General features: G+C 37.6%; 3 protein-coding genes across 3 annotated transcripts; all 3 read right to left on the reverse strand.

Moving 5' to 3' along the window:
- Positions 1-3063: 3063 nt before the first annotated feature.
- Positions 3064-3540, reverse strand: LOC145628289 (uncharacterized). Its single transcript, XM_081680583.1, has one exon. The coding sequence runs from the start codon at positions 3538-3540 to the stop codon at positions 3064-3066; it is 477 nt and encodes a 158-aa protein (XP_081536709.1).
- Positions 3541-21564: 18024 nt separating this feature from the next.
- Positions 21565-23669, reverse strand: LOC145628298 (uncharacterized). The gene is made up of 3 exons (XM_081680592.1): positions 23409-23669; positions 22154-23274; positions 21565-22012 (listed from the first exon to the last, which is right to left on the reverse strand). The coding sequence occupies exons 1-3, from the start codon at positions 23667-23669 to the stop codon at positions 21565-21567; spliced, it is 1830 nt and encodes a 609-aa protein (XP_081536718.1).
- Positions 23670-23770: 101 nt separating this feature from the next.
- LOC145628308 (uncharacterized) lies at positions 23771-27118 on the reverse strand. The gene has a single exon (XM_081680595.1). The coding sequence runs from the start codon at positions 27116-27118 to the stop codon at positions 23771-23773; it is 3348 nt and encodes a 1115-aa protein (XP_081536721.1).
- Between the last annotated feature and the right edge of the window lie 44971 nt (positions 27119-72089).

Here is a 72089-nt window from a genome sequence, read left to right on the forward strand (position 1 = left end):
ACAATCCGAAATGAAATTTGAAATGGAAGAATCAAGGAAAAACCAATTATTTTGAAGGAAAATAGGTTGTAGGCCATCAGGACCCGGGGACTTAATTGGGTCCATTTAAAAAGAAGGGTTTTGATTTCATCAGTAGAAGGAGGAAGGGCAAAATTAGGATCAGAATAGGAGGGAATAGATTTAGGATATTGATAAGAAAGCAATTTGGAAAAGTCTACAGAAACACTTTTGAAAACATTTAAAAAATTAGCCCTAGCCATGCATTTCAAATCATTTAAATCAATGGTCCAATTACCATCATGATCTTGCAAAGTTAACACTTTTCCCCTGATTCTTTTAATATTTTCCATCATGTGGAAATATTTGGTATTACAATCACCATTCTTCCTCCAATCCAACCCGATTTTTGAGCATAAATGACTCTTTCCATTTTATATATGTGATTTAATTCAAAAAGTAAATCTTTTTCTAAAGAAACAAGGAAAGCTGAATACCGTTTAGAAAGGGCAATCTGAATCCCATCAATCCTAGCAACTAATCGTTTTTTTATTGGTAATATTCCCAAAAATATTATGATTCCAATATTTAATATTACTACTAAATTCTTGCCTTCCTTTAAGGAAATCGAAATCATGCATATTCCAATTTTGAACAAAAAAATCTTTAAATTGAAGGTGTTCTAACCAAGCAGCCTTGCATCTAAATGGATAAGGGCCTCCATTATAATTATCACAAACTGAAATTAAAATAGGACAATGATTGGAATAAGTGCGAGCTAAGTGAGATACCTGAGTATTAGGATAGGTGTTGAGCCAATTCGGATTTCCCATATCCCTGTCCAATCTTTCTTGAATGATATTTAGAGCCTCCCTCGGGTTGTGCCAAGTGAATGGATTGCCAGAGAAGCCCAAATCCATTAAACAAGCCGCATCAGCCAATTTATTAAGATCAGAACACTAACTCTGTCGAAATCTTAAGCCACTAGATTTTTCAACAGGGTTGGTGACTTCATTTAAATCACCTAGAAAGAGCCAAGGTGTGTCATCAAGGGGAAGGGAGGAACGCAAGTCATTCCACAACTTATGACGTTCAGCAGGAGAAGATGGTGCATGCACTACAGTAAGGAGAACTTCCTTGCTTTGAGGAGAGAATTTGAACAAAGCATGAAAGTAGTTCCTCGTGTGGCCTTCAATGTTATCGACAATTTAATATTGTTCTTATACATAAGCCAAATCCCACCTAGACCATTTGGCTTGATAAATTCAAGTTTATCAAAACCCAAAATCTTTGAAATATGAGAAGCCCTTGTTCCATCACTTTTAGTTTCCAAGAAAATGAAAATACTCGGATTATGAGCTGAAATTACCTCCCAAGCATGGGGAATGAATTTTCTCCTTGAAGCACCTCGGACATTCCACATAACAATCTTCATATCAAGATCGGGATACGGGGGTGGCGGCTTTCCATTACAAAATAAAGGGTCGAATTTATCCCAATCCTTCCATGCTTCCGCTCGATCCATCATCACTATGTCGTGCATTTTAAGCGGGATGACCATTGAGTCTAGTTCCCTGATTGTGTGCACTGTTTCCTAGAAGTTGACATCTATCTGGAGTCCCACCACTCCCTTTCTGTTTTTGAAGATTTTCATATGGTGTTCGGGGTTTTCTAAATCCTGTTCGCTGTTTTCTTAACAAAGATTGATGATTTGTGGGTTGCTTGGAGGAAGAGCTAGGTTATGGGGTGGGTAATTGGGCCAAGAAACTTGTTGTTGATACCAAGGGCGGAGCGTCTGGGATGACGGGGGAGGTGGTGGTGGTGGAGGTGGAGTAGGTAGAGAGTTCCGTGCTAATTAGCTGGTCATGAAGGAAGTTATTTGGAGCAAAGTGTTGTACATCATCTCGATTTTGGACGGAGTGGGAGTTGAATCTATCAAAGACCATAGCAGAGGCCTCAAAGATTGATTGTGGGTCGGGATTGTCGGAATTAAGGGTTCGTTCGACAACCATAGCATCGGTGAGGGTAATTGAGGGGGGGGTTTGAATCAATTCCTTGATTTGAGCTGGAGACATAGATGGAGTGAATGATAGTTGGATTGGAGGAGTTAGAGGACGGGGGTAAGGGTTGAACGACATTCTCATTAATAAGGGAGATGCCGGAGTTATTAGTTCTCCCTGAAATATTCGAGGGCGGGAGAGAGATAGAGGGTTTGAGGTTTGAGCTTGCTGCTGCGGTGGCGATAAGGATCCCCTCCGGGGAACTCTCACTGACCACCGGGGAGGTCGTACAGGGAGGAATTTTTCTTTGTTTTTCTCCATTGGAATTGATTTCTTGGTTTTTTTTTTCAGTGTTGTTGTTTTCTTTTGTGATTTTGATATGAGAAATGGTGTTTAAATTAGGGGAATTGGAAGGGTTTGCATGGTTTTCCATTGTTGGTGTCGAGTGTGCTTTTTCCAAATGGAAAGAAAGGTCTTTGGGAGGGAGAATAAGAGAAGGGGAAGAGGAAGCGTCTGGGTGAAGAAGAATATAAAAGAGATTTGGGGGATTTTCTTTGGTTTTTTCCATATGAAGCTCATCATTGCCATGAATTAGTTTATTAGCTAAATTCTGATGGGGAGTGGAGATAGTGGGGTCCAATAGAGAAAAAGAGTTTGGAGAAGTAGCAATATCAGCAGAAGAAATATTTTGGGAGAATTTCTTGGTTGGATTAGGCTTTGTGATGAGATTAGGAGTTGGGCTTAGCTTGGGTTTTTGGTTAGGATTGGAGAAAATAGGTCTATAATTATTTTTTTCATTTGTAATTTGGAAGGGGAGGGCTTTTTTTTTATTGAACACTATGGTCCAAGGGCCATACTCAGATGAGCTATGGGAGGCATTAACCCTTGAATTAAGGGTAGTGGAGGCTGATGCTTCATCCACTTTGGAGCTATCTTTATTGGAAACTGGAGGATTAGTTGAAATAACCTTATCTTTGTCAAAGTTTGCAACAAAATCAACATCTTTTTGCTTTTGGCTACATTTGTCTTTAGAGTGACCTATTTTTCCACATAAGAAACATAAACATTATATATTCTCATACTCAATGCATTGCCAACTATTCCCAACCCAGACATTTGTGATTAGGGGGGAGGTAAGATCAATGTCGAGACAAACCCTTGCATATCTGGCACTTTTTAAGTGATCGGTGGCATAATCAACTCTGAGGGGATTTCCTGCAAGCTTTGCAATATCAAACAAATCTTCTTTTTCATAATATTCAACCGGCAATTCAGGGAAGCGTATCCAAACCGTCATTCTATCAAATGGATTCATCGAAGGACGGAAATTTGGCTTCCATTTTGTGATCATCAAATAGTGATCTAAAATGAACCAAGGCCCTCCAAGGAGAGCCCTCTCATAATCATCTTGGATAGAGAAACGGAAAAGATAGACAACCTTTCCAAGATCAATTACTTCCAAGGATCCCTTTGGTCTCCACATAGCCCTTACACGTTGAGTAATGAACGAAGGACGGACTGAGATGCCTAAGCACTTTCCCATCAGAGTTAACTTCTAAGGTTGCCTGAGTTTTTGCAGAGTGTCTTTACCAAAAGAGACTGCCTTAGAAGGGCCAGGAGGTGAAAAAACTTCATCTTCCCATTCGGTGGAAGTGATGACAATCTTTCGAGCCTCAGAAAACCATTGAGAAGAAGCTTGAACAGCTTCTCTAAATGATTTCTTATTGGGAGAGGAAGGAGGTGTAGAAACTGTATTAGGAATAACAGTTTCAATAGCTTTCATGACAATATCTTTATCAAGATCCTTAGCAGGATCTTGATTTTCATTAAGCATTGAATCCAACATCAGAATTTCAACTGAGTTATCGTTAGTGACAATTACATCAAATAAATTTTCAATACCAGTAAAATCCATAAGAAAGAGAACAGGGAAAAGAAAAGGACAGAAAAATAGAAAAAAGACAAAAGAAAGGGAGGAAAGAGAATAGGACAGGACTAGTGAGAGAACCCAAAGACTGAACACCTGCAAAAGAAAAAACAATTTGAGAAAGAAACCCAACTAATCCTCAAGCAAGGATCCCAAGGCCTCCTTGCCTAAGCAAGAAGGAAAACCCTTGATGACCCTCGAGAGAGAAAAAGAAAGCTAGAGAGAGAAGTCATAAACGGCTCGCATTACAAATCCATCACTTGAAACATACTTTACAATCCTAGCATAATACTACGCATACACAAATATATCTATGCGCATACATACATTGAATAATGCCTAAACTCAACCACAGCTGCTGGACACCACCAAGTTCAAAGCTTCATACAAATAAAAATACATTACCACAATTAATCCACTATTCTCACAATTTCCAACAACTATAATTTACTTTAAACCGCACTAACTAACCCAGTTTAATGTCTTTAAAGCCTTTTAACCTTTTCTTTAAGTGGGTATTTTAAACTCTTTCAACAACGCTAAGTTTTCATAACTTAAATAAAATTGGGAAATTCTCAATAGTGACCCCAACTTCTGCTACACACACACGGTGCTCTTCTTGAAAATGGATTGTACGAAATGACCTTATTTAAGAATTTTATCCCATTTATAACCTTATTTCATTTAAAATTATTTAAAATTAACTATGGTTATTTTTTTTTAAAAAAAAAACTAAAAAAATCAACCCAACCACCAATCTCCACCTCCACCACCACCAAAACTCTAACCCCAACCAACCTATCTTCGTCCCCTTCATTCATGCTTCCTAGGCTTCTCCCTGCCGAAGAAGCTACTCCGACCACCACCTATAACCTTTCCTCTCTCCTCTAACCCCAAGCACTCTCCTCTCACACCGCAACAAAATCCCCCTTGTTTAGGGTTTCAACTGAGATGGGGTTGCTTGTTTGGAGGGAGGAGCAGCATCAATAACGCCGCATTTTTTGTGGTGTTGTGTAAGGTTGAGGGTGAGTAATGGTGGTGTGGTGGGAGGATCTTTCATGGGTAATTGAGAGGAGTAGGGAATGGTACAGTTGCTGAAAGGTCAAGTTTATGTTCGATTGGTTTAGGTCGATATGGGTGGTGGGGGGAAATCTGTGCACCGGTTGCTGAGAGGCAGGGTCATGAGTGGGGTTTTGGGTTCTAGGTGGGTGGTGATAGAGGCTGGGGTAATGTTGCTGGCAGTTTAGGGGAGGGGAAATTAGAGAGGTTGTATGGTAGGTGGTAGGGATGGTTGGGTTGGTGGTAAGGTCAATTGTTTTGTTATTTTTGTAAAAAAATTAATCTAACTATAGTTATATTTTATTAACAATTTAATGAAATAGGGTTATAAGTGGGATAAAATTCTTAATTAGGGTCATTTCGTATAATCCATTTTCAAGAGGGTCAATATATGTGCGTAGCAGAAGTTGGGGGGTCACCATTGAGAATTTTCCTATAAAATTCCACCACACTTATTTAATATAAAACATCACTAATAAACTAGGAAGTAAAATCATAAAGAACCTTTTTCCTTTTATGGGTGATCAAACCCTAACATAATCAATTAAAAAGTAGTGTATATAATTAAATTCTAGCATTAATTGAGGGTTTAAAACTCATTAAAAACATGTTCTAATCATTAATTTTACAACCACAATAACCTAAAATCAAACCTTAATCATAAAAAATTCATCCCCAAATTCTAGGGTTTATAAATTGGGGTTTTCAATCAAATTAAAACATGAGAATTATAAGAATAAATTAACAACATCAACTATCCAAAAACAACATTAAAAATTTAATCAAAATTATGCTTTGATGAATTAATTAAACAAACTTAGAAATTAAATCAGAGAAAAAAGTTTTTTTTATTATTTTTTTATACCAAACCACAAGGAGAGGAGAAAGAAGAAGGTTAAGGCCGGTGGCCGACGGCTGGAGGTTTCTGCTGGTTGCCGACATAAGATGGTGGTTGTCGGTGTGGTCATCGGTGGAGCGTGGATAAGAGAAGAGATAGGCGCAAGAAAATAGGAGAAAAAGAGAACAAAAGGATCGGAGAGTGAGAAAAATATGAGAAAAAAGCTAGGGGTCAAATGAGAGATTGGTTCCTAGTTATTATTCACCTAAGTTCTCACTTGATCTCAATTTTATATGTATATATAAGATTTGGGGTCAAATGAGAAGGATCTTATAATGAGAAGTAATTTCATACGTTCAAATTAAATAATAAAATTGCTCTAATTACATGATTCATTAATAATATAAAAACTACTTTTTCCCTTCCTCTCTTTCCTCCATGTGTTCTACTTCCTCTTTTTCCTCCATGTTCATCACTCTTCTCCATTGTTTCTCTTGAGAGTTCAAAATTAATTTGAATAATGTAAGAATTTTTAATTTCCCCATTTCTCTCTCTCCACTATTGAAACGTTTTCCCTTGAGGCGTATGCACCATGCGCTTGGTGCATACGGATTTTCAATTTATTTATTTTTTTTTTTAAAAAGTTGAATGAACATATAGTTGTTTTATAATGAAGATATAATAGTTTTGTAAAGAACAAATAGCTGTTTTATAAAGAACATCCGGCTTTATATATATATATATATATATATATATATATATATATATATATATATATATATATATATATATATATATATATAAAGAACATCTGTAATATTAATAAAGAACGTGATAATATAATATGTAATGACCATTATTTTTATTGAACCACCATGATTTAAAGACAAAATTCAAAAAACATTTCAAAATAAACAATAAAGTTATGTCACAAATAAAAGCATATTGTAGGGAATATTTCAAGCGTTAATCCCCTAGCTTGAACCCCACTGTGATCATACACTAAAGTACGGTGGCGTCCAAAGGGAAAGAAGATAGAGCAAAAGAGTCGCAAACAAGTTTTAGGAACTTGTAAACCGTTCACGAGGTGAAGGTTACACCCCTTAACGATCCAAGAGATCGTCAACTCCAATAGGTCTGGAACCATGACTGGTAGTTCGGGGATGAAGGTACAAATCCAACCTAAAAGAGATTAAACCTGCCCTAATAATAGGCCTCTAATTTATTCTGATCGTATTCATGTGCGCTTTCTGACTAACATGCAATCAATAGGATTAACCCTAAACCTGTTTATCTATGTTGGTTGAATATTAATGCACAAATAAACTATTATTGGCGACCACTTAAATTATAATCAAATTAACCCTAAACAAGATTATTAATTATCTTATTAAGCGTGATTACAAGTACCAAATTCCCTTTAAACATGCATAAAAGGTGTGCTCAAGCAATAACAATAAACATCAAGCAACATAATAAATCATAATCATAATCATAATCATCATAATAATAATCATAATAATGTTAAAGCATAATAATAATAGCAAGATCCTAGGCATGATACTAACAAGATTAATAACAAACCCTAGCATGTTACTAAACAATAAAAATCAAAGCTTTAACCCTAACATGATACTAACATGAATAAATATTAGGAAGAACATAAAAGGCATCATAACAATCATATTTAATATTAAAATTACCCTAGACATGATACTAGGAATATCATAATAACAACCTAAACATGATTTCTACATCATAATATTAATAAAACCATTAAAATACTTACTTTGATGCCTCGTACCTCTTTCTAATAACAAAATACACACGTTAGTAACTTCAAGGAAAATAATAATTAAAGCAATTAAATTAAATAATTGAAAGAGAGATTTAGGACCAAACCCTCAGAAATTAAACCTTTCACGTCTAGGGCGAAGGCAACTTCGAATATGGCTAGGTGTGTCTAGATCTAATGAATGCGGAATTTTTATGTATTTGTGAAAAAGCTAGTTTAGAAAAGAGAGAGAGAAAAATCAAGAGAATCTTGATGAGAGTTGGTAGATTGTAGATTGTAGATGATTGTGGATGATTCTAGGTGAATCAAAGCGGAGTTTTTACGACGTTATTTATAAAGAAAATCAGCCAAAAAGATAAAATATCAAAACAGAGTTTTGACGCGTAAAACAGGAATTAGCGCCAAACGCTGACCTTGGCGCCAAACGCCAAGGCTAGCGCTAGGCGTTAATGCTAGCGCCAGGCGCTACAACTGGCGTTTGGCGCTGACTAGGAATTTGACGCGTTTTCTTAAAATCAGATAGAAATTGTCGTACAGGAGGATAAAATCGTATTTTTCCTCAAAAATGTTCTTTGATCTCAATTAAAACTCTGAAAAGTCAACAAAAGTGAATTTATCAATGCTAATTGAATTAGGAATGAAAAGAACCTTCTAGAAGAATCTAGAAGACTAAAACCATTCCTAATTGCATTAGGAATGATAATTCCATATTAGGCCCTCCTCTAGATCATTGGGCCGCATATAAGGCTCAAACCGGGCCCAGTTCAGTTATTTGGCCATAGCTTCCTCAATATTCATCGGAATTGGGCTTATAATATATCGTTGAAAAGGTCTTTTCAAGCCCCATCCAACTACACTACTATTGGACCCATATCATGGACCAACCAAACTGGATTGACTGTTTTCTTAAAATAAGTTTTCAAAAACAGAGAGAAGAGAAAAGAAATTAAAACTATCCGCAACACTAAACTTTCCACACTTTCACTTCATTCGATTATGATTCGACGCGAAAGGTACTCATCACTGGGTTTGGTTTTGGTGAGACACAAGTGGGTGTCTACACATATCATACTGACAATGAAAGAACATAGAGATAAAGAATATTATTAACATTATGTTCTTTTCACTCTAGGTAAATGTTTATTATTACATTTTAATAGCATGTTCTTTTCACTCTAGGTATATGTTCATTACATTTTAATAGTATGTTCTTTTCACTTTAACTATATGTTCATTTTAATAGCATGTTCTTTTCACTCTAGGGTCTCTCCGCCAACGAAACAAAGCCTAAGGACTAGGCCTAACGCCGCCGTCATATGTTATCGGTAAGTTTGACCGTGACGGAAACAGTAAAGTTAGGGTTAAGATTTCGTGGGTTCTTGCGCTGGAGGGCTAGGCCTAACGCCGCCGTCAAGAGAAGTTCGTGACGGAAACGGTGAAGTTAGGGATAGGGTTTCGAGGCTCCTTGTGTTAGTGGGTTCTTATGTTCGTGGTTTTGGTTTGGATGGTGCTCTCCTCTGGTTTGTTCTCTTTCTTAAGTATGTTTTTAGTTGGTACTTATCAGATTTTACTTGTTTTAGTTTGTTTTTGTAGACACCCATTTGTGTCTCCCCAAAACCAAACCCAATGATGAATACCTTTCACGTCGAATCCTAATCGAATGAAGTGAAAGTGTGAAAAGTCTAGTGTTGCGGTTAGTTTTAAATTCTTTTCTTTCTCTCTATTTTTGAAAACCTATTTTATAAAAATAGCCAATCCAGTTTAGTTTTGTCCATAGCAAGGGTCTAATAATAGTGAAGTTGGATTGGGCTCGAAAATAGCTTTCCAACGACATATTATAAGCCCAATTTCGATGAATAATGAAGAAGTTATGGCCAAATCACTAAACTGGGCCCGGTTTGATCTTTATATGCGGCCTAATGATCTAGAGGAGGGCCTATTATGATTTATCATTCCTAATGCAATAAGAATTGATTGTAGTCTTCTAGAATCTTCTAGAAAGTTCTTTTGAATCCTAATGTGATTAGAATTGATAATTGAGTTTTATTTAGAATAAAAGAAGTGTTTTTAAGGAAATTACAGTTTTACCCCTTGTACGCTTAAATTTTATCAAAATATGAAAACGCGTGGAAAAACTGACTGCAATGCCGCACTACAGGCTGTCGCCTGGCGACAGGCCTGGCGCTGCGGCGACACGTCTGTCGCTTGGCGACAGGCTCTGTTGTTTGGCGACAGAGGTGTGTGCGGCGACAGCGTCATGTTTTATTCTTTTCGAAACTCTGATTCTTTTTTATCATATTCCGGCTGATTTTCGTTATAAATAGCCTCCTTAAACCTCCGTTTTCACCAACTCTCATCAAGAATTTCTTGATTCTCTCTCTCTTTCTAGCCTAGGCTTTTACAAACACAATTCCTCATACATTAGCATTAGACACACCTAGCTAAGTTCGAAGTTGCCTTCGCCCTAAACGTTAAAGGTTTGATATTTTTGAGGGTTTGGTCCCAAATCTTTATTTCAATTATTTAATTTAATTGTTTGTTTTATATTTTCCTTGAAGTTACTAACGTGTGTATTTTGTTATTAGAAAGAGGAACAAGGCATCCAAGTAAGTGCTTTAATTGTTTAATTGATATTATGATATATAAATCATGTTTAGGTTGTTATTTTGATTCCTAGTATCATGTTAGGATGTTTTATTGCTTCCTAGTATCATGTTTAGGGTGACAACAATAAGTTCCTTATATCAATTATGATTTCTATGATGCTTCCTACTTTCTTTCCTAATATCATGTTAGTATCATATTAGGGTTAAAGCTTTGATTTTTATTGTTTAGTGACATGCTAAGGTTTGTTATTAATCTTGTTAGTATCATGCCCAGGATCTTGCTATTAATATTATGCTTTAACATGATTATTTTATAATTGTTATTATTATTATTATGTTGCTTGATATTTATTGTTATTGCTTGATCACACCTTTTATGCATATTTAAAGGGAATTGGTCATTGTAATAACGCTTAATAAGATAATTAATAATTTTGTTTAGGGTTAATTTGATTATAATTCAAGTGATCGCCAATAATAGATGTATTTGTGCATTAATATTCAACCAACATAGATTAAACAGGTTTAGGGTAAACCTATTGATTGCATGTTAGTCAGAAAGTACGAGAAGAATAAAGTAGAGGCATATTATTAGGGCAGGTTCTTTCTTTTTTAGATTGGATTTGTACCTTCATCCCCGAACTTCAAGTCTTGGTTCCAGACCTATTGGAGTTAACGATCTCTTGGGTCGTTAAGGGGTGTAACCTTCACCCTGTGAACGGCTTATAAGTTCTTAAAACTTGTTGGCGACTCTTTTGCTCTAGCTTCTTTCCCTTTGGACGCCACCATGCTTAAGTGTATGATCACAGTGGGGTTCAAGTTTGGGGTAATGCTTGAAATATTCCCTACAGTTTTATGATATTTTTTAGGCCCCTTTGGTTGTTTTCCGGGCTATTAAGTTGTTTTGCCTATAGTATTTTGGATGGTTGTACAAAAACGGGAGTATTTAGATACTAACTTTGACCACTTTTAATTACTAATATACAGTTATAAATATATTTTTTTTGGACGGGGATAACTATTATTATTTCAAATAGATTATGCTGATGTCATCATTGTCCACATATCACTCTCTCAATAAAATTTTTTCCATTCTAATAGCAAGGATGGTGTCATCTGTTTTTTTTTTTTTTTTTTGGTAGAGCTACCATATTTAACATTTTGAATTTAAAAGCTTCTATATTACGACTACAACCTATCAATTTTTCCTAGAAAATTGAACTTTTTTTAAATAGCACATTAATAAATTACCTCCTACTTTGAAATATATATTAGACGACGTTAAATAGATACTATATCATAATTTTAATGAAAGTTGTGTTGTGAATTTTGCTGGATTTGGAAATTGGATATTCCCCCTAAAATATAGACTTTTCTTTGGAAAATCCTTCGTAACATTCTCCTTACTCGTCATACTCTATCTACTAGCAATATTGTTGTTCTTAGTTTTTGTGCACTTGTTCTAATCGTTCTAAAACTCAGGATCATCTTTTTCCCTGGCCTCTTGCCCATTGTCTATGGAACTTTGGTCTTCTTCTTCTGTTCTTCAGTGGCTTGGTCGCATATCCCTCAGATTAATCAGATTCATGATATTTTTTTTAGATTTCTTAAAGTCACTTCCCATAGACTCTTTCCTAAGATAACAATCTTGTTTTGGAGTATTTGGAAACATCATTACGCGGTAATTTTTAAGAAGTCTTCTGCTAATGTTTATAGTATTTTTTATTCGAGCTATATGTTTAAAGAATAATATAGGAGTCCTGGTCACTTCCTAATGTTATCCACCTTCCTACCAGGACAACACCACTGTCACCTCCTCCTACACCCCCACCTATTATCTCATGGTCTCCTCCCCCTTTCGGTTTTTTGTAAACTTAATTTTGATGGCTCTTCTAATCAAAGTTCTGCTACTGCAGGTGTGTTCATTCGGGACCACCTGGGTAACCTTAGCTTGTTGCCATTCGTACGCATAATTAGCCTTCCTACAATAAGCTCTTCACAATGGTTTTCTTCTTGCTAGGGATTTTAATATTTTTGATATTTCTATTGAAGGCGATAATCTCACAGTTATTAATATTTTGCAGGGCCATTTTAGCTGTCCATGAAAACTTCAAATTCTTAGGGTAGATGTCAAGGCTATTTTGGATTCTTTTCAAGCTTTTAGGAAAGACATATCTACCGGGAAGGAAATTGGGCAACAGACTATGTTGACTCTCTTGTCTATTTTTGTAATACCCTTAATTATTGTTTTATACGAGTTTAATATACTGCTCATACCAACAAGATATATGCATCTTTTCACTAATAAACTTAAGGTTTCTGCAACCGCCTCTAACGGTCGCTGAAAATAGCAAAAACAGTCGCTAAAAATAATTGTGACCGTCAACGATCGTAACGCGGTGGTCGTTATTTACTTGGTCGCAAAAAAACATTATTACGACCGGTTGACGGTCGCAGATTTTTTGCGACCGTTTTTATTAATTTCAACGATCGATTGAAAAAGGGTCGTAAATATTACTAATTGCGACTGGTTAAAGGAGCAGTCATAAATCTGACATTAGCGACCATCATAAGCGATCGCTAAAAGTTTAAAAAAATGAAAAAAAAACGCAGCCACTTCCAAACTTTACCCACCACCACCCATCGTTAACCCGAAAAAACATATAAATTTATCAAAAAAATTAAACCCACAAAATTAAATAAACAAAAAATACCCACAAATTTTCGAACAAAAATTACACAAATCAACCCGTAAATTGAACAAAAATTAAATTAAAATCAACAAAAAAATTCGAACATAATCAAACGGTCATACCCACAAAAACTAACAAAAATTTGAACAAAAATCGAACAAAATCAAACCCACAAAAACTAATAAAAAAAAAAAACTAAACCCACAAAAATAAAACCCACAACGAACAAAAATCACACAAAGTTCGAACAAAAATCGAACCAATACAAACAAAATCTACAAAATTTGAATAAAACTTCGAACCAAAATTCAAATAGAAATTCAAACAAAAATCGAAATAAAACAACAAAAATCGAAAATAAATTCAAAAACCAAGGAATACAAAATCAATGAAAACCCTCAAAGAATATTAACAAGGAAATTCGAAAACAAAATCAACGACAACACCTTAACCCATCCTAAATATCGAACAAAACTAACGAAAACTCAAAATCAAACCCAAAAAATGGAATTCGAACAAATTAAAAACTCAAATAAATTTTGAACAAAAACAAAATAAAACAAAAAAAATCGAAAATAAATACAAACAAACAAAATTTTTAGAAAAAAAAACCTTTCCTAATACTTCTTCCTCTTTGGGGTTATATGATCAAATTCGACCACGAAAAATCCAGATCTGGAATTTTTATGGTCGAATTTGACCATGAACACCAAATTCATTTGTTTCTCAAACCCTTATACCAAAATTCGAAAAGTTACAGAGGGTGGTGAAGAGGCGTGAGAAAAGAAAAGAGAATAGGGTTACAAATCAAAATATTCCTCCAATTTTTTACAGATCCGAAATCATAGAGGTATTTTTCTTGATTTTTTTTCAACCAAAATGCTGCATTTCGAATTTTCTATTACGTCTAATTTTAAAGGGGTAATTGAAGAGGAAAATTCAAGTTTTGATCGTTAAATTTGATTAAGAGAAAGGAAAGAGAAAAAGAGTGAGAAGAAAGAGAAGTGGAGAGGAGTGAGAAGAGAGAGAAATTAGAAAAGTGCGTGTTGAGCGGCGTTCAGTATTAGGGTTAGGGAGCCGACCTTTTATATCCTATTATTTTTTAAAAAAAAATAATTGTATTGCGACAGTTAAAAGCGATAATTGTGACAGTTAAAAGCGACAGTTAAAAAAATTAACCGTGTTGGTCTTTGAGGATAATTGTTGGCCCTTGATGCACATTTCATGACAAAAATGGTATAAGAGTAACCTTGCGACCGCGTGCTGATCGTGGATAATAAATTCTATATCAATCACCTAGTGTGGGAGAATTCTGGGGCCATATGGCGGTATCTATACTAGATGTAACACTTTGGCTACCAAGTGCCATTAGGCGTAATACTGGGGTCCTCGGGATTCCAGGCGCAACGAAGGCGTTGCCGTTTTTAAGTGGGGGTGTATGTAAAAACCCTCATGATTGCTTTAAATGAGTTAAATATACAACTCATACCAATAAGATGCATCTTTCTTTTATGGAGCTCATATACAGTATATGATAAGATACTTCTCAGTTAAGCGTGCTAGGTTGGGAGTAGTCAGTTTGGGGTCGTGGTGTTACAATTTTATTTCGAATCATCAAAATATAGATAATACTTTAGATAGTAAATTTGATTATTTTTACTCCTTGATAGTTTAGGTCACGGTCTTGTGAGAAAATGTACCTAAACTCCATCATGTATCTTACATTAAAAAAAATGTAAGATTGGTAAAAAGTATTAGCAACTTATTGAATAAAATGGATTTGAGTAAAGAAATTCAAAATGAAATTAAAGGAGAAATTGGTATAGAGCCGATGAAATTAGATCTTTTACCCATATGATACATTTAGTGGCGGAGCCACAGTATGTCCTGGTAGGGCACGTGCCCTGTCAGGTTTTTTCAAAAAAAAAAAAAAAAAAGTTTGTCTAAATTTTGTTTAAATAGAATATAAAGTGCATTATTATGTTATAGCTTACTAGTACCCTAGTGGTTAGAGCTTTACCTTTTCAATCAAAGGTCATGGGTTTTAATCTCTTGCCCAACATTTTTGTTATTTTTTTTCCATCTCATTGTTTATTCTTCTTAATGTCCCCCCCCCCCTTTTTTTCTTTTTTCTTAATGTCCTTTTTATCTAATTTTCTAAATAACACAAAAACTTACCAACATAAAAGTTTGATCACATTGGGCAAGATTACTTTTCTACCTAAGATAATGAAATTGATGATATAATAATATGCTTTCAAAACTTGAAAAATAGTCAAGTTTAATTTTAACATTTCTTTTTACATATACGAGTATACTTGAATTATTAGTTATAAATCCTTATAATTAGTATTTTGGATAATCCTATTTGATACGAAAGATCTATCTGATTCCAAAACTATTATAAAAGATCTAAAAAAATATGAGCGAGGTTATTGTTTAAAGCCTTAAATAGGGGTAATATTATGTATTTTTGAATAATAAAGGTTTGACAAATATGATTGCTAAGTAATTTTGAGTCTTCATATTATGAACATTCTTTGATAAAAGGGTTTTAGATGATACGGTGCCCTACCATCGTAAAAATCCTAGCTCTGCCACCGGATACATTGATACCTATACAAGAGTCTATAATAACAATAACTAAGTAATAACCATTAACATCACTGCTCTCCATGTGACAACTTCACATAAAAACATTTTCCGCCAAAATGATTAATAATGACATTAATTTTTTTCTCAGTGTCTGATTAACTACAAGATTTCCTACACAGTAATAAAATTGACATTTTTATTTATCTTTATGTCCTACAAACTCTACATTTCCTCTTATAATTTATTAACTAGTTTTGGAGCCCTGGCGATGCCCCGGGTTATTACATATAGGGTTGATCATTAATATAGATTGTAATTTAAAACTCATTTTTTTTTGTAATTAAATTTATTGTTTATATTGAATTGTCATTTGTTACATATTAATATTTTGTATTCAAAAGAATACATAAAAAATAACTTAGTTTGGTGGTAAAACACTTAATTTTAGATTTAGAGGTTGTGTGTTCAAATCTTGTGGACAACATTTTTTTTTATTGTAAGTGCGTGTCATGGCGTAATGATTGGTTTATGTGGCACATGAGTTAGTGACATGGTGACACGTGGACGTTCTTATAAACGCCTTTTAATATATTAGTATAGATAATTGTACGAATTTGAGTATTCGACTCCTTTTTAAAACATTGAATTGTTTGTTAAAAAGAAAAGTCACTAAGCTAATTTTGAATCATTGTCTTATAAATAAGATTTTATTTAATGTATATATGAAGTACTCCCTCCGTTTTTTTTTTTTTATATGCATCACTTTCCTTTTATGAGTGTTTTTTTATATATGCATCACTTTTATATTTGGTAAAGCTATACTACATTTTATTATTTCTCTCTCTTACTTTAAACCCCACTCAAATTATTTTATCATTTCTCTCTCTTCTATGTCCCCACTTAAATAATAAAATATCTATTCTCTCTCACATACTTTCTCTTTCATGGTCCCCATCATATTTTTATTATAATAATTTATTCACCCACTCAAAATATTATATTTATCTCCTAAAACTATGTGCATTCCCAAGTGATGCATATAAAAAAAACGGAAGGAGTACATTGTATAACATGCAATTAGAATATTTACATTAACATCATGTCTTTCATTTATCCCAAATTATCTTAATGAAAATGTTAACGATTTATTACTTTAGGTTTTTGTTTATAATCCAAATAAATGAATAAAATTCAAATGTTAAAACCGTGCATTGCATGAGACTAACCTAGTTAAAATATACGAGTAAATGAATTATCCTTCTTTCTTCTATTCCATCATTTATGACAGTAATGTTCTTGCTTCTTTATTATTGTCTTTGTTCCTGCAAGGATCCGACAACCCGATCCAAAAGTCCAAAGCACAAGTATAGAACCCGTAAAGCTCCTATCGGCCAGACGTGAACCTACACAAAGAGAAAGGATTAGCTAACCCTGGGGTGTTCCAGGGATAACCACTCCGATGACAAAGTCAGTTTGTGATGAAGAAAGAGAAATTAGAGAGAGAAAGAGAGAAAGAGAGAGAGAGAAAGATATTAATTACCTTCATTAATGGCTCCTTACCTACTATTTATAATAAATGCCATGACAGGTGGCTACAAAGCATGCAAAGATATTCCTGCCAAGTGTCAAACCATTGTTGCCACGTGCCAAGTATCGACAGGCGTGTCATTAATCTGTGAATCTGTGATTTTAATTTTCAAATTTTTGAACCGTTAGATTTCTGACACGGTTGTCACTTCAACCGTTTTTTTTTTATTTTTTATTATTTTTATTTTTAATTATGTATTTAACAATTTATTCGCAACCTTTTCTATTCATCTTACCCAATTTTCTTGCCATTTCCTGATAAACAAGGTACATTCTTGAGAAAGTTTTTCGACAAAAGGGGTTTACGATTTAGAATACCTTCTTTGCGCGCTATCATCTGCCTTCTGCGCTAGTCCTATCGACACCACAGATAATTGTTGGAGAGTTCCATTGTTGGCGAATAGTTTAAGGTACTCACGAAACTTTAATCCCAATTGACTAATTTTGATTTCGAGTTCTTGGTTAATTTCATAATTATTTTCTTCTTTTTTTTTCTTTTTTAAAAGAGACCAAATTGCATGTTTTAAATTTTGTTCCCTTTCACTTTGAGGTCTATAAACCAAGAATTAGATGTCCAACAGTAGTATTGAAGAAGAACAACCTACCCTTAACACTACTAGGCGCCGACTTATTAGACAATCTTTAGGAAAAGACCTTGGTCGAACTGGAGAAACTACATCTTCACTTTCTGACAACATTGACAACCCTTTTCAGCCGTTATCCGTAGAAGAACAAAAGAAGGCCTTTTACCGTCATAAATTGCTAGCCGAGTGTGAAAAAGCAAACCGTCCTGTTAACCCTAACATACCGGAAGATACTGAAATCCTTGAGATTGAACCGGTCAGTGTTCGTTATCATTTAAGGAGTTTTGCTAATACTCAATTTGACCAATACGGCTCAAACGTGGGGCATATAGGTATAAATACTATGCCAAGAGTTAAGCATACTAGCTATCAGCCTGAGGTTGCTGCTCGTGATGCTGCTGAAGAGGCTGAGTCGAGCAGAAAGGCTAAAGAAGATGAAGTTGTTAGCTCTTCCGAATCTGATGATGCGGAAACTCCAAACGCTGAGAGAAATCAACCATCTCCAGTTCATGAATCGGCCATTAACTCTGTCTTAGGTGATGATGATGCTCAAGAGGACAGTGTTAATACTGATAATAGGAATGACATAATCGATATGATGGCCGAAATTATTCAAGAAGAGAATCTTGACGAAGGATATAACTCTGAGACCGACGGGGCGGAATTCCGGCAGCCTATTGTTTTAGCTGCTAAAGGCAAAGTCGCTGAAGCAAAGATAAGCGAAAAGTTTAGGCAAACGGCTTTAGAAAAGGATTATTGCCAGCGTGCCAAGCGATTTTATAAGCTTCCGGACGGGTATGATCTTTATCTTCCACCTTCTGGATCTTCAGTGCTTGACTGCCCAGACAGCCATATCGCCATTTACCTTAAGCACTTTGATTTCGGTCTCCGTTTCCCCCTTCATCCTTTTGTGGCAAAAATTCTAAAGGCATGAAACGTTTGTCTTGTACAGCTTACCCCTCCCACCATCCGTGCCGTTATTGCCCTTATTTGGTTTTTACTTCATAGAAATTATCCATTAACCCTTAATGCATTTAGACGGCTGTTAACTTTAAAGAGAGATGGCCAGTCGGATGGGTGGTGGTCTTTATATACCCAACCTCATAAATATACCGTTCACCCTAAATTATCAAGCTGCAAAGGGTGGCAAGACAAGTTCTTTTTTATGTCAGTTCCTGATGACTTCCCACTCAGAAGGACATTCTTTCGGCCCCATCCAAGGTTTGAATCTATTCCTAAGAGAAATCTCGGCAAACATGAGCGTAGGGCCGTAAACCATTTTGACATTATCGAATCTGATAATGGCGACGGTCGGGTTCGTATCACTCCTAAGGTGTGGGTGCCGAATGCTGGATATATTCTCGGCAACGCCCCTTTATCTCACGTTGGTCTTTGTTGGACTGACCACTATGGTATTAACTTATTTATCAGTAATTAGTTTTTTCCATTGTGTTGTCTGTTTGTCAAGTTTTTTTTAATATATTTTTTTTGTATATGTCTATTCATAATATGATTCTGATGTTATGTAAACATTCTTTGTAGGTGTCGACAAGTTGGATAACAAATTGCTAGGGCTTTCCTCTGACGGCAAGAGAGTTATCAGACGATGTCCTAAGGCTACAAAGCCTTTATACGATACTCTTACAACCCATTGCAGCCGCACTCCGACCGTTAGTGCCAAAAGAAAAGCCGAGAGCATGGCTGACGAAAACGCCAAGAAAAGGAAACTAACTTCTCTGGACAACCGGCGGGGCACTTTTCCCAGATCAGGCATTACTCGGCATCCTGAAGATCGCAGCAAAAAGGATCAGACCGAGAATAAGGATAAACCTCCTTCTCCTAGGGTTCAGGTAAAAACGGTTGTTTAGAGTTCTGAAGCAATCATCAAAAAGGTGATTGACAGAATTGACGTTGAGGACTTTACCAACGTTGAATCTCCTACCCTACCTCAACCTAATATACTGGACCAAACAGCTCCTCGAACCGTTACCACGGCCGCTGGCGGTTCCGATACAAGTGCTCCTGGTCTTATCTACCAATCCAATCAATGGATCGAGCGTCCCAACCAGAGGATACCCGAGGTTGTTCTCAACGGATTTTCTGTCCCTCCCGGCCACTCTGGGTATAAATGGCGACCTGCCATAGATGCATGTCGGAACGAGTCAATTATCACCGATGACCCTATGCTAGGTGGAACTCTAGGTTATCGTCTTTTAAGAAATTTGACCCTCCCAATGGATAGGCCTGCTGGTGTCATCGGCCCTTTGGCTGCTATGCATATGCTTAACATGATGAAGGTTCTTGTCCTTTAATTTATTACTCTATTATGCCCTGATATATATTTTTTTATATATATATATATATTTTTTTTTTATCGTTACGCATATATATATTTTTTACTAACTTTTCGTTTTTTATTACTTCACAGACCGTTATGTCTGGCACTGAGCTTGTTGAAATGTTTCGGTATTACCAAGAACAACATCATCAATCTTCTGCCAGTCAAAACGCACTTCAAACAGCCCTAGACAACGCTGATAAGGCTCTGCAAAATTTAAAGGAAGCAAAAGAAAGAGATGATCTTGAGATGTCATCTCTCAGGGAAACAGCTTCTAAGGTCAAAGATCTCGAGCTAGAAGTGCAACAATTAAAGACTCAAATTACTGAGAAAAACAAAGTTATCAGCCGCGCTTCAACTCTTGAGAAGGATCTCGAGGCTGCCAGGGGCTCCATTCATGATCTTCAAGAAAAAATCAAAAGATTTGAAGCAGATAAACCTAGAGTCCGTCAAAGAGCAGTTAGACGCTTTTTGACATCTCGAGAGTTTTGTACACGACTTCAGAACCGCTTTGACGGAGGATGGACTGCTGCCCAAAGATGTATCGCCCATACTGTCGGCTGGAAGAAAGAGGATTGGACTGCCATTGAAAAGGCCTTTAACGAGGAAGTTTTCAAGATCCCATCCGGCTTTGAGGAGCAAGAGTTTGCAGACGAAGATCTTTTTAATCTTACTCCAGCAGAAGATGAGGGTATTGCAGATCTCAGCATCTTGGATTCTCCAGCTTCTGGTGGTACACAAGCTTAACGGGGCGGGCAGTCATCACCGGCATCTTCTTGCGGGTCTTGTGTTTTTGGGCCTTATCAGCTTTGACTTAAATCCTGTATTTACTTGTTTTTTGTTAGATTCTGTATTCATAATGCTGCTATATCGGCATATGCCCTTTTTTGTGGTGATGCCTGTTGACTATTACTTTGAAACTTTTTAACATGTCATGCACTTCTACATTTGCCTTATCGTCTTTAAATTACTTTATCAGCTATCATCTTTCTTTTTTACTTTAAAGTCTTTTTTTTTATATATATACTCCACCGCCTTATGACTGCCAAATTTTACTATTGACTTTATTAGTTATCAGCAATTTCGCCATAGCTAAAGAAAAACTTATGTATTTAAAAATAATTCAAACACAAATTTATACACAGATGCTATTTATACGTGGATGCCATATCCATTTTACCCCCACAGTGTATATGGTTAAGAAATAACTATATATACTTGTTGCTGGTTCATTGCATAGCCCTGATCACTTACTGCGCTATAGTTGTAGCCAGTGAAGTATCCTCTCGGCGATCGTATTCAAAGCTACGCTTCAATTCAGCATATACTTGAACCGATTTAACCGGTATTATACAATGAACCAACAACCTCGCGAATCAATTATAAGCTCATTGACTTCGCGGAAGTGGTTTTTAGCTGTCCATCCTACATAACGATATTACTGTTAAGTAGAGGATGCCTATATCATGAAAAATTTTCCTTGATACTGCTTGTATTTATTGTTTCTGAATACTCAACATTGCTTATATTTCCAAGTACAACATACTATTCAAAATATTTCTTTAGTACAGCTGTGTTCCATACATTCTTTAATGGCTTTCCATCCATTGCCTCTAAGTAATATGAACCCTGCATTACCATATCTCTAATACGATAAGGTCCTTCCCAATTTGCCGTTAACTTTCCGACTTCATTCCCTTTCCCGGTTGCAGCTGTTCTATGCAGTACAAGATCTCCTACAGTAAGAGGTCGGTGATTGACACGCTTGTTGTAAGCCTTTGCCATTCTGTTCTTATAGGCTGCCGATCTTATCGCCGCTTTTTCGCGTACTTCCGGTAGGAAATCCAGTTGTTGCCGTAATAAAAGATCGTTTTGTTCTTCGCAATAGTGCTGAACTCTAAATGTCGGCAATCCTACCTCTGCCGGCACTACTGCTTCTGTTCCAAAAACCAATGTAAAAGGTGATTCACCTGTTGCTTCCTTAGCCGTTGTTCTGTCAGCCCATAATATTTCTGGGACCAAGTCAGCCTATAACCCCTTTGCATCTTCTATCTTCTTTTTAATTGCCGTTACTATTTGCTTGTTTGCCGCTTCCGCCTGTCCATTTGACTGCGGATGACACACTGCCGCATACGCAAATTTAACTTTGTACATTGACAAGAGCTCTTTTACCGGCTTACAATCAAATTGATATCCATGGTCGAAGACCATAGCCATCGGCAATCCAAACCTTGTGAAAATGTTTTTCCAAATGTATTTTTTTACCTTCGTTGCTGTTATCTTTGCTACCGGCTCAGCTTCAATCCATTTTGTGAAATAATCAACAGCTACTAATAAAAATTTTCTGCTGCCTGTTGCTGACAGAAATGGCCCTACTATATCCATTCCCCATTGCGCAAAAGGAATTGGATTCAATATCGGCGTTAAATCATTTGGAGGGAGGTTGATAACTGGCGCAAACTTTTGGCATTTCTCACATGCTTTCACATATCGAACTGCGTCTTCATTCATGGTCGGCCAGTAGTAGCCTCTTCTCATTGCTTCTCTTGATAGAACTCTCGGCCCGAGGTGATTACCACATGTTCCTTCGTGTATTTCTTCAACCAACTTTTTTGACTCAAGATCACCTATGCACCTCATCAGCGGCAATGAAAATCTTCTTCTGTACAACTGCCCTTGATGCATAACGAACCACGCACTATCCTTCTGTAACTTTCGTGATTTTCCTCTATCTGCCGGTAACACCCCATGTATGAGATATGCTAGTATGTCATCATACCATTGGGCGGCCCTTTCAATACAAAGTATCTGTTTTGGTGCTTCATTTATGCTCTTCTCATCCAGAATTTCAACCATTACAGTTCTTTCTAAGTTATTAAAGCTCGAACTTGCCAGCCTTGCCAAAGCATCTGCTTGCGCATTTTGAGCTCTCGGCACCAGCTTTATCTCAAAATATTGCAGTTGTGTTGTTAATTGCTTTACCTTCTCTAGGTATTTCATCATTGCTGGATCCCGTGTCTCATAATGTCCATTGTACTGACTTGACACGAGTTGGGAGTCAGTTATAAGTATTAGACGCTTTGCCTCAGCCGCAAGAGATAACTGGATTCCTGCCACCGCTGCTTCATATTCGGCCTCATTGTTCGTTGCTCTGAATTTAAATTTTATTGCATATTCGAATACTTGCTCATCTGGTGACGTTATGATTATGCCAGCCCCTGATCCCATTGATGTCGCAGATCCATCCACAGATACCTGTGGCATTATATGTTGGCAATAGCAAACATGTCATAAGATAAATATGTATTTGATTGCTTTGCGTATAAAAAGAAGAGAAAACACTAAAAACTTTATTAAATTTTGGTCACTAAATTACAAACTATTGAAACCTGCCAAGTGCCTATATCTTCCTCTTCATCCATATATGAGGCCTCTACTATGAAGTCTGACAAGGCCTGTGCCTTTATTGATACCCTGGGTTTATAATGTATCTCATACTCCGATAATTCCACAGCCCATTTCAGCAACCTTCCTGATGTATCCATCATGTGTAATGACCTCTCCAATGGATAATTCGTTAGAACATCTATCGGATGTGCATCAAAGTAGGGCCTTAACTTCCTTGCCGCAACTACCACTGCCAACGCCATTTTCTCAATTATTGGATACCGTCGTTCTGCCGCATTTAGTACATGACTAACAAAGTATATCAGCATTTGTTGCTTCTTCCTCTCCACTACCAGCACTGCAGCTATCGTCTTTGCAGACGCTGAGATGTATAATTGTAACCGTTCCCCCTTCCCGGCCTTGCAACCGTCAGGAGAGATTTCAAGTGATTCCGTACCACCTCTAGCGCGTCCCGCTGTTCTTTACCCCACTCAAACACTTTGTTCTTCCGCAGAACCACAAAAAAGGGAAGCGCCTTATCAGCCGATTTGCTGATAAAACGAGTTAACCCTGCCATTCGGCCAGTCAATCTTTGTATATCTCGGATCGTCTTTGGCTGCTTCATCTCAAGCACCGCATTCACCTTATCAGGATTTGCGTCTATTCCCCTTTCACTGACCATGAAGCCCAAAAACTTCCCTGATCTGACTCCGAATATACACTTCTCGGGATTCAATTTCATCTGATATTTTCGTAAAGTTTCAAATGTCTCCCTCAAGTCTGCTATGTGATTCTGCTTTTTCTTATTTTTAACAATTGTGTCATCCACGTACACCTCCACATTCCGGCCCTTTTGTCTCTCAAAAACCTTGTCAACTAATTTCTGATATGTTGCCCCAGCATTCTTTAACCCGAACGGCATGGCTTTATAACAAAACACCCCAGCATCCGTTATAAAGGCCGTCTTCTGTCTGTCGGCCTTATGAAGGATGACCTGATGATACCCCGAAAACGCATCCAAAAAACTGAGCATCTCATGACCAGAAGTGGAATCCACCAGTCTATCTATCCGGGGCAACAGATAGCAATCCTTAGGACATGCCCTATTCAGATCGGTAAAGTCGACACACATTCGCCACTTTTCCGTCGGCTTTCTTACCATGACAACATTTGCCAACCACTCCGGATATGTGCACGGCTTAATAAAACCAGCCGCTAAGAGCTTGTTAACCTCAGCCTGTATAGCTTCTATCTTCTCAGTAGAGAAGTTGCGCTTTTTCTGTATTATCGGCCTGAACCCCCTGTTGACATTCAATTTATGTTCTATCACCCCTGGGTGTATTCCTGGAATTTCACTCGCTGAGAAAGCAAAGACATCTGCATTTTCACGCAACAGGCTTATCAGATTACACCTCATGTCAACATCCATATCGGCTCCAACCCTAACCGTTCTGCTGGAGTCACCCGGCTGCAACTCAACCTGCACCGTTTCCCCTCCCGGTAACGGTCTCGGAGCTGTTTCCGGCCTTGTATCAAAGTTACCCATGGACAAGTCACGTACTGTGGGCTCCAACTCCTTTTTAGGATTACTCAGTACTGATCCATCTCCAACCGGATTCTTCAAAGCCGTTAAATAACAAGACTTCGCCATAACTTGTCCCCCATGAACTTTTTCCACGGCTCCCAAATTTGACACATAAGCTATTGTCAAATGGTATGTCGATACAACAACTTGGATATCGTGAATTATCGGCCTTCCAATGATCGCATTATAAGCCGATGGAACGTTAACTACCAAAAACTCTGCCATCATATCCCTCGCTGTAGGCCCATCACCTAGTCGTACCGGCTGGACTATGCTCCCCTCTGGTCGTACTAAAGATCCATTAAATCCAATAACTGGGTATGATACCGGCGTCAGGTATTGCCTCCCTATCATCATCTCATTAAAGGCCTTCATAAAAAGGACATTGGCCGAACTCCCTCCATCTACTAGAACTCTTTTTATGTCAGCTCCATTAATCTTTGTAATCAGTACCAACGGGTCATCATGCGGAAAGACTATCCCCCTTGTATCCTCTTCAGTGAACACAACATCTGGGATCAAAGTTGGCCTGGGGCGGCTATCGGTATCTAAGGAATTGATTATATGACGATGCTCTGATAAGTGCTTCTTTGCTCCACTGATCGTCCCTCCATGCACTGGCCCTCCGGTTATCACATCAACTCCTCTTCCCGTCGATAACGGCGGCATTCCTCCACCTCCCTGTCGGATCACAATTCCTTGCGGCCTTTCTGGCCTTACCTCAAGTTGCTGCCTTTCAAGTTGCCGGGGTGGCGGTTGGCTTCCACTCGCATTTAGCCGGTACTGAGATAAATGACCCTTTCTTATCAACTCTTCTATGTTGTCCTTCAGCTGCGTACATTCCTTTATATAGTGACCCACATCTCTATGAAACATGCAATATTTTTTTGCATCTCTAGGTTTTGCCTTCATTGGAATCGGCCTCATCCAACCTTCCCTATTTTGATTTACTGCATAGATTGCCGCCCTTGGTGTATTAAGGGGGGTATATGAACTGTATCGCATTGGTGGCTTTGTTGCCCTTGCCTCCTGCCGACTTCCACCCCTTCCCGGGGCAGGAACCCTTGTCCTCATGCTACCGGAGGCCGCTCCTTCAGCCTGATACCTTCCAGCTGATATACCCTTACTGATTGTCTTCATCAACTCTTCACTTTTTATATAATCATGTGCCTTGTTGAAGGCAGCTGCCAACGTAGGAAAATTCTTCCTTGTGAGATATCGCTTGAACTTGGAATCATTCAAGCCGTTCATGAGAGCCATTACGGCTATTTCTTGCTGCAACTTTGGGATTGTGTTCGCCTCATTATTAAACCGCCTGATATAGTCTCTCAAAGATTCATCTGGGCGTTGTTCTACTGCCATTAATTCCCCTGAAGTCCTTTGTCTCACACTGTTGCTGATGTATTGCCCAACAAACATCTCTGTCAATTTTCTAAAGCTATTTATAGTTCCGTTTCCCAGGTTGTTAAACCAATCTGCCGCTGCCCCAGTCAAGGTAGTCGGAAAGACTTTGCACCATACGGCGTCTGAATTTGTATACAAGATCATATGCCCTTCGTAAGAGGTTATATACCGGCCTGGATCCCCTCTTCCATCATAGCGGCACGTTGGCATCTTTATCTTTTCCATAGGTTGATCCAAGATCCCTTGTGTAAAAGGCGATGCCCTCAACTGGACTATCGTTTGCACTGCCCCTAACTGCTGGTTTTGGGTGCTGACAATGGGACCTGTAGACTGAACTTCTGACTCCCATTGAGCCGGCTGTGACCTTGTCGGCGACCTTTCATGTCGACGCCTCTGTGAATTTCCAGCCCGGTTTGATTGATTGCCATGACCAGTAATCGGCACCCCTTCCCCATCTTGAGTTGCCTTAGCCTCCTTCCTTTTTCTACTCATGGCAGTCATTACCCTTGCTGCTGTTTCGAGCTCTTCTAGAGTGAACTCAGCCATTGGATCCTGTTCTCCTTCTCCTTGACCTTCTGGGGTTAACGACACATGGAAATGGTTACCCTCTAACGTATGGGTTTCATCTTCAATTTCAATCTCTGGATTTGGTACCCCCGTTCCCATTCTAATTGTCCGATTAACAACCTTCTCGGCTATCGGCGTACTCTGGTTTTCAGGCATTTTTTTTAATGTTGTAGGATGTGAGGTTCTTAGGCGATAGAAGCAATTATACTGCTCCCCTCCATCTAGCGCCAATTGTTCCTGCAAGGATCCGACAACCCGGTCCAAAAGTCCAAAGCACGAGTATAAAACCCGTAAAGCTCATATCGGCCAGACGTGAACCTACACAAAGAGAAAGGATTAGCTAACCCTGGGGTGTTCCAGGGATAACCACTCCGATGACAAAGTCAGTTTGTGATGAAGAAAGAGAAATTAGAGAGAGAAAGAGAGAGAGAGAGAAAGATATTAATTACCTTCATTAATGGCTCCTTACCTACTATTTATAATAAATGCCATGACAGGTGGCTACAAAGCATGCAAAGATATTCATGCCAAGTGTCAAACCATTGTTGCCACGTGCCAATTATCGACAGGCCGATATGTCTGCTTTACCAAACATATCTGCCCATTTCTCAAATCCACTGGGTTTAGACCTATATTTATAAAAGATGTCGGCCCGTCTTGCATATCTTCCTATACAGTCTTAATTGATCATTTAGTTACTTGTAAAAAATTCATTTAATCTCCCCTTAAAAAACACAGTATTTGATACGGACTAATAAAATAACTCCCTTGTTTACTCTTAATAATCAAGGATATTCCCAAAATTAAATTAATATTGTTAGATTTATACATTTATTTTTATGAAATTTTTATTCATAATTGTATTATCTAATTGATTAACCTTTCAACACTCAAAGTCCTATGTTAACAAATAACACAGTATTATATATATATATATATATATATATTTTTTTTGAACAAATTAAAACGTCTCTACTCTCTACACAACAATAAGTTATTATTTCATAAGTATTATCTTAGAATTTGATATTATGATTGATTAAATAATACAGAGTGTCATTATGTTCTTATTAATCTTATAGGGGGTATCATTACGTTCTTATTAATCTTATAGGGTTTATGTAATATTACTCTAGGATCTCATATAACTCTTAACAATTTTCTTTCCTTCTACTTCAAAACACTTAAACGAATACACGTGAAACACAAATTAAAGTCACCCTACATAGATCTTTCCAATCCTTTGTACCAAAAAAAAATATACTTCGTATATATCCAATCATTTGTCGTGAAAATCGTTATACAACTGGCGAAGGAGCATCGAAAAAGCAGATGCACCTTTGAAACAAAAAACAAAAGATTAAAGACTGAAGAAGAATAATCATAAAATGTCCTACAATCAATTTTATCCATTCAAGTACATACTGATTATAATGACTTGTTAAAACTCATTTTCCAATCAATTTAATGGGACCATGCACTACATAAAAGTTGCATGAGTTAAACAAGCAAGAATCAATTCTCTAATCTTTAGGTTGGTTGTATGCAAAGTTTTGCATATAAAGTTGATGATGAAATTCCACTCTTGAGATTTAACCATTTGGGTGGTGCAAAACATACATATAATATTAAGCAGTCTCATTAGTTCAATGATTAAAGTTTTGATAAGATAAATAAGTACAGATCATATTAGCAATAACAACAACAGTTAGTGTTATTCTAACTTCCTCATTATTCTCATGCAATTGTCATTATCACTAATTTGAAAGATTAACAAGGTAAAGAGAGAATTTCTTTAGGAAAAAAAAAGGAAAATAAAGCATTGTAAATTTGTAATTGGATCGATTTATGTGGAAACTTCTATTATTTTTGACAGGTTAAACACGTATTATAGTCAATTTTTAATATATTGATTAAGATAGAGATGATTCCACAATTTAAATTAATTAGACTATACTTTAGATCAATAATAATTTGGAAAACTTCCATTAGAGTATGTATCAAATTAATTAAAGGTGGACTATCAATTGGATATGAGATGATGAGGAACTAGAAATGGAGGAAAGTTATGCATTTACTAATGCATAACATTGATTAAAATATTATAAAAACACATGGTAGAGAGAGAAAAGAGGAGAGAGATAGGAAGAGAGAGGCATGTAGGTGGACCACACCTATTTTTTGATCGGATTGTATCATGTGATGGGGACCACATGCTGATTGTTCCACTAAAAGTTTATATAGTACCATTGAATCCTTAGTGGTACTATTTAAGCATAAATTTAGTACAACGAAATGCATATGTAATACCATTATGTGCACATATAGTATCACTGTATATTCAATGGTACCATTTGATATCAGAATATTTATTCGTTTGTACATATGCATAATTACATGAATACCCTTTGTTATGCATTTCTAAATGCCTAACATTCCTCCCTTTAAAATTCCTCATGAGATGATAGGTGTATTGTATTGTTGAGCCAATTATAAAACGTACAGCACAATATTGTTATTGTCATGTACAGAGTAGTGAAAGGCCAATAGCATATTAAAAAAGGATACAGAGCTTGCACCACCAAAAAATAAATAAATAAATAAATAAATAAAAATAAAAAAGGATACAAAGTGCTTCGATAAAAAATAAATAAATAAATAAATAAATAAAAATAAAAAAGGATACAAAGTGCTTCGATATATACATCGTTTGATTTGTCTGTCTCTAAATTTTAAGACAAAATGCTATTTAAATCATCCTGTTCAAGTTTCTAAATTTATTATTTTATTATAACTTTGAACTTTTTTGACACAAATTATAACTTTGAACTTATGTATGTTACTACCCTTCATGTTATCCTATGCGCGCAAAAGAGTTAGCTCTCGTATAGAAGTTGTATTAGCGTGTAGTTACACCTTTGGTTTGGGTGGTAGATATGGTAGTTTTAATACGTACTATTTGATTTATGTGCCTATATAGTGGTTTTGTAGTAATATAAAAAAGCCATCAAAATGTTAAATGATAATTATTTTTTAAAACCCTCCAAAGTTTGACAATGTTATTTCAAAATTATTATTAAATTTTATTTTATTGATTTGCATCCCTTCATATCTTAAGCTAGTTTAGAACTCTTAATTGATTTGCATGATTCAATAATACTTAACGTATTTTTCTTCAAACGAATTTTTTGTGAGCTTGGTCATACGGATTAATAATATGTGAAATGTTCGTTGTAGCTAAAAACTTAATAATGTAAGTTCAATGTTCTACGAGCATCTAATATCTATATTTATATCTAATACTAAAGCAATAACCACTTAGTTATATTTTTCCTCTTAAATTCTCTCCATATTTAATACATTTTTTTTCTATCATCGATTTCCTTCGATTTTAGGATTTTAAAGTTATTTATACCTCTTGATAACATCTGCTTAAATATCATTATTTAATATGAATGCCATTTAAATTCCACGTTGTTTATGGGCGTGTCATCAAATAATGTACAATGAAAAAGCTAATAAACCTTAACAATATTTGTAATAATTAAAGGATAACAAAATTGTAAATAAGAAGAGCAACCACGAAAGAGTAAAAATAAATCATCTCGTGGTAATAAACAAAGTCTTCGTACATACAATTTTTTTTTCCTTTTTAAATAACAATAATAACATATGAAGTACAAAACATTATAATTTTTTTATATAAAAATAAGGCATTACAAGTTTTTGTTAAAAAAAACTTTGTATTAATTGATGGTATGTTTAATGAAAAAAAAAACCCAATTAAATATATTAATGAGAGTAAACATATTAATGAGGGTAAAAAAGTAAATATACATTTTTATACACAATTTTGTACATATTTTTGAGGGTATAGTTGGTAGCACACTATTCCTAAGAGTTATTTTCTACTTTTTATAAGGTAGGGATCCTACAAGTATATATTTACTTATGTAATAATACCTCTATTAGTTTCATTATGGTGTTCATCATGGTGTTAACATTATAATGATTCACAAACTCTACTCTTTTTTTTCCCTAAAAAAAAAAAAAAAAAAATTCTACTCTACTTTAAACATCATTTGTGAATTGTGATTAATACATTATGAAATTATAATTAAGTAAGGTCTAGTTAGATTCAAATATTCAATCATACATCTTAAAATGTTTGCTTTATTTCTATAATTTTTACATACATATCGTTAAAGACATTAAATGCCCGCTCAAAGTTTTACATTAAAAGCTATATGTTAACACCATTATTATATAGGAAAAATTAGTTTTAATAATTCCAACTTTGACCGATTTTCTTTAAATAATCTCAACTTTTGATTATTCTAGAATAATCTTAACTTATATAGGTATCTTCTTATAATAATTCGAACTTATATTTTTGTTATACATAATAGTCCCAAAAGTGATCATCAAAAGCATTATTTTAAGGAGATACATATATAAGTTGGGATTATTGAAGAATAATCAAAAGTTAGGATTATTTAAAGAAAATCAGTCAAAGTTGAGATTATTATTAAAACCAAATTTTCCTTATATATAAAGTAGAGGTAAATTTTTTTTGATAGGCATCTATGACGGATTTAATTATACTATTATTGATTTCCTTATTTTATTTGAAATAATATAATTCTCAAAATTAAATTTTAAGGATTGTGTACCTTGTAAATTTTAAAATTAAAGATAAAAAATCACATATCTTAATCACCTTGTCTTCTACTAGAAAGACAGACAAGAATAAGCCAGTAGTCGGGAGATTAGAATGAATGATATGATCCCCTCATATATATGCTTTGCTTGTGTAACTAAACAACGAACACATAGCTTAATTAGGGAGATGGACCCACTTTTTACAATCAAATCTAATACAACCATATTATAGCACTTGTAAACAAGCCATTTAATTTGCTCACTACTTTACTTTTTTGGAGAATTTGTCCCATCCACATAATTATGCCCTATTGCCAAACTATATCTTGCTATATATATAAATTTATATAAATCATGTTTTTCTATTTATCTCATGCATCATAGCTAATTATCCGACCTCCCACATATATAGTTCCTACAAAAAAACCTACTATTTTTTCTTTAGAACACATCTAAAAAAACATGAGCAACATGAAATACAGAGAAAAAAAATCCCTTTGTGAAGAATCCATGCTAGTTTTTGTTAACATCTTAAGACTCTCCTCTCTTTCCCTTACAAGAAGAACCTCATTCAATGACGATGACAACGACAACGACAATAAAGATCATCAAGTCTCGGTTGTTCCTAGGAAAAAGACTACCGCTACTACTGCCACTACTGCCACTACTACTACTATTAATAATAATTCGAAGGCATTCCATCGTAATAGAGCCTCATCCATAGCACCTAAGCCTAACGAGTCCCCGAAGAATAAAAAGTCTCACAGGTTACAGAAGCCAGAACAACCACCGGAGTCGAATCGGTCCTATGTCATGTTGCCTGAACATGATGAGACAGCCACCGTCGATGAGAAGGTTTCCGACTACATTCGACGGTTTCACCAAAAGGCGCAGGATGATCTACAAAACTCGATTGTTGAGGGAAAAGCCGCGAATTATATCAAGAAATTCCATGAGAAGAATAAGAAGGATTTGAACAACGATTCGATGCGACATCCACATTATGTTCTGCCTCCACCACCACCTCCAGTTTTCAAGTAGTTACTAATAGTAGTGTGTGATGCAGTGATCGAGTTGTGTTATTTTGGAGCTCATTGACTGCTTATTAAACTATTAAATCAACTTTTTTTTTTTCCCTTTATTTTTATCTGCTGATTTTTGGAGGGGATTGAGTGTAACTTGATGGATAAGGCAAGAATAATGCTTGGCTTTGATTTGAAGCTAGTGATGATCTAGCTTGGTTGTACGTAAAAATTAAAGTTAAGTTGTTTTATTATGAAAGTGAAAGTGAGATGGTTATTGTGTAAAAAGATTGAGCTGTAACCAGTTAATTTTGCAGATAAAACAGTGGAGGGGTACATGTGTCTTTTCATCTACTAGTTGAGGGGTACATGTGTAATTTTCTCACCAAACATTAAAAGCAAGTTGCAAAAAGTAATTAGACAGCTCATCAAAAATACTGAATAAATGACCACACTTTGTCAATATATTTACAAAAATGTCATCAGATAAAAAAAATTCGTTTATCTAGCAGATAAACTTGTATTTGCCCAAAAAATTGTGTTCATTTCTTCACTTCTTGCAAAGAGGATGAAAAAATAGGGAGTAATTTTTGTTTGAGGGTTGCCCTGACTCTTAAAAATAGATTAGGAAATAATTAAACATGAAAAGATAATATTATTCACAAATTTAGGATATATTTTGTAAATATTTTGTATCCTTACAATACAATATAAAAAGACATTGCTAATTTTAATCTTTTTTATCACATTTATAAAACAATGCTACTGTATTTATTTATATCGGTCCGCATTATTTTAATTGGTTAAATTTTGTACCATTTCAATATTGATTTGCATATATGTATGTATGAATATAATTGATGGTTAATCTTTGTACCATTTCAAGATATGACGATACAACAGACATATATATGTATGATATATGACTGTGCATTGACTAAGATATTCCTAAATATATGTACTTACTGTAGTAGATATTCTTGAGGAAAATATTATTCCTATAAAAATATCTTAATCATCTATGATAAATTATTAGCATTGTTCATCCTATACTAAAAGCAGGCTCACATGGTAAGTCCAATTAGTTCTCGCACTGTGATCTGTACTTGTAATTAAGCACTTGAAGAAACTTCTCGACAATAAAATCCTTCACAACAGTTTTCTGTACCAAGATCACATGTTTGATCTTCTTTGAGACTTTTGCTTATTACTACAAAGTATTATTTGTTGCATGTATATAAAATTAGTCATATGTTTTATAGTAGCTAGTAGTGGCCGTGGGTTTCACGTTTTCATATTTTTTTAAAAATCTTTTTCATATCTTTATTTTTAAAATGTTAGAATTAAAGAAAAATGTAAGGAAAAATTGTCAAAAATAATATAAAATTTGAGCAATCCGTCAAAAACAAGCCAATCTAATATTTCTAAATAATAAAAATTTTGATAGTATACAAACTTTGGACGGTGTCCACTTTAAACAAGTTATGACATGTTGGTGACTTGTTTAATAGGTATATGAGAAACATGTCATCGTTTTATTAGTTAGGCGATTTAATTAATTTTTTTTTTATCTTTTTCAATTTATATAATGTTTTTAATATTAAAAAAATATCATAATAAAAAGAACCACACATTATTATTAAAACTCCTTTTTTTTAAACACTATTATTATTATTATTATTATTATTATTATTATTATTATTATTATTATTATTATTATAAAATATCAAAAAACGTACGAAGTCAATCAATTTACAAGAAATTGGTGGGGAACCGAGATACAATCTGGGCCCCCACCCCTCTAGCTATAGCGAACTCGATCCTGCTGAAGATGTGAGCAGCTGCACGAGCACCAATACCATGAGTTTTAGCGAACACCTAAACCCGCTTCAGCAATGCAATAGCATCCTTCTCTAATTCCCCTAATGAAGAAAAGGAGAAAGGAAGAAAACCATATCCAATAGCCCTGCAACGTGCCCCATACTTTTCCCGCTTCCGCTAAGCCGCCGCCGACACAACACGACCAGGAATGAAGTCAGACAACCCCGATTGTGTCAAAGGTGAAGACCCCGTCAAGTCAACACATACATCAAGGGCTCTATCCCAGAAATAAAGCAACACATCTGCTGGTCAAAGAGCTCCGATGTTCCCTTTAGTCAACCCAACGTTAACCTCCTTTCAAGCAGAAATCCCAGACCAAAAACAAATATCAACAAGGGTGTCACGAACAACGTTGTGCTGATGTTTAATACCCATCATCTAGCACTAGACAATGCATGATCCCCATATATATCCCCATCAAATACCTTTGAGCAAGCAGAACAGGGTGTTGAAACGGAGAACAAAGGAACACCCAACCAGTAGCAAAGTAAACAACGATAAGTCTTACCATTCATAGTCTGACCCAAACCCGATATCAAGATCGTCCGCAACCAGGCTAAAGCGTGATACCCCTGTTGGGACTTCCATAAGGCAACCTGACGCGGAGATAAGGAGAAAGTGGAATCCGCAGATGTAGTGCCCTTCGTGAAATATATATATGCTAGTTTTTCATGAGTTTTGGGGCAGTGATCTCACTAGGGTTACTCATAAGGTCAGTATCCACGGTCCTGTATGTTAAAAACACTAAGATCACCATTGAAGGTCGGTCTCGGACCAACAATACCATAATTGCGAAGAAGTGTAGCCTGAAGACCAGAAGACTGCAGACGCGACACAAGGAAAGCATAGTGCCGAACTTCACCTGCCGAATAGACACCCAAACCACCATAAGCAAAAGTTAAGGTGGCAAGTGCCCTTGCCAATAAGTGAGCATAGCAAAGTAGAGTTTTGAAACCCCAGTACACGCACGAAGAAGCAACAACTCGCATTGGGGATCATCGAGCTTAGCAACAACATTTCTTTAGCACAATGGTCTTCGACACTCTCTGCGAAACAAGCTCACCACAAAAAGAGGAATCAACACTAACAGGACCACCCAGCAACTTAACACCATGCATAGGACGTCTAATATCTGGAGGAAAGACACCGATGAAACGGCTACGAGGGTCACTTACATTGCTTAATATTACGCTCAGACAAATCATGGTCCTCATCAGCATCCAACAAAGGTGGAGGCACATTAGCCAACGTGTCTCGCACAAGCTGCATAGAACCACTAGGCTCACACCAAGAACGAATAGCAGCGGTGATACTCTCTTCCTATCGCTGTCGCCTGACACCCGAAGAACACTCTCAACTAATCCTCGGAGAAAAGGTTTTAAGGACACAGAAAGGCAACACAAGTAATTGTACCCAACAAGAGATGTCATCAGGCTTGCCAATCTCCTTATCAAGGGCCCCTTTGAGAACCCGAGAAAAACCCAAGCAACACTTAGGAGGGAAAGATTTCACCGAACGAAACCGCTTAGACAACAAACTATCAAGAAGAGCAACATCAAAAGAAAAATTAGGCTCACTAGGCACGCTGGGATCAAATACGTCAGAAGATGGACCCTATAGTTTAAGAAAGCCATAAAGAACAAACCGAACAACACCATCCCCAAAATCAGGTGGGTCCACAAAATCATCAAACCAAGAACATGATGAAATTTCATATGAACAATATGAGTCTTGAAACACTACCCACATAGCCAAATTCTCATACGACAAAAGGTTGGCTCCGCCTCCAAGAAAATAGCTAAATTAGAAGTAAGAGAGTTTCGAGTCAAATCTCGAGCATTCGCACAACAATGACGGTCACGCAAATGAGTAAGCAAATAAGTTTTTGTGATCCCATTAGCCCCATCATCTGTACACCCATTAAAACCCACAAATGGGCAATGAAAATGTAGGGAATATTTCAAGCATCCCACACTTGAGCCCCACTGTGATCATACACTTAAGCATGGTGGCGTCCAAAGGGAAGGAAGCTAGAGTAAAAGAGTCGCCAACAAGTTTTAGGAACTTGTAAACCGTTCACAGGGTGAAAGTTACACCCCTTAACGATCCAGAAGATCGTTAACTCCAATAGGTTTGGAACCATGACTGAAAGTTCGGGGATGAAGGTACAGATCCAACCTAAAAGATATTGAACTTGTCCTAAAAATAGGCCTCTAGTTTATTCTTCTCGTATTCATGTGCGCTTTCTGACTAACATGCAATCATTAGGTTAACCCTAAACCTGTTTATCTATGTTGGTTGAATATTAATGCACATCAAATCTATTATTGGCGATCACTTGAATTATAATCATATTAACTGTAGACACCCATTTGTGTCTCCCCAAAACCAAACCCGGTGATGAATACCTTTCGCATCAAATCATAATCGAATGAAGTGAAAGTGTGGAAAGTCTAATGTTGGGGGTTAGTTTTTATTAAAAATATTTCTTTCTGTTTTCGAAAACCTACTCTATTTTATGAAAAAGTGAATTCCTGTTTAGTTTGGTCCATGATATGGGTACAATAATAGTGTATTTGGGTGGGGTTTGAAAAGACCTTTCCAACGATATATTATAAGCCTAATTCCGATGAATAATGAGGAAGTTATGGCCAAAATACTAAACTGGGCCCGGTTTGGTTCTTATATGCGGACCAATGATCTAGAGGAGGGCCTATTATGAATTATCATTTCTAAAGCTATTAGGATTGATTATAGTCTTCTAGAATCTTCTAGAAGGTTCTATTAAATCCTAATGGGATTAGGATTGATAATTATGTTTTGTGAGTTTATATGGAATAAAAGAAGTGTTTTAAATGAATTACCCGTCATACAAATTTTACGACTTGATTTTATTAAAAGTAGATTCCACGTTGAAAACGCGTGGAAAACCTTCTGCATCGCCAAACGACAGTTTCGTCGCCTGGCGACAGAGAGGTGTTTTATTTCTTTTCGAACTCTGATTCTTTTCTATCGATTTCGGACTATTTTCTTATAAATAGGGTCCCTGGACCTCTGTTTTTCAATAACCAGAATTCTCTAATTCTTCTCTCTCTCTAAGCTAAATCTTATTTTCTATCTCCCTCTTTCTAGCCTAGCCTTTTACAAACACAATTCCTCATACATTAGCACTAGACACACCTAGCCAAGTTCGAAGTTGCCTTCGCCCTAGACGTAAAAGGTTTGATATTTCTGATGGTTTGGTCCCAAATCTCTATTTCAATTATTTAATTTAATTATTTGATTTTTATTTTCCTTGAAGTTACTAACGTGTGTATTTTGTTATTAGAAAGAGGTACGAGGCATCGAAGTAAGTACTTTAATTGTTTAATTGATATTTTGATATAGAATTATTCATGCTTAGATTATTATTTTGATTGTTAGTATCATGTTCGGATGTTTTATTTCTTCCTAGTATCATGTTTAGGGTAATGATTAAGTTTCTTATATCAATTATGATTTCTATGATGCTTCCTATTTCTTTTCTAATATCATGTTAGTATCATGTTAGGGATAAAGCTTTGATCTTTGATGTTTAGTGACATGCTAGGGTTTGTTATTAATCTTGTTAGTATCATGCCAAGGATCTTGCTAATAATATTATACTTTAACATGATTATTAGAATTATTATTATGATTATATTGCTTGATTTATTTATTGTTATAGCTTAATCACTTCTTTTATGCATGTTTAAAGGGAATTTGTACATGCAATCACGCTTAATAATAAGATAATTAATTTTTTTTTAGGAAAAGATAATTAATAATCTTGTTTAGGGTTAATGTGATTATAATTCAAGTGATTGCCAATAAAAGTTTTGTTTGTGCATTAATATTCAACCAACATAGATAAACAGGCTTAGGATAAACCTAATGATTGCATGTTAGTCAGAAATCGCACATAAATACAAGAAGAATAAAGTAGAGGCCTATTTTATAGGGCGAGTTCTTTCTCATTTAGATTGGATTCATACCCTCATCCCCAAACATCAGTCATGGTTCTAGACCTATTGGAGTTAACGATCTCATGGATCGTTAAGGGGTGTAACCTTCACCCTGTGAATGGTTTACAAGTTCCTAAAACTTGTTGGCGACTCTTTTGCTCTAGCTTCCTTCCCTTTGGACGCCACCGTACTTAAGTGTATGATCACAGTGGGGTTCAAGCTAGGGGTAATGCTTGAAATATTCCCTACAATATGCGTGCCTCTGTTACTATCAAGCAATAACAATAATAAATATATATCAAACAACATAATAATAATAATCATAATAATAATAATCACAATTAAAATAATCATGTTAAAGCATAATATTAATAGCAAAATCATAGGTATGATACTAACAAGATTAATAACAAACACTAGCATGTCACTAAGCATTAAAGATCAAAGTTTTAGCCCTAACATGATACTAACATGATATTAGGAAAGAAATAGGAAGCATCATCATACTTGATATTAGAAATATTAATTAACCCTAAACATTGATAGTAGTGATCCGTGCCATTTATGGCACCTTTAGGCTATGTTTTCTTTATATTTCTATGCTCGTTTTTAGTCATTTATGTCGTGTTTTTAGGGAGTAATGCTTGATTTGTGTGTTTGTGTGTTATTTTAGAGAAATGCGTGCTTTTAATGGTTTTCTTATTATTTTATTCATTTCTCGGCTATTTCCCTCGCTTCTCCGTTTGTTTGACTTGTTTTGTAGGTGTGACGAGCTTCCCGGAATTTAATCATCAAGGAGGGAGCTCAAGTGCATTCAAGGAATTTAACGGATCCAAGTTAGGAAAGCCAAGCACGCAAGTCAAGCCAATCCAAGAAACAAAGGAAAATGAAGGCTTGCAAAGTATCAAAAAGGACCTTTGTGCATTGTTTCGGCCATATCTCAAGTTCTACAGATCGGATTGAGGTGGTTCAAGTTTTGTTGAAAACTAGACTTGAAGAGCTTTCCAATGATAGGTTGCACGCTTTCATAAAATTCCTATATTGTGAGTTACAGCCTTCCAAAGTTGGCCCTGCAAATCTGCCGCAACCTATTTCTGCCGATTTTGGGCAGTAAGTCCCCGAGGGCTGGCCGCGGGCTTTGGCCGCGGGCGTGGCTTCCGGGGTGTTCGTTTCCCTCCACGGGCACGGCCAATTTCTCCGAGGGCGCGGGCTTCCGGGTCTTTTACGGTTTTAAGATTCTTTTCTCCTTTTTTTTAGATTGTTTTTTTTTTGGGGTTTTTTATGAGGATTCATTCATGTAATTCTTAGTCTTAGAATAGTTTTCTCTCTCTTAGGTTGAGAGATTATATCTCTATATTAGGCTAGATTAGGAGTAGTTTTAGAGAGAGAAAGTGAAGGATTTCAATGGTGATTGAGAGATTGAAGATATAAGGGTGACAATTGTGTTCAAGATCTTCTCTATTATCAATGAGCATTCTTAACTCTATCTCACCTCATTGCTTTATTCAATTTCACGTTTGCTTGAATTGATTTTGATTTTTAATGCTTGTTTAGTGTATTAGTTCTTGATATTTTGTGAATTCTTGATTTCTTTAGTTGATTGTTGATTAGATGATGATGTTAGAGTAGTTGTTGGCTAGGAATTGGGTGAAACTTGTATGATTGATTAATTGTGATTAATTTGGGAAATATGTTGATTGATTGTTGAGATTAAAGTGATTAATGTAGGTTTGCATGTGTGTAATTCGATTAGGCCTCAAGAATTATGCTAGATTGCATTGTAATTGCTAATGATACGGACAATTGATTTAGTAATTGCAATTATCGATTGGTTTTGATTGTGATTCTCTTAGTTTGTAATTCATAGTGAACCCTAGCTTAACAATTAGGAGGTAGCTCTTTGATTCCAATTGATTGCTCTTATAATTAGTTTTTCACAACCTTTGATTGGCATACTCTTCTCAAGTTGTTGCAATTGACATGATTACTTGTTGATCCCCGTTCCTAGTGTTTTATTTGTTTGGTTACTTGTTTCGTTAGTTATTAGTGTTACATCTTACCTTCAATTTTGACCTAGCTTAGGCGCTTAATTGAAAGTGCTTGAACATTACCGTTCCTTTGGGTTCGACCCTTGACTTGCCTCTATACTCGTATTTAGGTTTGTTAAGTGTTTATAAATTTAGTTTGACCGAGGGAAGATTAGATAACGGCCTAGTTTTCCTCTCGTCAAAATGGCGCCGTTGCCGGGGAACAGTGTCTATGTTTGAGTGTTTTTGATTGCTTGTGTCTAGGTCTTTGCATATATTTTTCTTTTATTTGATTTTTGTTTGTTTTGTGAAAAAAAAAATGGCATGTCTATCATTTCCTCAATATGACAATGAGCCTTTTTGTGAATATTTCAATAGGCTTGAGGGATTTTTAGACTATAATTGTTGTAATATTTGGGAGGCTTGTGAGATTTGTTATTTTGGTTTGAATGAGCAAACTAGGGATGAAGTTGAATGCATGCATAATGGTGAATTTAGAGCATTGTCAATTGATGATGCTTGGGGTTTTTATGTTTGGTTTGCTTGGGATGTTTATAATAGGGGTAGTCATGATTCTAATGTTGGTGTGCAATGTCTTGATTCTTCTAATGTTAGCATGATTTCCCATGATTTGTCACATTATCCCATAGTTGAACCTAGAACAAATGCTTTCAATTCTATTTCCTTTTTTGCTCATGATGATGAAGTACATGCTCAAGTTGATGCTAATGGTGCGTTTTAATTTTCTTCATTATTTACCATGCCTTCTTGTGATGTAGTTCATTCCCTTAATAGCGAATCTCATATTCTTGATTGTGCCCCCTCTCCCCTATTTAATGAAAATGCTCATGTTTATAATGATGATGATCCTACCTTTGGTTGTGGCTCTTCTTTTACTCTTGATCCTCAAACCTCTTCACCTTCTCATTCTCCAAATTTTTGTGATAAGTCTCTAATCCCCTATAGTCAAATTCATGAATCTTTGAGGGAGTTGGAGATGAATCCTAACCTAAGGCCCTTAGAGAGACAAATGATGGAAACTTTAAGGAGCCAATTGGAGATGATTAGAGAGCGCGAGGATATTTGTAATGAAGAATTGAAAAGAAAAGAAGAGTTAGAAAGCCAATTGTCATCCTTGATGCTTGTTTGTGATAAATCCCAATTTAATGTGTGTGTTGAGGATGATGCTGATGATTTTGAGTAACCAAGAGAGTGTGAGGATCCCATTGGTGAGCATTTGAGTGATGGTGAAGGAGTTGGGAATTAAGAGAGTGTTGATATTGAAATTTCTAACCCTCTTTCCCATATTGATGAGTCTCATGTGCATGTTTGTGACTCTTCTATCCATGAGTATTTGGACTCGATTGAGATTATGACCAATGCGTTCTTTGAGTGTCAAATAAAAACCCATAGCCTTTTGAGTGAGTTCATTAAGAATGCTTCATGGGAGAGAGATGAGTTTGAAATGAATTTGCATCCATTCATGCGTGGCTTTGAGACTTTAGGCTTTAAGGAAGTTGAGGGAGTTGTTGTTCATGGTTGTAGTGAAGGGGATTATGTAGTTCCTCTTGGAAGATGGATGTTTGAGGGAGATGATGATCATGAGTGTTCTTATTTTGAGGATTCTATGATTGATTTTTATGCTCTCATTGGTGATTTGAGGCATGGTGGTGAAAAAGAGTTCATTTGTGAGACCATAGCCCCTATTCATTCTTCTTATATCCCTTTTTCAAGGAGATTCAACCATATCCCTCACATTCCTATTTCTCTCCCTTCTTTTGTCCATAAGCCTATTGGGGACCCTCTTGTCTATGATGATTTGCATGTAGCTCATTTGTCCCCAATTGAGGAAAAGGGTGATGTTGCCACCCAAAAATATTTTGAGGAGAGTTTGCCTTCTTTTTCTTCTTCTTTTTCTTTTTCTTCATATTTTGTTGAATTTTCTTTTGATTCTTCTTCTTCCTTTTCTTGGCATCTTTCTCCTCATTTGCGTGCACTATCCTTGTTGCACGCCCTCTTCCCGTCATTTGCCTACCTTCTCTCCTATGAAATGTGTAGTAGTGCATTTGACAAGCTCTTGCGTGCGTTGAATTATTATTTTCTAGAGCGGTCAAGCTTGGACCTTAAGCAAGCCTTTCTCAGGAAGTAACCCGTGTTTTATTGCTTTCATTTTCTTTTCTTTTTAGAATATATTTTCTCTCATGGAAATTTTTGTGTGCCTTTTGCTAGGTACATGACTTGATATACTTTGGTGCTTTGATTGGGATCAAGAATCAAGGAAGTTTGACTCCTATTTTTGCTAGCATATGGAAGGCAAGGTTAAACTCTTGAGGAAATTAGCTTTAAAAGGTTTGATTGGGTCTTTTGCGGGTATTTACACCCACCTAATATCCGGTAATATCCTTCCTTGCTCTTTCTCAAGTGGATGATGACTTGTTGGACATATGTTGGTTTGATTGGATTGATCTCCTTGTTTTTCCCCTCCCGTGGAATATTTGATTTATGTTTGAGCATGTTGTCTCATTCAAGCTTGGGGGAGGGTATTCTATCATGTTTGGTGGAATGTTGATTCATATTTGCCATGCACATTTGTATATGCATTTCCATGTTCTTTATTTTGAAAAACTCCAAAAATATTTTTGTTTCTATCAAGGCAAATTTGCATTGTGTTTTGTTTGTTCTTGCTTTGGACATAATAACATTTAGACTCGTATAATTGAATGATTTTCTTCCTAAGTGGTAGTGGTGTGCACAGTTTGAGATTACGTTTGGTTGATTCTAGGATAAACCATGCTAAGGTAGTTGTCTAGAACTAGGGGGAATATGAAGCCGGATTCTACTGGTTTGTGGCATGATTGGTAGTTGCTTCCTATAGTCGATTTGACACCCATAGTGAGTTTTTGCTACATCCGTGTGAGGTTCATTATTTTTCAAGCCTTCAACATTTACTTTCATGAGCGGCATAGATCCTTGACTATTGCTAACCTAATCTTGAATCTTGACTTATGGTTCCTAAGACCGAGACCGAACCACCTAGGGAGGACACAGGCATCTTTTCGGGGTGGTAATTTTTCTTTTCTAAGATAGTTTTCATTTTCTCCGATTTTTGGGTTTACATTTGCCTACTTGCTAACCCTTTGAGCCTTTTTCCCTTCTTTTCAAGCCACATCTCTAGATCTTGAGCCTTTTGTTTCATTTTTGTTTCCATTCTTGGTTTTTGTGAAGCAATTGTTCATTATTGTTGGAGTTTGTGGTGGAGGAGTTTGGATATTTGGTTCTCTTGAAAGCAAGTTTGTGTTGTGTATATTTTGTGAAGAATGGAAAGTGAATAAATGAAAAGGCCGTCCAAAGTAAAAAAAAAATTAAAAAAAAAAGGCAAGGACAAAGCAAGTGCAAAGTTGAAAAAGCCGTCCAAAGTTAAAAGAGACGAGGACAAAGCACTAATAAAGAAAAATGAAAAAAAAATGAAAAAATGCAAAAATGTAAAAAATATTTTTATGTGAGTTTTCTTCCTTTTTGAACATTGAGGACAATGCTCCATTTAAGCTTGGGGGGGGGGGGGGGGGAGCGTTCTCACGCTTTTTGTATATATGTTTTTTATCTTAGCTTTGAATAAGCTTGGGGGTGTTGGTATTTTTATTTGGTGATTACTTGGTTATGGTGTAAAGAAATGCGCAATCTTTGCTTCACAATTTAGGTTAACCACTAAATTTTAAATTTAGCCTACCTTAACCCTTTTTGCCTTACATTACAACCTTTGGAAGACCTTTTGACCTAGGGGTTGAGTCATTCATCGGTGGAGGGAATCATGGGTTATAGCCTAAGGAAAGGGGATGCGTAGTCAAGACGTCGAGTAGCCATAAATTTGATCTTTTTCCGGTTCCTTCGTGGAACTTATGAGATTCTCACTAAGGGGAGATATGAGATTAGTAGGGGGAACGCGGTAAGACCGTTTGGGATGAAAGTGGAGTGTGATAACTAGTTCCTATGCTTAGCATATTTATGTTTCAATCAACCTTAGGTATCTTGGAGCGTGCACTCCCTTACTTGTTTAGAAAGATTTGCATTCACTTGTGCTTGTACATTTGCAAAAGTCATTTCATGAACATTTGTTTTCTTTTCTTGTATTTTGGTTTCTTTTTCATGCTTTGCCTTGTTTGTATTAATATGAGAGTTATAGGTTAATCTCTTAGGAAACCTTTACGAGAGCATCACTCGTCCTCTAAGGCGATCCAGGGGTTTAAATGGCTTGTCTATAGTTGCTAAAATTGACCGTGATTCCTACGAAAGTGAGTTAGTGTATATTCCCATCTTCTCTAGTTTTCTTGTTTCTTTCTTTGCTTAAATAATGTCTTCATTATTCCCTTGGGTTGGATTTTGTTTTGCTCGAGGACGAGCAAAAGTTTAGCTTGGGGGAATTTGATCCGTGCCATTTATGGCACCTTTAGGCTATGTTTTCTTTATATTTCTATGCTCGTTTTTATTCATTTATGTCGTTTATTTAGGGAATAATGCTTGATTTGTGTGTTTGTCTGTTAGTTTAGAGAAATGCGTGCTTTTAATGGTTTTCTTATTATTTTATTGATTTCTCGGCTAGCTATTTCCCTCGCTTCTCCGTTTGTTTGACTTGTTTTGTAGGTGTGTCGAGCTTCCCCGGATTTAATCATCAAGGAGGGAGCTCAAGTGCATTCAAGGAATTTAACGGAGCCAAGTTAGGGAAGCTAAGCACGCAAGTCAAGCATATCCAAGAAACAAAGGAAAATGAAGGCTTGCAAAGTATCAAAAAGGACCTTTGTGCATTGTTTCGGACATATCTCGAGTTCTACAGATTGTATTGAGGTAATTCAAGTTGAATTGCAAACTATACTTGAAGAGCTTTCCAATGATAGGTTGCACGTCTTCATACAATTCCTAGATTGTGAGTTACAGCCTTCAAAAGTTGTCCCTGCAAATCTGCACCTATTTCTGCCGATTTTGGGAAGTAAGTCCCCGAGGGCTGGCCGCGGGCCCCCCGCGGGCGCGGGCTTTAGCTGCGGGCGCGGCTTCCGGGGTGTCCGTTCCCCTCCGCGGGCGCGGGCGATTTCTCCGAGGGCGCGGGCTTCCGGGTCTTTTACGATTTTAAGCTTCTTTTCTCCTTTTGTTTTTAGATTGTTTTTTTTTTGGGTTTTTTTATGAGGATTCATTCATGTAATTCTTAGTCTTAGAATATTTTTATCTCTCTTAGGTTGAGAGCTTCTCTCTCTAGATTAGGCTAGATTAGGAGTAGTTTTAGAGAGAGAAAGTGAAGGATTTCAATGGTGATTGAGAGATTGAAGATACAAGGGTGAAAATTGTGTTCAAGATCTTCTCTATTATCAATGAGCATTCTTAAATCTATCTCACCTTATTTCTTTATTCAATTTCATGTTTGTTTGAATTGATTTTGATGTTTATTGCTTGTTTAGTGTATTAGTTCTTGATATTTTGTGAATTCTTGATTTCTTTAGTTGATTGTTGATTAGATGATGATGTTAGAGTAGTTGTTGGCTAGAAATTGGGTGAAACTTGTATGATTGATTAATTGTGATTAATTTGGGAATTGTGTTGATTGATTGTTTAGATTAAAGTGATTAATGTAGGTTTGCATGTGTGTAATTCGATTAGGCTTCAAGAATTATGCTAGATTGCATTGTAATTGCTAATGATACGAACAATTGATTTAGTAATTGCAATTATCGATTGGTTTTGATTGTGATTCTCTTAGTTTGTTATTCATAGTGAACCCTAGCTTAAAAATTAGGAGATAGCTCTTTGATTTCAATTGATTGCTCTTATCATTAGTTTTTCACAACCTTTGATTGGCATGCTCTTCTCAAGTTGTTGCAATTGACATGATTACTTGTTGATCCCCTTTCCTAGTGTTTTATTTGTTTGGTTACTTGTTTCGTTAGTTGTTAGTGTTACATCTTACCTTCAATTTTGACCTAGCTTAGGCGCTTAATTGAAAGTGCTTGAACATTACCATTCCTTTGGGTTTGACCCTTGACTTGCCTCTATACTCGTATTTAGGTTTGTTAAGTGTTTATAAATTTAGTTTGACCGAGGGAAGATTAGATAACGACCTAGTTTTCCTCTCGTCAAGTAGGAAGCAATAAAGCATTCTAACATGATACTAGAAATCAACAAAATAATCTAAGCATGATTTCTATAATAAAATATCAATAAAGTACTTACTTCGATGCCTCGTATCTCTTTATAATAACAAAATACACACGTTAGTAACTTCAAGGAAAATAATAAATAAAACCATTAAATCAAATAATTGAAAGAAAAAGTAAAAAAGTTTAGACTAGAGTTGGGACCAAACCCTCAGAAATCATCAAACCTTTCACGTCTAGGGCGAAGGCAACTTCGAACTTGGCTAGGTGTGTCTAGAACTAATGTATGAGGAATTTTGTAAAAGGAAAGGTTTAAAAAGAGGGAGAAAGCTTCTAGCTTTTTAGAAAGAGAGAATTCTAGGTGTTAATAATTTGAATACAGGGAGATACGACCCCGATTTATAGGAAAAATAGCATGGGATCGAAGAAAATCATATTCGGAATAAAATACCTCCTATCGAAAACGACAAGAGTCAGCGCTAGACGACAAACTCGTCGCCAGATGACGAAGGTCAGCGCTAGGCGACGAAGGTCAGCGCCTGGCGACGACTCTGTCGTCTCGCGCTGGTTCAAAAGTCAACGCGCTTTTACACGCGTAATTACCTTTAAAACCGGTTGTAGATAATTATGCGTCCAAGCAGCTTTAAAATCAGATTTAATATATTTTATTCTAAATAAAATATCTCTTAAAAATATAACTATCAATCCTAACCTCATTATAATTAAAAAGAACCTTCTAGATATTCCTAGAAGACTAAAATCAATCCTAATAACTTTAGGAATAATAATTAATAAGCCCTCCTCTAGATCATTGGGCCACCTTGAAAATCATTGGGCCTAATTCAATTTAATCCATAACTTCCTCATAAGTCATCGGAATTGGGTATATCATTGGAAAGTTTTTTTCGAGCCCAATCCAACTACATTATTATTGGACCCTTATCATGGACCAAACCAAATTGGACTGGCTATTTTTCATAAAATAGAGTAAGAAAAGAAATATTTTTGAAAAACAGAAAGAGAAATATTTTAACAAAAACATCCTCATCACTAAAATTTGCACACTTTCACTTTGTTCGATAATCAAATGACGTGAAAGGTATTCATCACTGGGTTTGGTTTTGGGGAGACACATTTGGGTGTCTATAGAAGCCCCCACTTTGACTAAGTTTGGAGAAACTTATGTTTCGAAAACAAAAGTCAAAGTAGCGATAGGGACGGAGAATGATTCCGAACGTTCTGCGATCCCAAATCATTCTTGTAACGCCGATACCTGCAAACTAGCGTTAGTTACAACACAAAAGAGAGTTAAGAAATGCGTATCTTGCACCGTTGAGCACACGTCTCTGAAGGTAACCGATTTTGTTTGACAATATTCCTCAAGCTAGGGGATACCGCCTGAAGACTGCTACACTTGTAACTGCCTCCAATTTCCGTTGTGATAATTTTCTGCAAGCTAGGGAACACTATCGAAGATAACTTCTCTTGAAATCACCTCCTATTTTCTGACAACCTTCCACATCCTAGGGAACGTCGTCGATCAATGCTGCTACATCTCGAGCTTTTTTCTTAAATCATGGTGACAACCTTCCCAATAATAGAGAATGTCATCGAAGACCGCCTCATCACGAACCGTTCTTCTCAAATCTAGGTGACAACCTTTCCAATATTAGCGAACGTCGTCGAAGACCGCCCATATCGTGCCGTCTTCTCAAATCTAGGTGACAACCTCCACAATCTTAGCGAACGTCGTCGAAGACCGCCCATCTCGTGCCATCTTCTCAAATCTAGGTGACAACCTTCACAATCTTAGCGAACGTCGTCGAAGATAACTTCGCTTGAAGTCACCTCCAATTTCCTGACAACTTTCCACATCTTAGGGAACACTGTCGAAGATAACTTGCTTGAAGCTATCCTCAGCTTTCTGATGACTTTCCACATCCTAGGTAATGTCGTCGAAGACAGCCCCGCTTGAAGCCATCTTCAGTTGCTGTGATAATATTCCGAAGAAAATTACCGAAGACCAACGCTTGTGATCCTTAAAGCTCGCTTGAACTTTGCTGCTGTGATGTTTGCTGAAATTTCCACGGTGCTAGTACGTCGGCGCATTTTGCTGCTTTTGAACCATTACGTCGGTGCTTTTTGCTGCTTATGAACCATTATGTCGGTGACTTCTACTGCTTATGAACCATTATGTCGGTGCTTTTGCGATGAGCCAATGTTTAGGCGCTTTAAGCTAAGTGAGACAATCTTTTATTAGGTCGATCACCTATTGTGATTGTAATCGAGCCGATTAATTAATAATGTCAAATGCTTAGAGGGGCTAACAGGCATACCAAGGAACCCGAAAATGTTGCATGAGGTCCACGTAGTCATTTATGAGGGCCATATGTTCTGTCGCCGCACCAGCGCACGCTGGAACGCGTTGTCGCCAGGATTTAGCTTTGTCATCAGGCGACGAAGGTCAGCGCCAGACGACATTTTTGTCGTTTGGCGAGAGAGTCAAGTTTTTTTGAACTAAAAACTCCTTTCTTCGCAATTTTTGCTGCTGATGTTGTCCGTTGCTCGGTTTCGTTCTGAACCTTCAACTTGGTCGTTTCCTTTCAACCAAATCTTGCTCAAATCTTTTTCAAATTAAAGCTCTTCATATCTAATTCACCAATACAAGTAAGTCTTGCTCAAACTTCTCTTAACTCGGAAGAATTTCATGCGTTTATATTCGCGGTTTTTTGAAAAATCCGGGAATGTTCTTGCTTGCTCTTTGGATGTGATAGCTTCCTATCCCTTGAAACTCTGTTTAAAACTCTATTCTTCAGGATTTTATCGAGTTTGAGGTGCTTCATCAAAATCAGGATGTGCTCGATCAATCAGGCTGATCGTCAATCTAACTGCGATTAGGCTGACTCTAGTTGATTTGCTAAGCCATTTGCGTCCTTTTGCTTCAAATATTTTGTACCCGCATTTATATTTTGGACTATAGGACTTTTCTCATCTTTTCTCTTCTTAGGGGTTGACCTAAGGCTCAGTGTTACTTGACTCATTGCATAATACTCAATATATTTTTAACACATGTGACTTGTCATGAATCGACTCAAAGCGTTTTGACACACATGGCTTGACATGACTCAAGGTGTAAACTTGACTTAATACGATTGACCGACTCAAGGTTGACTCAACTTGATTGTTACTCGTGTGTGCAAAGTGTTGACTCATTACTCAATGTGTGACTCGAAAACGCAAAAAAAACAAAAATTTCCGTCATTTTTGTAGAGGGTACCGACTTTCTCCCGAAAAAGAAAGACGCAAAAAGACAGGAAGTGAAGTTTTTTTAAGGTGCATGTTGAATGAGCTTTAACAAATGTATGGATCAACGTCGTATCTTAGGGCGCGAAGATTGTAACATCCTAAGCTATCTCCATTGTTAATTTTGGATGAAAGTATTTGGGTAACTTAGGCACGGAGACTAAGCACTTCGTACTTAATGATGATTATGATTAGTGTTGATATGACAAGGCATGCTTCCACGTTATGTTAAGATTTCGTGACAAAAGGTTCCTAAGGGAAGTACTATTTGTCTATGTATTTGTGATGTGTGTGAAAGTGACACTAAAGCTAGGCTGCAAAGGCTAAGTGTATGCGAAAGTATTATGAGAAGAGCCAAATAATGGTGACTCTTTCGACTAGGTAAGCTAATGATGTAGGGATCAAGCCCCCAAGTCTAGCTCTACATGGATAAGGATGAGCATTGGATATCCCTTGATATAATCAATTATGCATTTTTTATTACGGCCGCACCTCGATGTGAGGTTGCCTACGTATCCGTTAAGAATCAGGCCGAACGTAGCTCTAGCCGAACCTCGCACAAGTATGTGTATACCTAAAAGAGGTCTTTTAAGGGTTGTAACATGGTTAGGCTAAAGGTTGAAGAAGAAAGGGATAAAGGCTTAAGACCCTAAATAAGCCCTCCAAGGTGTGCAACCTTACTTTTGAATCTTTGTATTATTATATATGCTTGAGGTTTCTTACTCTTGAACTCTCTTTTATTTATTATCTTTTGTTCTCTTCTTCTTTTTCTTTTTTGCTTTGTCATTTTTTAGTTTGAACCTTTTTTTAATAAGTGTGGGCAATCCCAATCATGCGGTCTATCACTCACTTGGCATTCATGTTTCTCAGGAACGGTACCGAGCACTCGATAAGAGACGCAAACTGAGACGTGTTCATATCAAAGACATGTTCATATCAATGACATTGGAACACTTACCCTTTTGTACACTTTTTATTATTTCTATTTTTTGCTTTTTTTTTTAAATTTTTGAGTTCTATGTAAAATCACTCAAGTTTTCATATTTAGAATTTGCATAAGTTGCACACTATCCCATCCCAAAGTTAGGTAGATGTGGGTTGAAGAAAGAAAAGTTTATCGTTAGATGAGGCTCAAAGTGGTTTATCAAGAAAGGATTGTATATTTGAAGGGTGAAAGGTGATATGATGTGGCTACAAGGGTACCTCAAATCATTGGTATACCTTGTGCTTAGTTCAACATGGTGTTTTTTTTTGTTTGTTTTTTTTTTTTTTTTGCAATGCAATGATCATATGCAAGGAAATAAATGCTTATTTTATTAAAAGGAAAAACCTACAAAGTAAATTTAAGGAAAATGCAAGGTGCCTATGCTAGACTTATTGGGGAAAGGAAAATGAAAAACAAATAGAAAAAAAGGTCGTGAAATCTTGTCGTTGAAGCCCGCCTTGTGTCTTGTGCTTATCATCACCCGGTCTTCTTGCTAGCTAGAGGCAATGGGATCTTGTTTTCTTCTATGAGATCTTGAATGAGATTTTGAAATCTGTAACATCCATCGGTGGTATGACCATTTCCTTGATGGTACTTGCAATAAGAATTGGGATTCCATCTTGAAAATCGTTTTTCTGGCGTTTGATCTTCAGTGGGGCCAATAGGTTTGATTAATCCTCGATCATAGAGACGATCGAAAGCAACATCATAGGTCATTCTGATGGGTGTGAACTCTCTTTAAGGTTTCTTTTTAGATCCTTGATTATCCATGGCTAAGACACCTTTATGGTCAAAGGTACTAACATTGTTACTAGAGTAAGTGTTTTCGGAAGAAGAAGGATTGTCGTTCTTCTTTCCTTTCCAGCCACTGTGGTTATTATTGTTAGTAGCTTTTTGCTTTGCGAGGTAATCTTCGATCTCAATACCTATGTCATAGACGGCCTTGAAAGTATTCAAATTATGTTGATATTTCAAATGCTTCGAATACTTCTCTTGGAGATTCTTGATAGAAATCTTTACAGATTCTTTTTCGGTGGGCACCTCAATCATCTTAGCGGAAGTTTCTCTCCACTTATTAAAGAAAGAAGTAAAGTCTTCATTCTCTTTTTGTCTTAGCATCTCAAGTTGTCTATAGTCAGTCTCGACTTGAATATTATACTTATATCTATCAATGAAAGCGTTTTTATTCCATCCCAAGTAGAGGTTTTTTTCTTTATCAAGAGAAAAGAACCAATGTTGACAAACGGTTTCTAAAGATATTGAGAATAAAGAATAGAAAATATTCTTATCAATCCCCTTAATGTTCATTATAGTTTCAAAGGCCCTTAAGTAAAAGTAAGGATTGTCCATTGGCTGGAACTTAAGGATGTCATTGGCATTGAACTTCTGCGGAAGAAGATCCTTGTCCACTGAGACCCCTTGTGAGCTAATGCCCTGGAACTTATAATCATTAGAGAGTTTCCTCAAGCTTTCTTGCATGAGCTCCATTTGTTGTTGCTTCATAGGGTCATTAATTTGAATGTTCAAAGCCTTCATCATCTAAGTCATGCTAGCCACCTCTTTCCTAAGGTCATTGACTTCTTCTTGACTTGCCATTATCTTCTTAGCTTTTCTCTTTTGACGAATCGGTTTATCAAAAAGTAAGACTTGAACAAAGGTATTGTCCTTAATTGCCCTTCTCTCCTTGACCAAGTGCTATGGAAAGGGAAGTTAGGGGTAAGTTTTTTCATTAATTATTTTGACTCAAGCTCTATTCAACTTACAATGGATGGGAAGATAACATGGAAGAAAATAGAAAGGGGATGGACCCTCAACTCAAATGACGGGAAAACGACTCGTGCATGAACCTAAAAACATGGTCATAGTGTGAAAAGAGTATGTACAAAGTGTGTGCTAAGACTAGTGAGTGTAGGTGACATATTAAGACTTGTGTCATAAACTCATGACCATGTGACTAGACTATGTGACTAGACTCAAACAAAGACTAAATTAAGACTTCACGTATGTGCAATAAACTGGACAGGCTGTAGTATTTTAGTCATACCTTTTTATCTGTGACTCAAAATTCGACTAAACCAACGCTAAATGAAAAATAAAACTCGAATCATAATCGAATCATAATCAAACCAAAACCAAACCCAGTGATGAGTACCTTTCACGTCGAATCATAATCGAATGAAGTGAAAGTGTGGAAAGTTCAGTGTTGCGGATAGTTTTTAATTTCTTTTCTCTTCTCTCTGTTTTTGAAAACCTATTTTAAGAAAACATACAATCCAGTTTGGTTGGTCCATGATATGGGTCCAATAGTAGTGTAGTTGGATAGGGCTTGAAAAGAGCTTTCCAACGATATATTATAAGCCCAATTCCGATGAATATTGAGAAAGTTATAGCCAAATTACTGAACTGGGCCCGGTTTGAGCCTTATATGCGGCCCTATGATCTAGAGGAGGGCCTAATATGGATTTATCATTCCTAATGCAATTAGGAATGGTTTTAGTCTTCTAGATTCTTCAAGAAGGTTCTTTTCATTCTTAATTCAATTAGCATTGATAAATTGACTTTTGTTGACTTTTTAGAGTTTTAATTAAGATCAAATAATGTTTTTGAGGAAAATACGATTTTATCCTCCTGTACGGCAATTTCTATCGGATTTTAAGAAAACGCGTCGATTTCAGAGTCAGCGCCAAACGCCAGCTGTAGCGCCTGACGCTACGCTTGGCGCCTGGCGCTAGCCTTAGCGTCTGGTGCTAAGGTCAGCGTTTGGCGCTAACCTGGTTTTACGCGTCAGAACTCTGTTTTTGATGTTTTATCTTTTTGGCTGATTTTTTCTATAAATAACGTCGTAAAAACTCCGTTTTGATTCATCAATTCTCATCAATATCAAATATTCTCAAATATCACCGACTCTCATCAAGAAATTCTTGATTCTCTCTCTCTTTCTAAGCCTAGCTTTTTACAAACTAAACTCCTCATACATTAGCACTAGACACACCTAGCCAAGTTCGAAGTTGCCTTCGCCCTAGGCGTGAAAGGTTTTAATATTTCTTGTCCCTAATCGCTATTTCAATTATTTGATTAATTGTTTTAATTATTATTTTCCTTGAAGTTACTAACGTGTGTATTTTGTTATTAGAAAGAGGTACGAGGCATCCAAGTAAGTGCTTTAATTGATTTATTGTTATTATCAGGCCTGTCTAAGGCCCTGTGCAACCAGCCCTACTTCACAGGGCCCCAAAAGTTAAGGGGCCTCATATTGAAGTTAGTCCTTAATAAATGATAGTATAAAATTTTGATATGTCAGTAAGAAAACAAAATGGAATTTGGAAATTGGTTAAGCGCTACATTACTTCAACTATAAATTGAAAATTAAGGTCAGGGGATCGAGCACTTGTGTTAGTTGTGTAACTGCAGTTTTTTATTTTTTTAATTTTTTTTTTCCATTTTTCATGTTAAAAAACTAAATTATGTCAATCATATACGTACTTAAACTCTATCAAAACGGAGTAATGTAAGAGTTCTATTTTTTTAAAAAAAAAATTCTATCAATTCGTACACTTATAACTTATATTCTATCAATACGGAGTGATGTGAGTATAGATTTATGGATTGGAGTTCATGTTAATAATAAAGTTAGCGTGAAAAAAAAATGGTATACTATAAGTCTATAACTTAAGTTAATAAAACGAGTACAAGTTTCCATATTTTAGCATGTTAAAAAGATCAAATAGCATAATTTGATAACAAAATTTGCGTGGTTTTTACGTTTAGAGGGCCTATAATTATTAATAGCACAGGGCCCCTAAATTGTTTAAGACGGCCCTGGTTATTATGATATAGAAATCATGCTTATGTTGTTATTATGATTCCTAGTGTTATGTTAGGGTGTTTTGATCTTCCTAGTAACATGTTTAGGGTAACATTTATAATTTCTATTATCAAACATGACAATTGTGTTTCCTGCGATGCTTCCTATTTTCTTTCCTAAAAGCATGTTAGTATTATGTTAGGGTTAAAGCTTTGATTTTTTAATGTTTAGTGACATGCTAGGGTTTGTTATTAATCTTGTTAGTATCATGCCTAGGGTTTTGCTATTATTATGCTTTAACATGATTATTTTATTATTATTATTATAATTATTATTATTATTATGATGATTATTATTATGATGATTTATTATGTTTCTTGATTATATTATTATATTGTTATTGCTTGATCACACCTTTTATGCATGTTTAAAGGGAATTAGTACTTGTAATCACGCTTAATAAGATAATTAATAATCTTGTTTAGGGTTAATTTGATTATGATTCAAGTGATCGCCAATAATAGTTTTATTTGTGCATTAATATTCAACCAACATAGATAAACAGGTTTAGGGTTAATCCTATTGATTGTATGTTAGTCAGAAAGCGCACATGAATACGATCAAAATAAAGTAGAGGCCTATTATTAAGGCAGGTTCAATCTCTTTTAGGTTGGATTTGTACCTTCATCCCCGAACCCTATTTGGTTCAAGACCTTATGGAGTTGACAATCTCTTGGATCGTTAAGGGGTGTAACCTTCACCTCGTGAACGGTTTACAAGTTCCTAAAAAAACTTGTTGGCGAATCTTTTGCTCTATCTTCTTTCCCTTTGGACGCCACCATACTTAAGTGTATGATCACAGTGGGGTTCAAGCTAGGGATAATGCTTGAAATATTCCCTACAGTTTTTGGCGACTCCACTGGGGAGGATTTCTATTTAAATTCCTGAAATTTATTTCGGCAATGATTTAGAATGAGTGGATGAGACTCGAAAAGTTCTAAGTATTTCATGTGCGTAATTTTGATTAAAATTATTGTCATATGCATAAAAAAGATCTCATTGGAAAGACCATCCGTAATGAGTTAAAACATAGGATTTTTACACATAGGAAATTTGAGGAATATCTTTCACAACTAGGATAGAAATAATGTTGCGCGAAACTGGAAAAATTTATTGAGCACAGAAAGCTGCTGAGGCATGTAGGAACTAGCGTCAGCGAATAAAGTTTAGCGCCAACAATTTGACGTTAGCGCCAGGCGACAGCTTCTGTCGCCAGGCGCTAAAGCCAAATTATGGCGCTGGCCTCTGTTTGCTGGCGCCAAGTTTTTCCAATACCGAGCCAGAAATATGCGTTCTAATTTTGACCAGTTTTTAGCACTGTTTGCTCGATCCTACTTCCTAATTGAGTTTTTCTCACTTTTCTGAAACCCATATGTGTTCTACATATGGACATAACCCTCTGGGAATTCATGCTCCATCTACCTGATTGAACGCTCTGAGCAACAAAGGGTACATCCGAGAATGTTGAATTCACCAAACCATGGAAGCGAATTTTAAAAAAAAATATATAAAAAAAAATCGTGGTGTCCCATCCACTCGCGCCAACCATTCACGTTTAGGCTTCCGCGCGGTGCATCCGGACAATTAACCATGGACCCTCTATTGACTAACCCATATCCCGAACTTTAGAGAACTAGAGCCATGGTTAGGTTGCAAACTCATTACATCATATCGTGCCTATTTGACTAATTGTGCATTATTTGTTGTGCATATGATATATGTTTTCTTAACCGTTTGTTTGATTTGTGCCAAGATTAAATAAATTAATGACTAAAAGAACTTTGCCTAATTAATTAATTAATTTGAGTAAATAAAGTCTAATATTTTAACCAGAATTGACCTAGTACGACTTTAGGCATACCCCTGTTGATTAATAACACCGAAAACAGTCTCAGATCGAAGCTCCAACAATGGCGCCAAAATTTGAACTGTAGCGCCACTCTGTGGAGTGTGGCGTCTGGCGACAGCTCTGTCGTCTGGCGCTACACTGCAAAGAGAGGCACCAGTCCTGTTGTTTTGACGACAGTTCGGATTATTGATCGAGTCATCACTTTGTGTCTAATTAAACAGTTTGCTAACTAATTCTGTTTATAATACTTTGTTAAGTCATTAATTGAGTCTAGTCACATAGTCTAGCCACATGGTCATGACACGAGTCTTAACATGTCGCCTACACTCACTAGTCTTAGCACACACTTTGTATATGTCACCATGACCATGTCTTAGGTTCAAGCATGAGTCGGTCTTTTCCGTCATTTGAGTTGGGGGTATATTCTATTCCTAATTCTTCATATCCCTTCATCTACATCATTTTTCTTCACATTCTATTCCAATCTTTCTTCACTTCCTCCATCCATTGCTTGTTGAATAAAGTTTGAGTCAAATAATTAACAATGAATATCCTCAAATTCCTTTTCCACAATACTTGGTCGAGGAGAGAAGGGCGATTAATCAAGGACAACCTCTTTATTCAAGTCTCACTTTTTGATAAACCAATTCGCCAAAAGAGGAAGGCTAAAAAGATAATGGCGAGTCAAGAAGAGGTCAATGAACTTAGGGATCAATTGACTGACGTGACTGAGGTGTTAAAGGCTTTAACCCTCAAAATTGATGACCCTGTGAAGCAACAACAAATGAACCTTATGCAAGAAAGTTTGAGCAAGCTATCTAGTGACTATAAATTTCAGGGCATTAGTTCACAAGGGGTCTCGCTGGACAAGGAACTTCTTCCGCATAAGTTCAATGCCACTGACATCCCTAAATTCAAGGAAACAGATAACCCTTACTTTCATCTAAGAGCTTTTGAAACTATAATGAGCATTAAGGGTATCGATAAGAAGGTTTTCCCCTCTCTGTTCTCACTATCTCTCGAGACCGTTTGCCAACAATGGTTCTTTTCTCTCGAGAAAGAAAAAACCTCCACCTGGGAGTCCATAGCAAACGCTTTCATAGATAGATATAAGTGCAACGTCCAAGACAAAACAGACCATAGACAACTTGAGATGTTAAAACAAAAGGAAAACGAAGGGTTCACGTCTTTCTTCAACAAATGGAGGGAAACTTCTGCTAATATGGTCAAAACTCCCACTGAAAAAGAATCTGTAAGGATGTTTATCAAGAATCTCCAAGGGAAGTATTCAAGGCACTTAAAGTACCAACACAATTTGAATACTTTCAAGGCCGTGTATAAAATAGGCATTGACATTGAAGATGACCTTCTGAAAGATAATAGTGCGAGAGGAAAGAAGAACGACCATCAGGAAAGAAGAACGACCATCCTTCCTCTTCCTCTCCCATTAATGAGGTACATGCCACGAACGCCTCTAAATCACGAATCCAAAGGTCGAAAAGGGTGTTCACTCCACTTGGTATGAGTTATGAAACAGCTTTCGAGAAGCTACATCACAAAGGACTAGTCATGCCCATAGGGCCCATCAAAGATCCAATTCCAGAAGCCAGGCCACCCAAGTGGGATCCTAATAAACACTGCAAATATCACCAAGGAAAAGGTCACAACACTAAGGAGTGTTGGAAACTCAAAGAAGCTATTCAAGATCTGATCGATAACAATGAAACTTTCGAAATTCTAGCCATCGAAGAAGATCAAACATCCTTCGATCCATCACTTCTTATCACACCTGTAGGAGAGCCCATGATCGAGACAGCTTATATAACCTCTCTCAATGAAGTGTCCATGATTGGGGAGGATGAAAGTCTTTTCTTAGATAATACCAGGGAAGACTCGTCAAATCTAAAAGAGGACGTTTGAAAACTGCAAGATGTCGTTGCCATGCTCTTGAATATGGTAGAAGAATTAGCAAATCGGGTGATGGCCATCGAACAAAATCCTCGCCAAGGGTTTAATGAAGAACTCAATGCTCCTAAGCCACGGGCAAAATGGACCATTGAAGAATACACACCAATAGGAATGACTTACTGTAGGCGTCGTTCGAAGTGCGCCTACGTTAAAAGCATGTTGTGAATATGCTTGGCACTCATAGGAAGTGGGAATTGACATTACGATTAGGGACAACGATTAGGGACAAATAAAGTAGGGAGCCGCCAACAAGTTTTTAAGGAACTTGTAAACCGTCCACGGATCATAAAAAGGCAACCATGATAAGGGACAACGATAGGCAACAACGATTGACCTGTGAAGGTTACACCCCATTCATAATCCATGAGATTACTAACTCCATATGGTTCGGAACCACGAAAGGAGGATCGGGGATGATGGTACGAAGTGAGTCATGGAGTCACATTCGCCCGTATTGGCCTCTACTCGATTCTTATAGTGAAAAGTGATTCCTGCGATCTCAAAGGCATACAAACAAAATATTCAATTTGCTCCAAACTATTATTAAGCTAAATTGGTTGAATATTAATGCAACATATAATTCTAAAATATTGTGATCACTTGATTAAACAACAAGATTAAAAGGAACCTAAACCGGTTGTCCAAATTATCTTATTAGGCGTGATTTTCAATTACATATTCCCTTTAACATGCAATATGGTGATCAAAATAAATAATAGAATCAATATCAACATAAAAACCAATTTAATCATAATTCCAACAACATAAAAATCGTTAGAAAAACAATAATAATAAAAAGAGCATGATCCTTACTTTGAATCTGTTTGTTTGCAACTACAAAATAATAAACGAGTTAGTAACTTCAAGAAAATAATAAAGCAATGACTAAATTAAATTAAATAAAATAAAGTTGATTTTGGGGCCAAACCCTCAAACGATTCTACCTTTCACGCCTTGGTTTAAGGACAGAACCTCAAGTAAAATATGGACTCCTTTGAGCGCTTGAAGAAGGAATTTTGAAGTGAAAAGGGGAGGCTAGTGTTTAGGTTAATAGCATAAAAGAGAGAAAAATAAGAATAATCGAATTCCCCCGTCCCCGTTCATCAGAAATGAGGGGGTATTTATAGGGAAATGTGCTGAGGGAGCACACGGAACCCTAAAATGATAAAAACCCTAAAAATGCATCTCGTGACACGGTCAGACTGTACCGTGACACGGTTAGACTGTACCGTCAGACGGTACAAGTTCCCGTGACACGGTCAGTTTTGGAGTGTCGCGGGAAATTTTTAGAAAACGGAACGGAAAACGCGTTAAGGGTTTACGCGAAAAGGACACGGAACTTCCCGTGTCACGACAGTCCTCCCGTGTCACGGGAAGTCCCACCGTCAGACGGGAAGAGTTCCCGTGACACGGTCAAGCTTGACCGTGACACGGTCAGTACCAGTCCACTTTTCCGTCTAAATTCATTTTTAACCCTAATTTCTTTCGGCTTTTTTAAGTGCCGATTGATAATTTCGGGCTTTTTTCTGACTTTTATTATTCGGGCTAAGAATAAGAAAATAACAAAAATAAATAAAATATTTGGGCCAAAAATAAAATAATAAAATAAAAAGGTTTGGGCTTAAAATTAATTAACAAATTAAAACTATGCCTTTACCAAACACCAAGACTGATCCATAGACCTTTCAAAAACAAGAATTTAATAAGATACGATTTTTTTAAGCACTCTCGGGATTAAATACTAAACCCGACCAATAGTGGCGGTGAAAGGTTATTTATCATCGGGTTTGGTTTTGGGGAGACATTTTTAGGTGTCTACAGAAGCCCCCACTTTGACTGAGTTTGTAGAAACGTCAGTTTCGAAAATGATAGTCAAAGTAGTCGATAGGGACGGAGAATGATTTAAGACGTTCTGCGATCCTAAATCACTTTGTATACGCCGATACCTGCAGAAAAATGTTAATTCCACAGATAAAAGAGTAAAGGGATAGAATACATATCTGGCACCAGTGTTTCGGTGACAAACGAGTTTGGTATTTTCCTATGCTTGAAGGAATCTACCGAGTGACATTGGTTGAAATGCTTTCCATACTTGAGGAAAGCCGACTGATGAGTTTGGTAGCTTTCTAAGCCTGAAGAAAGCTACCGGATAATACTTTCCATGCCTGAGGAAAGTCGACGAACAAATTTGGTGTCATTCTATGCTTGAAGAATTCCACCGATAATGCCTTCCATACTTGAGGAAAGCCGACAAAGGGATTTTGTGGTTTTCTATACTTGAAGAAAAATCCACGGATGATGCCTTCCATGCCTGAGGAAAGCCGACTTGGCGGTTTTCTATACTTGAAGAAAAATCCACCGATAACGCTTTCCAAGCCTGAGGAAAGCCGACTTGGCGGTTTTCTATACTTGAAGAAAAATCCACCGATAACGCTTTCCAAGCCTGAGGAAAGCCGACTTGGCGGTTTTCTATACTTGAAGAAAAATCCACCGATAACGCTTTCCAAGCCTGAGGAAAGCCGACTTGGCGGTTTTCTATACTTGAAGAAAAATTCACCGATAACGCTTTCCAAGCCTGAGGAAAGCCGACGAAAAAAATTGATAAGTATATGGTGGTTCGATTATCCCCGAACGTGGGTCGCAGATGATTCACAATTTTAAGCCAATTATCCGACCATATTAAATGTTTAAAATGCCGAAAAATAGGCTTTGGCGCTTGCCAGAGATAAAATATCAGTTGGGATTTTCTGCGTAACCGTAGCGAAAAATCATCGCCCAATAAACTCGGAAAGTGAACCAAACTGGTCAAAAAGCTAAGAATATTCCCTGACCAGGCTCAGATTTGCCACGCCACGTCAGCAGGTTCCCGTGACACGATCAGGGATTCCCGTCTGACGGGACTAGTATCCCGTGTCACGGGGCACATTCTTTTTTTTTTTTTTTTACTTTTTTGCTGTTTGAATCAGTCAGCAACGGTTACTTTTGCTCCTTTTTGTCCTTTTCTGCCTTTAAATCTGCATGCTTGCTTTCACCATTTCACATTTCACATTTCACATTTCTTCTTCATACTTGTTTTCACACTTCACCATTTTTGCTCCTTTCTTACTAAAAACTGCCGCGCCACGTCTGAGGTTAACCGCCGGCCGGTCAAAGCTCGCCGTGACACGGTAACGGAGACCGTGACACGGTTAGTCTCTCTTTTTTTTTTATTTATTTTTTTTTCCTTTTCTTTTTGCTTTGCTGCGGTTGTTTGGCCACCGCATTGCTGCTGTTTCGTTGCTGCTTCTGTTTCTGTTCCTGTACTGCCGCCCAGTTCACCGGAGCTCCGTCAGGTTTGAAGGTTTGCCGTGACACGGTTACTGTTGACCGTGACACGGTTAGTCTTGTCCGTGTCGCGGCAGCTGTGCTGGTGGCCGGAACATATTTTCGAGTTTTTGGAGTTCGAATTCCATCAATTTCGTTGTAATTTCTCGATCTTATTTTTGACCTTTTACAAACATTCATGTAAGTCCCTTTGATTTTTGCTTTGAATTTGCTTCATATTAACAATTTCATGACAAACCCTAAAAAATCAATTTGGGGGTTTTTGATTTTGAAGCTTTATGTTGAAATTCTTGCCATGATTTTATTTGTACATGTGTACATGTGTGTTTGTGAGAAATTTGAGACAAAAATTGCATGATTTGATGGAGAATTGAACAAATCACCGTTTTTGGGTGCTACTTTGTGAAATAATGTTCATGCTTTGAAATGGTGAATTTTTGTGAAATGATGTGTTGATTCATATTTTGCATATGTACTATATTGTCATGGAGAACATAGTATCATGCGGCTAGGAGAACTGTAGTATTAGTTTGTCGTGGAGAAACTAAATACCATAATTTTGCCAAATTTTAGCCTTGAGGTAATAATTTAGCATATAATTCAATAACCAACTAAATAACTCAGGAAATGATGCTAAGTTTTTAGATTGCAATTTTAAAATATTTAGGAAATGATGCTAAACATTTATAATTCAATAAAGAACTAAATAACTTAGGAAATGATGCTAAGTATTTAGATTTTTATTTATAAATATGCAACTTGAATTGAATGTTTAGGAAATGATGCTAAACATTTAGATTTTGACAATAGCATGCCTAGACGACGAGACTGCGACCTTTCCACCCGCGGCCGGCGTCGGGCTTTTCGGGAGGACACTCCCACGGTCCCTGAGGACATGGACGACGACGTCTTGGAGTCCGAGCCTCGGACATCTACGAGTAGGAATAGGTGGGTTCCACCTTCATGGACCCCGGACCAGCTGGTTTTCTATCGTGAAAACCACGTCTCTCACCGCGCCCTCTCTGGCATAGTCGATGGTACACTTCGCCAGCACGGTTCCGGAGCCGGTGATTTGATCCCTCGGCTTCACCAGGTTATTACGAGGGATCCTGCTACGCGCGCTTTATGGGAGTCGTCCGGCTTGGTTGATTTTTACTCGGCAGTTGTAGGGTTTCGCAGCCCCCGGGGTTGCGGTGCGACGGTCGTTCGCGCATTGTTGGAGTATTTCTGGGATACTACCAACACGTTTCACCTTGCTTGGGGGGAGATGACGGTGACCCCCTTAGACTTCAGCATGATCAGCGGGCTGCGCTTTACTGATCGGGCAGTAGGCCAGATGTCCGATCTATCTTGGGCATCGGCTGAGGTAGCTGATTTGTTGGGTCCGATTGTTCAGCATATCAGGACTCGACCAGTATCTCGAGGTGGTCCTAGGAGTGGACGATCGGAGTCGGCTTCAGTTCTTGCCCGTGGCTTTGATATGGAGGATACGACGGCCGAGCAGCGGGTGCGGATCTTCATCTTGATCCTGATCTCTATGACTCTTTCTCCTGATAGGAGTTCACGCGTGCTCCTCTGCTACCTCCCCTCTTTGGCCAGGATTCCCGAGATAGGATCCTACAGCTGGGCCAGTCTTGGGTACGCGGATCTTCTTCTATCCCTACGTCATGGCTGCCGTCAGCTGAATGATGAGTCTCCTATCACCGTTTACGGCCTGTGGAGAGTCGTAGAGGTGATGATCTTTTCCCTTCTTGTTTCATTTCGGCTTGTTCGGTTCGTGTACTAAGTATCACTTTGTTGCAGATATGGTTCTACGAGTATTTCCCAGGCTTGGCTCCTCGCCGGCGTCGAGGAGCGGTCCACGACTTTCCTGTCGGGGCCAGCTGGCGCGACCGAGGAGAGTCGCGGGTGGAGTCTGTTCCAGCACTTCGCGGGCTACTACGCCGTGGCACCTCTTCTGTTGGCGTAAGGATTAGTTTTGTCACATTATTTCCTTCTGATATTGTTTCCGTCGTTCACGCCTAACTCTTCATGATTTTCAGGTCCCCATCGATGTCCAGTACCGTCCTTGGGCCGGGATAACTGACCTGCCCGAGGCCCTACGTCTTTCAGCGTACCGTACCATCTTGGTTGGTACTGGGCGCTTCGTCTGGTATTTGGGGGAGCGAGTCGTCCGTCAGCATAGCGGCGATCGCTTTGTGGTGCCTTCTTCTCCGCCAGAGTCGATGCTGGACTCCCGCTTGATCAGAGGGTTGATCAACAGGGGAGAGCGCTACACTATTCCGTGGCAGGAGCTCGTTCGCATGGAGAGCGACTATGCGCGGGATTTGCTTCCCTCTCTGGCTCCTCCGCCCCGTCTTCCGGAGGTATGATTTCTTTCGAGAATCTTCTTTGCTAGTCTCTGTTTCAAGTAGTCAAATAACTTGATTATTTGATCATATTTTCAGACGACCATTCACCCTGTGGGGAGGATTCAGATTCCTCCTCAGTCTGTCCGCTACCCTGGGCCGATCGGTATCACGGAGGATCATATTGCCGACGCGCCGGAGGGTTATAGACAGGCGCAGGAGTCAGTGCCCGAGGTTTTTGAGCCAGTGAGTTTTCTTTGACGCATTATCCACTCCTTTAATGCTGCTTATTACTGATTTTTCTTTGTTTTTATCCTCAGCCTAACCGCCCAGAGGTGATGGGAATCATGAAGCTGGTGGACGCGCTGAAGTATTGCATTATCAAGCTTCGGCGTGGTGCGAGTTGTCGGAGCTCTAGCGACGTCCTTGAGGTATCACTTATTATTATTTCTACCGTTTGTTTTATTTTGTATCATTGACATCTTTTGATTTTGTGTTTTTTCAGGAGCGACGGAGGTCCCGCTCGCGCTCGAGGCCCAGAGGCTCGGACGAGGAGGAGCTTGGTCGTGGTAGACGATCTCCCGAGGCTCGCCGGCGTTCTCAGCGAGAGCCACAGACTACTCAGCCGTTCCAGGAGGCTCAGTGGCAGCAGGGTCAGTCTTCTCAGCGTCCGTCATTTTCACAGCCTCCAGTTCCTGAGTTTGGGTCTCCTTTGGATCTTGGTTCATTCTCGGCCCCATTACCCGGGATTCCTCCACCGGTGTCGGGTTTGTTCTCGGTTCCGCTGTATGGGACGATGCCTTCGCCGACGATTCCAGTATCTTTGGGCCAGTCTACTCCGTTCTCCGGCTGGACAGGTCCTGCTTTGAGCTTGACTACTACTGGGCCTACGGGGACTAGTAGGGACGCTACTCCCCGTACTCGGATGGTCGAGGGACTCTTTGGTTCGCCGTTCCCATATACCCAGGGCGAACCACCTACCCAGGGTGGAGACGCGACTGATTCTGATTCTAGAGATTTTTGACCGAGGGTTTTTGTATTATGACTCTTTGTACATGCTATGATGACACTTAACATATTGTATTACAACTCTTTATACATTATTTACAGTTTATACATCTATTATTACGTGTGTTAGTGTGTGTTTGAGACTCTTTGTGTGTGATTGTGTACTTATTAATGACGCGACGAAGGATATAAGTGGAGTAAAGGAGGGTACCGACCTTCCCCAAAAGAAATAAATAAAGAAAATACTTAAAATAAAATTTCCCCGAAAGAAAAGAAAAGAAATAAAATAAAATGATGAGTAAATAAATTAAAAAATCTTCGTGAAAACAAAACAAGTAAAACAAAAATAAAAAGGTGAGAATATTATTAGAAATAAAACTCTCAGAGAAGACTATAAGATAAAAATAAAAAAGGTGAGAATTTTATTAGAAATAGAACTCTCAGAAAAGACTAAAAAATAAAAATAAAAAAGGTGAGAATTTTATTAGAAATAAAACTCTCAGAAAAGACTAAAAAATAAATGTTAAAGATAAGAAAGTATTAAAAAAAATCCGGATAGATACGGAAAAGATGAAAAAATCAGGCGCGTAAAGTGCCGTGACACGGCACTGTTTACCGTGTCACGGCAAAACCTGCCGTGTCACGGCAAAGGTTCCCGTGACACGGTGGAATTTCCCGTGTCACGGGAAGCGTATCATTCAGCGATTTGTTTCACGCGTGCGAAAAGATAAGTTCTGGGCAGTTCCGAGCGCTTTTGCTATAAAATAAGACCAGATTATTCATGATGTGCATAATTACGAAACACAAAATAATTTAGAATTTCATATTTCAATAATCATGTCTCAGAATTTTGATAATACATTGCGCGACTGGTCTTATTCTTTGAACAATGCTGAAAAAAGAGAGTTAGAATTATTTCATGTCAGGGGTTTGCTAGCCCTGCGACATGTAGCTATTGAACATGATTTTCTTAGAGCAGCATTAGACTATTGGAGTCCAGAAACGCATTGTTTCAAATTTGATTATGATGAAATATGTCCTCTACCGGAGGAATTTGGTGCAATCTTTGGATTTCCTGCTAGGAATCTTATAGCCATGCCTACCTTACGTGAATATTATTACCAAGACTTTGAACGCCATCTGAATCTAACAGATCCGGATTTAAATAGAATTGTTTGTGGTAATGAAGTAGACTTAGAAAAACTTGCTAACTTATATTTTAATCGCCCTATCTCTGAATCTTATCATGTATATCGTAGAAGGGCATATATTTTTTGCATGTTTAGCAAGCTACTATTTGCAAACGGTAGGGTAGGACATGCTTGTCTAGCGTCTGTACTTGAGCATGTAGAATCTGGAAGATCTCCTATGCCGACGTGCCTTGGAGAAACATTTCGCGGCCTTGACGAGGCAAAATCTGACCGGAAAGCCATCAGGAAGGGTTCTCTGGTACTATTACAGGTAAAAATACGCTCTGAATGGCCCCCCGTGACACAAAACAGTCACCGTGTCACGGTTAGGGTCTGCCGTGACGCGGTCAAAACTGCCGTGTCACGGGAATCTGCAGTTTTTTTTTTTTTTTTTTTTTTTTTTTATTCTTGTTGTTTTCTTGTTTTGCAGATTTGGTTGATGGAGCGTTTGGAATTATTTGAAGCCCCCGACGACATTGAAAAATATGGCCCTAACGACTTAGTCCGTAGGAAGAAGAATTATTCTGCGAACATGTCGTATGAAGATTGGAAAAATTTCTTTGCAAAGAGAGAATTTTCCATTCGTTGGGTGGTGCCTTGGTGGAGGCTTACTAGGATGGTTGGCACGAATGAAACTCCATATTGCCGTGTTCCTAGTATCTCCAAACTGACTTTTTACTGTCCTTCTCGACTAATGCGGCAGTATGGACTGGAACAAGTAATTCCACGCTATAACGATAGTCCTCGTGAAGTATCGTTGCATGAAAGTAACGTTCACAAGTACGAGACTTATTGGATTGGAAGGCCTTTGTGGACCGTTTCTGCGAGTGACCAAGCTCCTCCTCCATTATCTAGTGCATACAAGGCGTGGTTGAATCCTAGAAGTAGGAGGGAACGATTCGGATCACGCAAGTCTGATGTAAAGAGTCGTCTTGGAGAGAAGAAAGCTCCTCTTAAAGACCGCCTAGGTCCGAGGACACAAGGAATTGAGTTTAAGACTCCTAAGATGCCAAGAAAGAAGACCTATGTGAAAGGAAAGGGTAAAGAAAAGATGGTGTATAGGGAGAAGCAACCGAAAAAGTTCAAGAAAGGTGAAAGGGGCGAAAGTTCGACTAGGGGTGTGACGGTTCGGGCTACAAAAGACACACTAATGGTGAAGGCCGACCTAATTGAACAAGAGAAGGATGTTCCTAAAGAGAAGAGAGATTAGATCAATAGTGCTTTGCATTTTATTATTTATTTTTATTTAAAATAAGGCGTATGATGCCAATATTATAGTCGCATATATTTTAATAATAATAATAGCGCATTTATTTCTTAAATAAAAAAAACAATGACTTTTATTTATTATCCGAGTCAAGGAGTCGGACGCAATGGAAGAACGAAAACAAAACTCGAACAGGAAATTCGCAACGAATGCGCCAATAAAATGGTAAACTGAAAATCTGCCGTGTCACGGTCAAAGAGTCCTGTGACACGGTTAAAGTTTCCGCGTCACGGCGAAACCTTTTTTTTTTTTTTTTTTTTTTTTTGGCAGGCAGGGTGACGTGGCACGGAATAGTTCTCCGTCAGACGGGAACAAATCCCGTCAGACGGGAATTCTTCCCGTGTCGCGGCATATTTACCTTTTTTTTTTTTTTTTTTTTTTTTTTTTTTTGGCGTGACGCAATGTTGGACCGGGCACGTATTAAAGCAATAGAGGGAGGATTTTTTTATTTTAAAGTGGCCGGGCCCCCTTGAGGGGTTGCCTACGTATCCTAAAAAGGAATCAGGCCAGACGTAGCTCTATTGGGTCATGAACCCATGCGACTAGGTGTAGAATTTTTTGAGTTGATCCAAGTTGGTTAAATTATGGAAGCCGTTGCCGTCCATGTCTACCAATTGTGCCGCTCCGCCAGACAGGATGGCTTTAACAATGTACGGGCCTGACCAGTTCGGTCTGAATTTTCCTCTTGGATCTAACACATTTTTGCGAAGTGCTTTAAGCACTAGGTCACCCTCTTTGATATTCCTGGTTTTGACTTTTTTATTAAAATGTCGTGCCATACGCTGTTGGTAGGTTTGGACATGATGCAACGCTGCCAAGCGTTTTTCATCAAGCAAGACCAGTTCGTCGTATCTTGCTCTAATCCAGTCGACTTCATCTAGTTGGCTTTCCAATGCGATTCGGAGAGAAGGTATCTCGAGCTCGATTGGTTGTACAGCTTCGACGCCATAGACCAAGGAGAAGGGGGTAGCCCCTGTCGATGTACGAACAGAGGTTCGATAACCCCAAAGGGCAAAATGTAGCTTACTCGGCCAATCTTTATAATTTTCCGTCATCTTTTCGATGATGGTCTTCACGTTTTTGTTGGCCAATTCGACTGCTCCGTTTGTTTGTGGTCTATAAGGTGATGATCGATGATGTTTTATATGATATTTCTGTAACAATCCCGCACATTCGGCTTGGAAATGTGTTCCATTGTCACTGATCATCTCATGTGGTACCCCATAGCGGCATATAATATTTTTCTCAATGAATTGAGCTACGTGTTTTGCCGTCAGCTTAGCATATGAGGCTGCCTCGACCCATTTGGTGAAGTAGTCGATTGCTACGAGAATGAATTCATGCCCTCCTTGTCCTGGTGGTGAGATTTTGCCAATGATGTCAATGCCCCAAGTGGAGAAAGGCCATGGAGAAGTATACGTGTAGAGAAGTGAAGGTGGAACATGTTGTAAGTTTGCATAGATTTGGCATTTCATACATTTCTTGACGTACTCGTGACAATCTCGCTCCATAGTAGTCCAATAGTAACCTTGTCGTTGAATCTTTTGGACTAACATCTTTGCATTCATGTGAGTTCCACATATACCAGCATGAAGATTTTCCATGGTTTTATGTGCTTCTTTTTTAGCTACACATAAGAGATTCCTTCCTGTTGCGGTTCTCTTATGGAGTTCTCCCCTGATGAGCACATACTGTGAGGCTAGGAGCCTCAAAGCACGGCGTGCCCTTTTATCAGTATTAGGAGGATACTCTGCTCTTGTTACATAATTAAGGATGTCTGTATACCATGGTTCTTCATCTTCTTCTTGTTCATCATCAAGTGCATGAACATAAGCTGGTTCATATCTTCTCTCTATGGTCAGTGGCATTCTGATCGTGTCAGCTGGAATTCGCACCATTGATGCTAATTTAGCTAGTGCGTCGGCGAACTGGTTTTCTTCTCTTGGCAAATACGTATATTCCACTTCATCTAGTCGCTCCGTGAGAGTTTCCAGATGAGCTTGATACGTAGCGAGACTTTCACTCCTCACTTTCCATCTCTTAGAGATTTGGTTAATGATTAGTGAGGAGTCACCATAGATTCTGAGTTTCTTGATTCCCAAGGCGACAGCTGTTTCTAATCCCAAAATGCATGCTTCATATTCTGCGGCATTATTGGTGACATCAAAGTCGAGCTTCATGGAAATTGGGATGTGTTCTTCATTGGGCGATACGAGCAAGACTCCCACACCACATCCCTTTTGGTTTGAAGCTCCATCGAAATAGAGCGTCCAACTATCGTCTTCGGTCATGAGTAAATCTTCGTCAGGGAAATCGTACTCATCTTCTTCTTTTTCAGCTTCTTCTAGCGGAAAGTCTGCTAAGAAGTCAGAAACTGCAGAACCTTTGATGGCCTTTTGTGGCATGAATCTCAAGTCAAATTGAGCTAGATTGACTATCCACCTTGATAATCTGCCGTTGAGTGTTGCTTTCTCGAACAGATATTTGAGAGGATCCATCTTAGACACGACATGCACTGTATGAGTGAGCATGTAATGTCTCAGTTTTTGTGCGGCCCATACAAGTGCGAGACACAACTTCTCGAGCGGCGTGTATCGCGTCTCATATCCTTGGAGTTTCTTGCTCAAGTAATAGATTGCATTCTCCTTGCTTTCGATCTCTTGTGCTAGCATTGCCCCCATCGTTTCTCTTGTGACTGTAAGGTAGAGTCGAAGAGGAAAGTCAGGTATAGGTTCACATATCGATGTGAGCTTTGATATGAACCTACTTATATACTGCAACCTTCCAATGAAACCTCGAATCTCCTTCTCATTTTTAGGTGGTGGCATGGCCATGATCGCCTTTACTTTTGTAGGATCTATTTCAATCCCTCGAGAACTGATCACGTATCCAAGTAATTTGCCTGACGTGACTCCGAATGCGCATTTTGCTGGATTTAATCTCATGTTGTACTTGCGGAGTCTTTCAAAGAACTTGCGAAGTGCAATAATATGGCCTGGGCGATCTTTAGACTTAACGATCATATCATCGACATAGACCTCCACCTCTTTGTGCATCATGTCATGTAGCAATGTTGTAGCTGCTCTTTGGTAGGTGGCACCCGCGTTTTTCAACCCGAATGGCATTACCGTATAGCAATATGTACCCCACTGTGTGATGAATGTGGTTTTCTCCATGTCTTCTTCGGCCATCAATACTTGATTATATCCGGCGTAACCATCCATGAATGACAGGAGTGCATGGTTTGCTGTATTATCGACCAGAATGTCAATGTGAGGTAGAGGGAACCCATCTTTTGGGCTTGCTTTATTGAGATCCCTGTAATCAACACACATTCTGACCCTTCCATCCTTCTTTGGAACTGGGACCACATTTGCTATCCATTCCGGATACTTAGATACTCTGATGAAACCTGCGGCCAATTGTTTCCTGATTTCTTCTTTGATTTTGAGAGCCACATCTGGTTTCATTCGGCGCAGCTTTTGTTTGACAGGCTTCATACCTGGAATGAGTGGTATCGTATGCTGAGCTATATCCCTGTCAATTCCTGGCATATCTTGGTATGACCAAGCAAATACATCAACAAATTCACTAAGCAAGTTAATTAACTCTTTGCGTTCATCTTGACTTAGTGTTAATCCAATTTTTACTTCTTTAACAGTCGTATCATTGGAAATATTAATTGTTTCTGTATCTTCAATAACTGCTGTTTTATTTTCGTGTTCTTCCATTGCTTTTATTATTTCTTTGTCATTTTTATCATTAGCAAAGCAATATTGATCAGGGCTAGGGGAATGGCACACATCGTAAGCAAAGGTATTCATTTCATTGAATTCACTGGCTAATACATCAAGAGAGGCAAGGTCAGCTGCGACCTCACCAGAATTATTAGGACTAGAAGGATAAGGCTCAACAAAAGATTCAGGGCTGAACTCTATAGCAGAAAGAGGGTCGGCCTCAAACTCTAAGGACTCATCTACAGACTTAGACTCAGACTCGGACTCGGACCCAGACAATTCAGACTCATCAAACATAGGACCCTCGCCAGCGGTTATTTCCAACTTCTCTCCACTTGGCGTAGTGATCCTCAATGTCTTGCGCCATCCCCTTGAAATGTTGTCAGCTTGGACGATTAACTTGGAGGGATCAAACTCCTTGTTTGCTATGACCGCTTGAACGAGCTCAGAGTTATCATTGCAGACCGGCTTGGATTCATTTTTCTCCATTCCAAAAAGAAGGTTAATTCCCAGATCATCAGAGTTCAGGCTGGCTGACTTCTCGACTGTGGAGAGTTCTTCATCGATGAAG

The sequence above is a fragment of the Chenopodium album genome, chromosome 1 (assembly GCF_948465745.1).
Source record: "Chenopodium album chromosome 1, dcCheAlbu1.1, whole genome shotgun sequence".
NCBI classification, from domain to species: domain Eukaryota; kingdom Viridiplantae; phylum Streptophyta; class Magnoliopsida; order Caryophyllales; family Amaranthaceae; genus Chenopodium; species Chenopodium album.

Coding starts and splice junctions, on each gene's coding strand:
- LOC145628289 (XM_081680583.1), bottom strand. CDS start 3,540: ATGGGAAAGTGCTTAGGCATCTCAGTCCGTCCTTCGTTCATTACTCAA.
- LOC145628298 (XM_081680592.1), bottom strand. CDS start 23,669: ATGGCGTTGGCAGTGGTAGTTGCGGCAAGGAAGTTAAGGCCCTACTTT. Junction 23,275..23,408: donor AAGATATAGGCACTTGGCAG/GTTTCAATAGTT, acceptor ATAATGCCACAG/GTATCTGTGGATGGATCTGC. Junction 22,013..22,153: donor ATGTACAAAGTTAAATTTGC/GTATGCGGCAGT, acceptor ATGGGCTGACAG/AACAACGGCTAAGGAAGCAA.
- LOC145628308 (XM_081680595.1), bottom strand. CDS start 27,118: ATGCCTGAAAACCAGAGTACGCCGATAGCCGAGAAGGTTGTTAATCGG.